Raw genomic sequence first — 72089 nt, 5'->3', positions numbered from 1 at the left:
CAATTTCTCCGAGCATTGGAGATTTAAGCTCCTCCATCTAGAAATGAACGCATTGACGCCTTCATCGAGCTTTTGTTTAGTGTCAGCCAAGTCAATTATTGAGACTTTCTTCTTTGAGGTGACAAACTGTGCTAGGAAGGCTTTTTGCATGTCATCCCATGTGACGATAGAACCAGTTTGTAGTTGAGTGTACCAGGTAAAAGCTGCTCCTTTAAGAGATTGGACAAACTGCCTGATTAATAATGCATCGACCTGTGATGTTTCCCCACAAGCTGAGTAGAAATGAGCCAAATGTTCATGAGGAGAACTATTTACTCCATCGAACTTGTCAAAAGTTGGCCTCTGATACCCTTTGGGAAATGGTAATGCATCATAATGGGCAGGATATGGTTTCAAATACCCAGAAATTGGGGGTTTTAGAGACAACTGGAACTCTCTGATCCCTTCAGCTATCATAGTCTTGACGTCTTGTAGCGTGAACGCATTTGAATCAGAATGACCAGATCTCTCGTCGTTCTTTTTCTCTTTGTCCTTTTCATTCATAAGGAGAGCACACTTTGCAACAAGATCAGCAATTTCAGCATCTTTCGCAGCTAGACGTTTAACTACTTCGGCTTCAACGTCAGCACGCTTTTTGGCTTCCAGCTCTTTGTCAGCTTGCCTTTGAGCTATTTCTGCTTCAGCTTGAGCTAGTCTCGCTTGCAATTGTTTCATTTGCTCCTCAAGTGTTGATGTATTAGTCATCATAACTGACACAGTCTCAGACTTTATGTCTGTATTTTTCTTGGACCATTTAGAGGTTTCTGTTGACCGAGTATGAGGTCTTGGTTTGACTTGAAACTCGGGAAATGCCCCGCTGATGTATTAGCTTGAAATGCCCCCTGCGGCATTGCAACACTTTTCTCTTTCTTGGACGAACTGTCAGAGATTGTAATGAACTTAACAGTTTGAGATCTTTTGGAAGTTGCGGACACTTTGATGAACATCAATGTCGGGTGTTGAAGTGATTGTTGTGGGGACTTGAGGGTCTGGGCTCCAGGCCTTGTTAGAACCTCATCTTCTTTCTTAGTGGATGTCACATTTTTCGTGGAAAGTATACCGGTTTGGGTATCCACGTGTATTGATGGTATAGTGATCAAATTGATTGGAAATGAGTCAATCATAATTTGAGTGATAACAGGGGCATGATATGTCTCAACTGTTGAAGCCTGGATGACTTTCAAAGTTGTCGATGTATTTTGAGTAGCTACTGTTGATTGGACTGCTTGAGTAGCTTCGTCTGATTGAGCCTTAGTGGCGTTTCTCCTTAGAGCTCTTGCAACCCTCCTCCTTGCATTTCTGAGGGCATTCTTTGAAGGTGCTTTCTTCAATTGGGTCTTGTCAATCGTCAAGGAAGTCTTGTTCACTTTGACCTCATGGTTGGGCTTCGATAAATTGCTTGAAATTGAAGCTTGATCAATGATGAATGATTTGCAATGACCAGCTTGTCTTGCACGTCCATCCTTTGATTGAGTACCCTTGAGCTCATGGAAGTAGATTGTTACTTGTGGTGCCATTTTGTTTCCTGAGACAAACAAGTAACAAAATCGATTAATCTCTTAATAAATGGAGATGAAAGGGAAAATGGGTCCCACTGGGCGTGCCAAAAATTATGTTGGGCAAAAATTGTACAAAGTGTAAAATGTCACCCAACGTAATTTCACTCGTATTCATTAACAGAATAGAGTTTTAATTATTTCGGGTTCGACCCATTCAAGACAGAATGTGTCTCTTAATTACAATCCCTTATTACAAGAGAAACACCCTTTGATTCCATTTATAAAGAAACCAGTGTGTGGTTGTTTGTTTTTGCGGCTGCACCCGAATTTTGAAATGGGTTGCCTACGTACCCGGGAAGGGATCAAGCCACTCGTAGTTCAAGAGTTCCAATGAGTGGATGACCCATTGGAGGGCTTGGATTTTTTTTTGGAATAGGAATAGTGTTTAGGATGCGGTTGCATCTAGATTATTTGATTCCAGATTGCCTACATACCCTTGCGGGATCAAACCACATGTAGTTCCAGGATTTTGGGATTTAAATGGGTAGATGACCCATTTATTTTTGGATTTGTGTTTGAGATATTTGTGAGGGTTTAGAGCCCTTGAATTTGATTTTGGGTGATTTGGGAATGATTTGATTTTTCTGGTGTTTGGGCGAATTTGACTGGTGGAGTCAGAGATTTGGATTTGCTGAATTTGACTGGTGGAGTCAGGGATTCGATTTGGATTTGCGGTTGCATCTAGTGGGTCGCTAGATTGCCTACATACCCTGTGAAGGGATCAAACCATTGTAGTTCTGACCTAATACGCTATGGCTTTGAGCTTTCCTGGTTTTGTACCAAAAGAAATTTTATTTTGGGTTTCGAACACGGAACCAATGTCCGGATAATTCTTATTTGGACACCCACGATGCCGAGTGAACTCCAAGTCGCGTTTCGCAGTCTTCGTCTTGAACTCGGTGACACCCATGAAGCCTCTGTCTCCTCAGGCACCAAATTTATTATGGACACCCGTGAGAAGTTTATCGGAGACCCAAATTTGATAAGGGCACCCAGCTACTATTTTTATTTTCTTCTCCCATGCTTTTATTTTCTTCCCTTTCTTATTTTCCTTTTGTCCCCAGCTATTCCGCTTTTTTTCTTTTATTTCCCAGACAAACACGAGCCTGTCTTGAGGATGAATTGGAGATAAACAAAGCACAGTTGGAAGGCAAAGTCGCGACTTGGCTTCTTCATAGGAGAAATTTCAATGACCTTCGCCAAATTTAGGGGAATCTGGGGTGAAACCCCCTTCAGTTGATATTCAGAGACTCCAGCGATTTGTGGGTGAGACCAAATTTACTTTAATCACCCAATTTTGAGCCTTGAATCATCGAAACTGCTATCTCGAGTTCTATCCCCTTGATTGCAGTTGTCATTGAAGAAGAACATGTTGGCACTTGCATTTGTTTTCACATTGAAATGCATGTGTTTAAAACTACAGAGCAGACCTTGTTCCATTTTGTCTCATGCAAAGAGAAAAGCCACCTTTATTGAACTTTCATGATTAATCTGCAACACACACCGCCAAGCTTAATTATTGTCTTCTTTAACATGCTTTTCTTTTTATTTGAGTTTTGTCCTTGGTGTTGGAGAAAACTTGATCACGTGATCATGCTCCATTAAGTGACATTCCAAGATGTGATTTTGTCATCTTACTGAAGAACAACTGAAACACTCGAGTTTCTTTATATCCTTGTTTGTTTTAATGAACTGAACCACTTTCCAGTGGGTAAGTCGTAGTGTCGAACTGCACGGTTAATTTTTGTTGTTTTCCCTTCGTTCTTTCATTCTAGTTGAAGAGAAAACCATCCGAGCTTGCTTTGAGTTTTGAGAGCAGCAGACTCAAAGTTTCAAGGACTCTCTTTGTTCGGATGTTTTTGTTAGAATAGTTTGACAGGGAAGCTTTTTGCTTTCTTTTTTCTTTGCTGTCAGTGAGGATGAGAGAGTCAAGTTCAACTTGCATGTTTGACATTCCTTGCAAACTTGAGCAGAGCACTTTTGGGGCGCTGCTGGAACTTGAGAGCAAGGCTTGCTGCTGCAATATGGGGAGGCCTGTTGCTGGGATTTGAGAGCGCAAGGCCTACAGGGGAGGCGCTGCCCTGATATGTTCATCGGGACGCTGCCCGGCATGGTCATCGGACGCGCAGCTCCGGCATGGTATTTTTGTTCTTTTGTTTTTACTTTAGTACGGCATCGTTGAGAGGCCTGTGAACACCCAAAGAGGAGGCGGAGCCTGTGAGCATTCAAAGAGAAGGTGGAGCATGGAAGGGAGGAAATCTCAACCTTTGTGGTGTCTTGAATATCTCCTCTGAACCTTGTCTTCCAAGCTGCTTCCTCCCTCTGCAATTCCACGCTGTTGTGCTCCTGACGTTCTTGTCCTCCTGCTGCCTCTTCACGTTGCAGCGTTGTGTCTCCCCCCCTTTGTTTCTTTTCACGTAGCCCTTTTATAGTGAACTGGTGATGAGTTTGATTTCTAATCAACATGGAGGGTTTTGGAGTCCCACTGAAATTGAAACAGTTTGGGAACTTGTGTTCCAAGAACCCGTGAAAGGCTGCACTCTTATCTTTGTAATTGCATTGTTATCTAGATTCTTAATTAACAAAGCTAGGAGTCAACACGGTTTTGTAAAAAGCCAATATGGGCCACCTTGCTGCCTCTAAGCTTTTCCTTTTGCTTAGAGTTTCAATAGCTATCAATCTCGACCATTCTCTGTTTTTTTTTATTAGAGGCTTTTATTTGTACTTTATTTTTCTTTTTACAAATAAAGCACTCATGTTCTCGTTTAGTGAGATGGGCCTCTTATGTGATTTTTTTTTTATTTAAACAGTTGCCCCCCAAGCGTCGTGCGTGGAACAGCCTTGCACGTGCGAGGCTTGTCAAATCTATTAGCCTTGATGCCCCATAAATGAATCTTTTGTGCTTTGTAGTTTATACTCATACAAGCTAGGAGTTTTTGAAAATTGTGTAGCTTGGTAGCATTTGATCACAATCTGTCAGCGAGAGAATGTGCTTGAGATTTTTCCTTCTTACCTGGATCAGCCTAGAAGGGATTGCACCTTACCAGGATTTTCCTTGAGGAGTTTTCCTCTCACTCGAATCTTTCTCGAAGAGTTTTCTCCTTACTTACATCAAGTTAGAGGGGATTTCTAGTTTTCTCCATACACATCAAGCTCGAGGAGATCTCTACTCACTAGAATCTTCACCGAGGAGATTCCTTCTCATTTAAATCAACCTCGAGAAGATTTCCCCTCACCTGGATTTGTTTCGATTGAATCAACTTGGAGAAGATTTCCTCTCACCCAGATCTCCCTCAAGAAGATTTCTCCTCGAAGAGTTTCCTTGACTTGTATTCCTTCCAGGAGCTTTGATGACAAGCTGCATCCTTTTGTCCCATGCACGTGTTCAGCAAACCTCATGATTATGGATTTGGGAAGCTCTTGAGCTATCTTGCAATTGCCAGTTGTATGATTCTTCTTATGTTTTGATAAACCAAATGCTTCCTGCTGGTTGTCGGAGTTTGATTCATATTTTGAAGAAGATTCCAACGATCAACTAATGATGCTCATGTAACAGCAACTTGATAAACCAATCTCTGCTTCCCTGTTTGATCTCATATGAAAAATATGTTAGGAAACAAAGAGATTGTTTTGAAAATATGGCTGAATCTAGTTTATTTGCTAGACTGCCTACGTATCCTGTGAAGGAATCAAGCCAAACGTAGTTCACACGATTGATTCAGGAAATTTTTTTTTGGGTGGAAGCATCTAGTGTTAACACTAGACTGCCTACGTACCCCTTTTGAGGGATCAAGCCGCCGTAGTTCAGGGTGCTTCTTCTTCTTTTTTTTTTTTTTTTTTTTTTTTTTTAGCCTTAACTTTTGCTTGAACTACCCTTTGTGGGTTTTTTCGTTCAACAGGCTTTTTCATTTTTCATTCATCATCTTTTTTTTTTTTTTGTGGCTCTAAATTTTTCTTGGATCGCCTTTTCAGGTTTTCAATCCAACGAGCTCTTTTTTTTTTTTTTTTTTTTGTAGCACTGTTTGAGTTCGCTGACCATTATTTGAGCTTCACTTTGGTGACGATGTCTCCACCTCTATTTCCTTGTTGTTGATCATTTCTTGAATTATGTTCTTCAAAATGAAACAATCCCTTGTTGGATGACTGACAATATGATGGTAGCAACAAAATTCGCGGTTCTTGGTCTTGTTGATATCACTTGGTCGTTTTGGTTCAGGAAGCTCAATTGCTTTTGCTTTGTAGAGCTCACTGAATATTTGTTCGACGTCATCATCATCAAAAGAGTACTTGACTTCTTTTCTTTCTTTGAGAGTGAGTTTTCTTGACCTTTCTTTTCCTTTGCATGCATTTGACTTTTCATCAGTTTTGACAAAGGTAGCTAATGAGTCTCTTGTACTGTCAGTTTTCTTACCTTTGAAGATCATCCCTTGTGTCGAGGTTTTCTTACGAGCAATCTGTCTTTCGACATTACTAGCCTTTGAGACAAGCGCATCGAATGTTTGAGGCTCTGCGGTGCTAACAAAAGTTGCTATTTCTGGAAGGAGATTGTTTGAGCATATTTGTACTGCAGATTGTTCTGTCAATTTCTCCGAGCATTGGAGATTTAAGCTCCTCCATCTAGAAATGAACGCATTGACGCCTTCATCGAGCTTTTGTTTAGTGTCAGCCAAGTCAATTATTGAGACTTTCTTCTTTGAGGTGACAAACTGTGCTAGGAAGGCTTTTTGCATGTCATCCCATGTGACGATAGAACCAGTTTGTAGTTGAGTGTACCAGGTAAAAGCTGCTCCTTTAAGAGATTGGACAAACTGCCTGATTAATAATGCATCGACCTGTGATGTTTCCCCACAAGCTGAGTAGAAATGAGCCAAATGTTCATGAGGAGAACTATTTACTCCATCGAACTTGTCAAAAGTTGGCCTCTGATACCCTTTGGGAAATGGTAATGCATCATAATGGGCAGGATATGGTTTCAAATACCCAGAAATTGGGGGTTTTAGAGACAACTGGAACTCTCTGATCCCTTCAGCTATCATAGTCTTGACGTCTTGTAGCGTGAACGCATTTGAATCAGAATGACCAGATCTCTCGTCGTTCTTTTTCTCTTTGTCCTTTTCATTCATAAGGAGAGCACACTTTGCAACAAGATCAGCAATTTCAGCATCTTTCGCAGCTAGACGTTTAACTACTTCGGCTTCAACGTCAGCACGCTTTTTGGCTTCCAGCTCTTTGTCAGCTTGCCTTTGAGCTATTTCTGCTTCAGCTTGAGCTAGTCTCGCTTGCAATTGTTTCATTTGCTCCTCAAGTGTTGATGTATTAGTCATCATAACTGACACAGTCTCAGACTTTATGTCTGTATTTTTCTTGGACCATTTAGAGGTTTCTGTTGACCGAGTATGAGGTCTTGGTTTGACTTGAAACTCGGGAAATGCCCCCGCTGATGTATTAGCTTGAAATGCCCCCTGCGGCATTGCAACACTTTTCTCTTTCTTGGACGAACTGTCAGAGATTGTAATGAACTTAACAGTTTGAGATCTTTTGGAAGTTGCGGACACTTTGATGAACATCAATGTCGGGTGTTGAAGTGATTGTTGTGGGGACTTGAGGGTCTGGGCTCCAGGCCTTGTTAGAACCTCATCTTCTTTCTTAGTGGATGTCACATTTTTCGTGGAAAGTATACCGGTTTGGGTATCCACGTGTATTGATGGTATAGTGATCAAATTGATTGGAAATGAGTCAATCATAATTTGAGTGATAACAGGGGCATGATATGTCTCAACTGTTGAAGCCTGGATGACTTTCAAAGTTGTCGATGTATTTTGAGTAGCTACTGTTGATTGGACTGCTTGAGTAGCTTCGTCTGATTGAGCCTTAGTGGCGTTTCTCCTTAGAGCTCTTGCAACCCTCCTCCTTGCATTTCTGAGGGCATTCTTTGAAGGTGCTTTCTTCAATTGGGTCTTGTCAATCGTCAAGGAAGTCTTGTTCACTTTGACCTCATGGTTGGGCTTCGATAAATTGCTTGAAATTGAAGCTTGATCAATGATGAATGATTTGCAATGACCAGCTTGTCTTGCACGTCCATCCTTTGATTGAGTACCCTTGAGCTCATGGAAGTAGATTGTTACTTGTGGTGCCATTTTGTTTCCTGAGACAAACAAGTAACAAAATCGATTAATCTCTTAATAAATGGAGATGAAAGGGAAAATGGGTCCCACTGGGCGTGCCAAAAATTATGTTGGGCAAAAATTGTACAAAGTGTAAAATGTCACCCAACGTAATTTCACTCGTATTCATTAACAGAATAGAGTTTTAATTATTTCGGGTTCGACCCATTCAAGACAGAATGTGTCTCTTAATTACAATCCCTTATTACAAGAGAAACACCCTTTGATTCCATTTATAAAGAAACCAGTGTGTGGTTGTTTGTTTTTGCGGCTGCACCCGAATTTTGAAATGGGTTGCCTACGTACCCGGGAAGGGATCAAGCCACTCGTAGTTCAAGAGTTCCAATGAGTGGATGACCCATTGGAGGGCTTGGATTTTTTTTTGGAATAGGAATAGTGTTTAGGATGCGGTTGCATCTAGATTATTTGATTCCAGATTGCCTACATACCCTTGCGGGATCAAACCACATGTAGTTCCAGGATTTTGGGATTTAAATGGGTAGATGACCCATTTATTTTTGGATTTGTGTTTGAGATATTTGTGAGGGTTTAGAGCCCTTGAATTTGATTTTGGGTGATTTGGGAATGATTTGATTTTTCTGGTGTTTGGGCGAATTTGACTGGTGGAGTCAGAGATTTGGATTTGCTGAATTTGACTGGTGGAGTCAGGGATTCGATTTGGATTTGCGGTTGCATCTAGTGGGTCGCTAGATTGCCTACATACCCTGTGAAGGGATCAAACCATTGTAGTTCTGACCTAATACGCTATGGCTTTGAGCTTTCCTGGTTTTGTACCAAAAGAAATTTTATTTTGGGTTTCGAACACGGAACCAATGTCCGGATAATTCTTATTTGGACACCCACGATGCCGAGTGAACTCCAAGTCGCGTTTCGCAGTCTTCGTCTTGAACTCGGTGACACCCATGAAGCCTCTGTCTCCTCAGGCACCAAATTTATTATGGACACCCGTGAGAAGTTTATCGGAGACCCAAATTTGATAAGGGCACCCAGCTACTATTTTTATTTTCTTCTCCCATGCTTTTATTTTCTTCCCTTTCTTATTTTCCTTTTGTCCCCAGCTATTCCGCTTTTTTTCTTTTATTTCCCAGACAAACACGAGCCTGTCTTGAGGATGAATTGGAGATAAACAAAGCACAGTTGGAAGGCAAAGTCGCGACTTGGCTTCTTCATAGGAGAAATTTCAATGACCTTCGCCAAATTTAGGGGAATCTGGGGTGAAACCCCCTTCAGTTGATATTCAGAGACTCCAGCGATTTGTGGGTGAGACCAAATTTACTTTAATCACCCAATTTTGAGCCTTGAATCATCGAAACTGCTATCTCGAGTTCTATCCCCTTGATTGCAGTTGTCATTGAAGAAGAACATGTTGGCACTTGCATTTGTTTTCACATTGAAATGCATGTGTTTAAAACTACAGAGCAGACCTTGTTCCATTTTGTCTCATGCAAAGAGAAAAGCCACCTTTATTGAACTTTCATGATTAATCTGCAACACACACCGCCAAGCTTAATTATTGTCTTCTTTAACATGCTTTTCTTTTTATTTGAGTTTTGTCCTTGGTGTTGGAGAAAACTTGATCACGTGATCATGCTCCATTAAGTGACATTCCAAGATGTGATTTTGTCATCTTACTGAAGAACAACTGAAACACTCGAGTTTCTTTATATCCTTGTTTGTTTTAATGAACTGAACCACTTTCCAGTGGGTAAGTCGTAGTGTCGAACTGCACGGTTAATTTTTGTTGTTTTCCCTTCGTTCTTTCATTCTAGTTGAAGAGAAAACCATCCGAGCTTGCTTTGAGTTTTGAGAGCAGCAGACTCAAAGTTTCAAGGACTCTCTTTGTTCGGATGTTTTTGTTAGAATAGTTTGACAGGGAAGCTTTTTGCTTTCTTTTTTCTTTGCTGTCAGTGAGGATGAGAGAGTCAAGTTCAACTTGCATGTTTGACATTCCTTGCAAACTTGAGCAGAGCACTTTTGGGGCGCTGCTGGAACTTGAGAGCAAGGCTTGCTGCTGCAATATGGGGAGGCCTGTTGCTGGGATTTGAGAGCGCAAGGCCTACAGGGGAGGCGCTGCCCTGATATGTTCATCGGGACGCTGCCCGGCATGGTCATCGGACGCGCAGCTCCGGCATGGTATTTTTGTTCTTTTGTTTTTACTTTAGTACGGCATCGTTGAGAGGCCTGTGAACACCCAAAGAGGAGGCGGAGCCTGTGAGCATTCAAAGAGAAGGTGGAGCATGGAAGGGAGGAAATCTCAACCTTTGTGGTGTCTTGAATATCTCCTCTGAACCTTGTCTTCCAAGCTGCTTCCTCCCTCTGCAATTCCACGCTGTTGTGCTCCTGACGTTCTTGTCCTCCTGCTGCCTCTTCACGTTGCAGCGTTGTGTCTCCCCCCCTTTGTTTCTTTTCACGTAGCCCTTTTATAGTGAACTGGTGATGAGTTTGATTTCTAATCAACATGGAGGGTTTTGGAGTCCCACTGAAATTGAAACAGTTTGGGAACTTGTGTTCCAAGAACCCGTGAAAGGCTGCACTCTTATCTTTGTAATTGCATTGTTATCTAGATTCTTAATTAACAAAGCTAGGAGTCAACACGGTTTTGTAAAAAGCCAATATGGGCCACCTTGCTGCCTCTAAGCTTTTCCTTTTGCTTAGAGTTTCAATAGCTATCAATCTCGACCATTCTCTGTTTTTTTTTATTAGAGGCTTTTATTTGTACTTTATTTTTCTTTTTACAAATAAAGCACTCATGTTCTCGTTTAGTGAGATGGGCCTCTTATGTGATTTTTTTTTTATTTAAACAAAAACCGAACCGAACTGAACCGAAGTCAAGTTCGGTTCGATTCTCGGTTTGGGCTCAAAACCGAACCGAGTGAAACCGAACCCACCCCTATGTTCAAGTACGGCCTTAATGAATAAGGGATTATGGTGTATGACTTCAATCTCCGCATCCTTCTCACTAGATAAGTCATTTTCTTTTGTCTATTACTGATAAAAAGGATTGTGATTTTCATATAAAATAGGAGAAACAATTTTTTATTTCAGTAATTTATAGTTAATGGCTTGAACTTGTCTGTTTTTTATGTTATGAAAGCAATAACCGGCTTTTCTATTACATTTTCACTAAGAAAATTTATGGAACTTTGAACATAGTTCATCTAAGTAAATGAAGTCAATGGAATATTCCCTTCCTTCTCTCTCTCTATGCAATCTGATGTTGGATGGAAATAATTGAAAGCATTCAATAAGTATAAGCAGTGAATCAGATACACATCCAACAAGTGGATTTGTCTGTTCTAGTCAAGATTTTTGATTTGGAACTAGCAGTCAGTGGAATTTCAGTTTATATAAACAATGAGTTAGATATAAGTGCTCAGAAGAACTCGTGATTTCTAATAAGAAGGCCTTTAAAATTGAACAATCTTCTTGTGTGCCTATACAATAGAGACACTGAAAACATCACAAATAGAACAAAACCTAAACAAAAAGATGGTAGCTCTTATTCTGTGGTTTTGTTGGTCCATATCATCCCAACACTAGACTGGTAAAAAATAAAGGGGAAGGAATCTCTCAGTTAAGGTATTCTCAAGTGATTGGGAGCTTAATGTATATCATGAATATTACTAGACTAGATATTTCATTTTTTATTAGTAAACTTAGTCAATATACAAGAAATCCTCGAAAGTATCATTGGAATGCACTAGTTAGACTATTAGGGTATTTAAAACATACCATAAATTATGGTCTACACTACAATGGTCCAACCGTGTTGGAAGGATATAGCGATGCTAATTGGATTTCCAATAGCACCAGATCAAGATCAAGAAGTGAATATGTATTTACACGTGGAGGAGCAACCGTGTTATGAGATTGTCCAAACAAATGTGCATTGCACGATTATCAATGGAATCAGAATTTATAGCTTTAGATAAGTCAAAGAAAAATATAGCGGATCCTTTGACAAAAGGCCTACTAAAAGAGCAAGTTGTTTCTACATCGAGGGGAATGAGTTTAATGCCAAGTCAATGGAGTAACCCATTGGAAATCTAATCTACACAGAATACCTTTAATTACATTTTTTTTCATGGCATTTTATGAAAAACGTCATGAAAAGTACATTCGATCAATGATTTTTTTACACTGAAACGTCATTATTATTTGATATCAAAATTTTATCCTATGTGGCATTTAGCAAACGCCATAAAAGTTCAAAAATGTCAATGAAGTTTACAAAACGCCATGAAAAGTTATGACGTTTTCTTAATCGTCAAAGTTTTTTATGGCACTCAAAAACACGGTAACATTTTTTTGGGCCCATGACCTTTTGAAACGTCCTAAAAGCAATGCCCAATTCATTTTAATCGATCTGCCGCTCTTTTTTTTTTTTTCATTTGGCGCCTAAGCCCATCTCTCATCTAATTTCTAATTTTTTATTCTTTTCTTCACTTTAATTTTTTTCCCTCGTTCTCTCAGTCGCACTGCTCCCTACTATCTCTAAGCTGGTACTTGAAGAAAAACTCTGAGGTCAAGACTATGCTACCTCATCTCAAAGCTCTGAGGTCAAAACTCTGTTACCTCGTCTCAAAGGTTTGTGGTCAACACCACCACGTCTTATTCTCTTCGTTCAACTCAATTTCTAGTTTACTTCTTCCTGTCCAAGGTCCATAACATTGAGAAATCCTCTCCTTTAGTCCAAGAACAATTAATTTCTCAGGTTAGAGTACAAATTTCTCTTGGGTGTTACTCATATTGTGTATTTTCTGTGAATGCATATATTTGATTGAAGATTTTTGAGAAATTGTACTTAGTGTTTGGGTTTAGGGTTGTGGTTGTTAATCTTGAAATTTGGGTTGTAGTTTGATAGTTTGATTTTGTTACCGTTTTCTCATTACTTCGACACTTGCAAAGGTGCTTGATCTGAGTAAGAGCAAGTTTTACATCATTTCCCATTCAGAGGAATTGTTGTGCTATGATTTTGAATATTTGGTCTTACTTGCTGAGAAACGATGATTATCCGCTTTCCTTTGGATTTATACAGTATAGTGATTTTGTTCTTCTAGGTGTATACATTTACGATATTTATCACGAACCCAAATTTTATTTGGCTTTTTCTCATAATAGCATATATGTGAAGGAAATTTGTATTAGGTAAGAAGATAGGAAATTTGTTTTTCATTTAGCATGGATAAGAGCTAGAAAAAATATAAGTTAAATAGTGCAGAGTATCGAGAAGGCATTAGACAATTTGTCTTAAATGCCAAGTGATGTGCAAGGAATCCTGAGATGATTATATGTCCTTGCAAAATTTGTCGAAACCTTAGTCCACAAATTGATGACTATTTGATGAGATACGGCGTTGATCCAAAATACGATATTTGGTGTGCACATGGTGAAGATGCTAGTACAACTGTACCAGCTGAAGATTGTAAAATGTCAGATCACCTTGAAGTGGATTGCAAACTTCCAGAAGTGCATCAAATGTACAAGGGCACATGCTTTCCTTTTTTCGATAGAGTTGGAAGTTCAAGGACTATAAACTTAGAGGAAGAGTACAAAAAGAAAGTAGAGGAGGCTGAAGTTCTTTTATTTCCCAGGGACTAAGAAGCACACAAAACTATCAGCCACCCTTGTATTATACAAATTCAAAGCTGCCAATGGCCTTGCAAACTCGACTTTTGATGAATTGCACCAAGAAATCAAAGACATGCTACCAGAAAATAATACTTTTCCTGAATCTTTATACATAATAAAAAAGTTTTTGAAAGGATTTGATTTGGGGTATGAGAAGATTCATGCATGCATCAATTATTGTTGCCTGTTTTGAAAAGAGAGAGCACATGGAGAGATGTCTCAAATGTGATGCTTCAAGGTGGAAAGTGAACTCACGGAGAAAAAAGATAAATTAGGGAGTGTCTGCCAAGGTTTTGCACTACTTTCCTATAGTTCCAAGGATTCAAATAATGTTTCTTTCAGCAAAAATAGGTGAGCAGCTAACTTGGTACTTTATTCATCACAGTCAAGATGGCATGAAGTGTCATCTTGTTGACTCAATTTAATGGAATAATATTGATCAAAAGTGGCCAAGTTTTTCTTCTAAGCCAAGAAACTTAAGATTTGGACTAGCCACTAATGGTTTAATCCTTATAAAAATCTTAGTTCCACACATAATATTTGGCAAGTAATTTTAGTCATATACAATCTGCCACCTAATGTTTGCATGTCAGCAGTTTACTTATTCCAGGGTCAAAACAATCAGGAAATGACATAGACATGTATTTGGAGCCATTTGTAGATGACTTAAATGAGCTATGGAATAATGGTGTGGAGATGTATGCTGCATATAAGAAAGTCATGTTCAACCTGAAAGCTATCTTGCTGTGGACAATCAATGACTTTCTAACATATGGTAATCTAGCTAGTTTAACTACAAAAGGGGAGTTTGCATGTACTGTATGTGGTCTTGAAACATGCTCTAAATGGTTACCACTTGCAAAGAGTACAGTTTACATGGGTCACAAAAAATTTATTGGCCAAAACCATTCCTTTTGCTCAAGGCACAAGTGGTTTGATGGAATGAAGGAAAGAAAGAGGCGATCAAAGATATTTACTGGGTTGGCTGTTGTACGTGCCCTACGTGGGTTCAAAAATGAGTTTGGTAATAAAATAAAAAATAAATAAAATAAATAAATAATAATAAAAAACTACCCACAAAGGAAATACAAGAAAAGAGATCCACTTAAATTACTGAAAAAGAAGTCAATATTTTTTGACTTGCTATATTGGGAAGTCAGTATGTTTTATTATTGTGTGTGTTGATAATGCATTTAAATTTATTTGGAACTTATGTTGTCTATTTTTATGATCAAAATATATATCTTTTGTTTGGTTTCATATAGGTATTGTCGTTACATCACAATCTGGATGTTATGCATATTGAAAATAATGTGTGTGAGAGTGTGTTAACAACTATCATAGATGTTAATGGCAAATCAAAAATTGATAATGAGTCCCGTAGAGATCTTGAGTTATTAGAACTCATGGAAGATGTGCATTTGAAAGAACAACGGGATAAATTAGAACTACCATCAGCACCTTACACATTAACAAGGTTGAGAAATCAAAATTTTGTAGTAGGTTGCATTTTCAAAGGTTCCCTAATGGGTATTAATTGCAACAATATTGGGAATTGTATCAAGTTGCAAGAGTGTAAGATACTAAATCTCATGACCATTATGTTTTGATGCAACCGTTGCTATTTGTTATATTAAAATAGCTTTTACCTAAGGGGCTAAGAAAGGCAATATTTCGTCTATCTTCATTTTTCAATGAGTTATATCAGAGAGTACTGGACAAAAAAATGTTGGAAGATGAAATCATAATGACTTTATGTCTATTGGAGAGGTGAATCATAATATCGAAGAAGGACGGAGGGAAGTACCTTTGAGAAGTAACCAAATTAGTGTCTTTTAATATATACTATGCAATATGCACTTAGTTAATCTATGCAAGTGTTCTTTTTTCAATTTGTTAACTTATTAACTTATTAGATATATAAAGGTACTTAAAGATTATGTTAAGAATCGTGCTCGACCTGAAGGATTTACAGCTAAAAATTATTTAGCTAATGAATGCTTGAGATTTTGTGGTTGATACATGGAACAAGTAGTTGTAATAAGTTCTAAATGGAAACGGAATGAAGGAGTTGAAGATGAATCAATTGTAGAAGGGTGTTCAGTACTCTTATCAGATTCGGTGCACAAAGCTATTCATCTTTATGTGCTTCCTAATAGTGAAGAAGTTATCCCATACATTCAGTGAGTATACATTTTTTTTTTTGTTACAAATATTAGACATAACTAAATTATACACTAACTGTGATGGTTCTATAGGATTCATAAAGAGGAGTTAACTATTTCAAATCCACATTTAATAATCGATAACACATTGTTAGTTATGTTAAAAGAGAGGATGGATTCATCTTAGTTAACTTTCATGAAAGCTTAAATAAAAAAGATCGATATATTTTAGCTGCATATGCAAAACAAGTGTTCTATTCCAGAGAAACAGAAACCTCTAGTTGGTATATAATAGTGAAGGCTCCTCCAAGAGGCTTTTATGATTTAGAGGTTTTTGATAAGTGTTTATACATCATATGTCTCGCAAGTTGTATCAGCACTTGAAATAGAAAATTGGGATAATGATGAAAGTTGATCAATTGTGTAATATAAGTGAATATTTGGCAATGTTGTGTAATCTTTTATAATGCAAGATATGATGATTATACTGATGATCAAATGTATATGTTGTCTTTTGTACTAATATATGAAAATGGTTCTTTTTTAATTGTAGGTTGTGTATTATATTTTGAACTTTACAGCTAGTTTTATATATGCAAGCTGACAATATTTTGTTGTTAATAGACTTCATTCCTTGGCTACGTTATACACTTTCAGTGCAACTTTTTGGTGATATGGCTGATGTGAGATTTAATTTTCACTTTGTTTGCACTATTCTCATTTTGATTATGTTTGCAGATGTACTTATATGGTTTTAACATTCCTTTTTCATGTTATGTAGACTACGGATATTGGGAAAAAGAGAAGTAGAAATGACTGGAGCGAATCACAAAAGAAAGGGGGACATTCTGAGAAAAGTTCTGAGACCACTCCTCAAGAAGAGAATCCTAATCTTACCGAGGATGGAAAGAAAAAGAGATGTAGAACATGTTTGCAAGTAAAGGCAACGGGAGAAAATTAATGAAAATTAGTTGAATAGAATTAAATGAGAAAATCTATTGGGGAAGTCTCCAAAACATTCTCATCAACTATGAGGTGATAGTACGAGAAAAAATACCCATTAACATTGCGACATGACATAAAGTGGACGATGTGGTTATAAACAATATTTAGAAACTCTTTATGGTAATACATTTTTTTTTGTTATCTATGTTGTTTTTTTTTTTTATACCTCAGATTAATTATGTTCCATCTTAAATTATGTTATGGTGCTCATCATTTTTTTTTATGAGAACTTTGTAGCAAAAATATATAGTGGATATTTGTCATAAGCCCTTCATCTTACAACAAATGAGAAAATTATGGAGATCTTGGAAATCTGACATCTTTGTTGACTTAAGGAGAATTTTGGAATCAAAGTTGAATCGAATAAGATAGAGAAAACATATCTATTTGCCAAACTTCAACCTAGTGCTGTGAACGTAGAAGAATGGGTTGAATTCTTGCGGGAACGCATGTCAGATAAGTGGCAAGTAAGTAATTATCTACAGTTTTCCTGATTTAGTAGTTTTTGAACTCAAATTTTCATATGAACTTTATCTGAAGGGAAAAAGTCACAAACAGTACTTGAGCTATCGGCCACTAATAACTTTCGTACCTCAAGTTCAAAAAATATCAGATTGGTACCTAGAATTTTAACCCCGACCCAAGATACGTACTTAAGAATAGTAAAACCGTTAACGGGGTTAACTTTTCAAGCGTTGAGTAGTCATTTCACTGTCTTCTCCAAAGCCTTCTCCTATGTCTCTGCAATCTTAGAATTTTTCTTCTTCTTCTTCTTCATCATACCTATTCTTATCCAAAAAAGATTACACTGCTTTTCTTCTTTGTAATATAACTTGCACTGAAATGAGCATCATTGTCCTAATCTACCTCATAATCAACCTATGATCAACAATAGTTTTGCATAATATATGAGCAAAGATTCAAACTTGACCCACAAAACTCCTAAAACAAAGACTGCTTCAATTCCAAGTTGCAAATGCAGTATTATGTACCTACCACACAAAATGAATCAACACTATTGGACACACACACTGACAACCCAACTATCGTTTCATATTCAATCAAATCCTCACCAATCCCACCTTCAATATTCACTGCACTCGAACTTGGTCTACCTTTATTTCTGTTGGCGGCAAAGCTCATATCTTCTCCACCACAAAATGGGTCTTCCCCATCAAGGTCAAATTCACCAGCCCCAAATCCTTATCCAAGAAATTGGGCTGACATGAGTTTAACACCACCACCGTAATCTCGGCTTGCCCTTCTGGGTCGAGAAAGTTAACAACCTGGCCCTCCGGCGAGAGGCTGATACACAAGAACAGAGCCTTTACAGCGTCGTAGCTACCGTCCTTGGCCGGAGAGACTTGAGACCTAGTGAGGAACGAATGGTGATGAGACTTAGTAAAAAAAATGTAATATTTCTTCCTCTTAATATAAAGAGATAAATAATAACAAGATGATATATATGGTGATAGGATTATGAGCATCAGAATGAGTACCATAAACTTATGAAATGATGCTTTGCACTATTCATTTAAATCATCTCTTATAATAAAGACACACCTCATAAGGTTTGGAAAAAATAACGACTTTCCTACAAATTTATAGAAATATGAGGGTGTGAGGCTAAATGAATCTTAGCCAACACAAGGAGTAAGACTCTATCAATTGATGAATTGGAAACTTGACTTTTTGTAACAACTACTCTCCAATGAAATTAGTTCATATATTGAATTTGATTTGCATTTTGCAATAGAGTTATAGTCAAACAAGTGGGCCCAATTATTTGAATCGAAGTTTGATTGGAGAGTAAGTTGATCATCGAGGGTAATGGGATATAAGCATAAATTATAAAGTCGCCACTATAGATACCCAACCTAGTTGACTGGAGATGCCAAAATCTAGGTTCAAAGGGACAACTAAATGGTGGATGACTTTGAAGTAGCATTGTGGAGATAAATCTTATTCTCATATCCTATGATGAAACAATGCACAATAAATTAGAGTAAGCTTTGCTTTTAATGGTTCCTATAGCTTGATTTTTCAAGTGGGGTATAGAATGATATTCTTCATAGAAAGCCACCTATATGAGTGTGAAATGAGGCCGTTTCTATGAGAATTTTGAATGCTGAATTCTCTAAAGCACTTATGAATATTAGTATTGTCCATGGCTAGAAGAACATTACCATAGAACTAGGTGTGTATAAAAAAGTATTGTGTGAATACTATTGTCTTGGTCTACAAAATAGTTGAATAGTTCAAGACATCACGTTCACTAATTAGCTAGTAATTCCAATGGTATTTCACTAAGGAAGTTTCGAGGCCAAAAGCTATCTATCTTAATACTGTATCGTTTCAATTGAACTTTCTCATATGTCCACGTGCATCATCTTTTGAAATTTTCCTTTCTAAATAATTGTTTCATCAATGTGGGGGACTGTTGAAAATTTAAAATTTAATTATTAAAGTTCTATAATCGTGGATGAATAATTTAGTGAAAAGATGTGAAGTTGAATATTTGTAAATGACTATAATGAGAAGTCATGACACTTTTGATGAAAAGTCATCATTTCTTCCAAAAGTCATCTTACATCTATAAAATAATTGTCACAGTACATTTTGAATCATTCATTGAATTCATCTTAATTTCCTCTCCTTTTACATATGAGTCTTTTCTAGTGTCTTAAAAAATCAATTGAGTATTTTCAAGAGAGAGTTCATACACAATCTCAGTTCGCTATTCTTGAGGTTTGAGTGCTACTACCACAAGCTTTAAGCACCGATGAGGAGGCAATTTCGTTTTAAAGACATAGAACCAAGTTTTAGACTCGACCATATTGTTTAAGGTTTTTCTAACTTTTATTGGTTTTGCATTGTTAAGATTTATGCATTCTATTTGGTATATTATTTGCATAAATGATTTCTTGATTTTTATATTAATATAGCAATTCGACCATATATTTACTTGATTTTCCTATTAATATAGCAATTAGACCATACATTTACCAACAATCTTAAGATGAAATTGGTTTAATTTGTTATATTTATTTGATAATGATTTTGCTAATATTTTGTTCTAAGAAAATTAGTAGTTAAGCATACACTAAAGATAGGTTGCAAACTTGAGAATCACAAAGGTCGCAACCCTTCATCTATAAAGGTCAAATAATAATTATAAGTGTTATCATAGTCATTGTATGCATGATCTTCTGTACAAGAAGAAATTGAATTTGGATATACCTAATGGATAATCATGATTGATAATATTGGTAATTGCATCTTTACCCATTTATATGATATCTGCAATTGATTATTGATTCAACTAAAAGTCTGGGATCTTGCATATATAATTGTTCAATAACTATTAGAACTTTCAAAAGGACATACTGTATAAATTCCTATTTGACTTGTGTCATTACTACCGGTGTCTGTATAACACGTCTTCACGTACCCTTTGATGCTTAATCTACAGTCACATATTTTATGGAATTTTATGTTTGCTCTTATAAATTAAAATTCATTATGTGTGAATTTGTTGTGATACATACATCATAAAGGCTATTAAAGAAAGATTGCATATCCTGTCAAAATGCATATATGCATTTACTTGCATTAATATATGTTTAAGAACATTAGTAAGGGCTGTTCTTTTCCGAAATTTGGTGAGGTACGTAGTATCTTATTAGTAATTGTACATAGTGAATTATTGAAGCATGTTAATGATCGAAAAGCATTAAGACATTCCCTTTAATAAGTATGAGTTCATGAATGTATGAGCCAAATATTGCTAGCCAATATTTTCACTGGTAAAGAGAAGGCATATGGAAGTATGGTAACAACCATAAAGAGTTGTGATTTCAACCAGATGTGTTATGTGACCGTGGTATGTCACGATAAAAGACGTAATATTCTTCCTCTTAATATAAAGAAATAAAGAATATATTATTTCTTTAAAAAAGAAAAGGAGGAAGATAAAAGAGAGCGAGATGATATATATGGTGATAGGATTATAAGTGTCAAAAAGAGTACCATAAACTTATGAAATGATGTTTTGTACTATTCATTTAAATCATCTCTTATAATAAAGACACACATCATAAGGTTTGGAAAAGTTAACGACCTTCATACAAATTTCTAGAAATGTGGGGAGTGTGGCTAAATAAATCTTAGCCAACACAAGGAGTAAGTGTCTATGAATTGATAAATTTTCAAAATATATACTTTATTATATGTAATAAATACATATCTCAAGGTTCTGACGTGTTTGTTAAGTGTTTTAAATTTCACCAAGCCCATCCAAGTTCAAAACTTGCTATTGATGTTCCTTTGGACCCCCTTTTTTTTTTCCCCTATTTACTTCTAAATGTTTTTCTTTGTTCTTTTTTTTTCCCTCCCAATACATATTAGGCTCCAAATTGGACCTTGGGCCTCCTTGTGTGTAGCTTTGGATCTATTTGATCTTTAGGTTTGTATTTTTAACAAATTACATATAAGTTATTGACAAAAAATTGTTTGACAGCTACATCCTTTAAAGATGAAATTAAACATCCAAGGACAAAAACTTACAGAAAAGGACAATTTGCTCTCCACTTGCCATCTGTTATAAGGTAAATTACTTATTTGCCCTTAACTTATTTTTTTGGGTTCTTTATTCCCTTTATGCTAACGTCAAGGAGAGACCGTCTCTCTCTCTCTCTCTCTCTCTCTCTCTCTCTCTCTCTCTCTCTCTCATTAGCGACCCCTTGTTCTTCTTCTTCTTTAATTTGAACGCAGTGAGAGAACCCGAAACTGATCAAATTTCTCTTCACCTATTGAATTTCCAGGTTAGTTTTATGATTCTTCATGTCTTCATGCTTCAAATTCATACTTCTGTGTCAATTTCATGCTTTCTAAGATTTTGATCATCTACTGTTTCATCCAATTTCTTGTGAATTTCTTCTAGTTTTGGTTCAATTTGTTTCGTTTTGAATTATTAAACTCGTTTTAGGTTGAATTTGATTCTTCTTTTTTCTTTTTACTTTTCAATTTTGAATTTGTGTGTTGGTTTTGTTACCTTCTGTGTTTTTGCATAATTGGTACGGGAATACAGTTCGTGGCTATGATATTTAATCCTGAATTTTGATGTCTGAGTTGGTTTATAATTGGAATTTTGTGATTTTTGTGTCTCATGGTTTATAATTGTGTTATGATTGTAGTAGAGCAGTAGCAGGTGTTTGAATTTGTGTAATAGCAGGTGGTTGATTATTGTGTATGAGAGGTTTGATATCTTGTAGAACAGTAGTGTTAGCCACTCTCAAGTATAAGGGCCAAGTTATAGTGTAGGGGATTATGAGTAGGGGATATCATACCCCAGAGATTGGAAAACCCACTCTAGCTAAGGAAAACCTAAAGGGTGCTAGATGAATATGCAATTGTACAAGTCATAAACAAGAGCTCACAAGTGAACCAAAGTTCATGGTGAATATATGCAAGATGGTGTAGTGGTTTGATTTTTGGCTTTGAAAATGGTTTCGAATCAAATTAACACAAAATGAAACTTGAAATGTAAACTAGGCTATGTTAAACTAGATGTGATAAAATGGATGGAGGTTAGAGCTTTAGGTTGTTCACCATAGCCTCCCTTGCATGCATTGATGTTCATACTATAAGTAATGCAATCCCAAATATCCAATTACCCTCTTAGCATCTGGATAAGACTATTAAGGCCTAAACTCCTTTTATTTTATCAATTTCCACCGGATAAGTGCGAAACTAACTACCCAAGAACAAGTTACATTACCAGATAAGTATCAATTCCTTGCTCCTAGATGCATAAAGATTTGAGTTTAGATAATCAAGCAAGCAAACCAATCCTAGATCTAGGTGATTTTAACTCACTACCCTCACATACACACTTAGTGTGCTATCATGCTTTCAATGTCTAAAGCTAGCTATTCTCTAAACATTGTTCATGTAATGACAAATACAAAGTATTCAAATTAGCTAGATTCAAATACAAGCATTCACTTCTTGAATTAGCATGTAAAGATGATCATGGAGAATGCATCAAATAAGACTCAAACATCAATTCATTACAAGTTTGGCTAAGGCTTTCAACCCTAGCCCCAACAAACTAACTACTCACTCATAATCAAATACATAAGCTTCAACATGTTTATGAACATCAAACTAACAAGTAGGGATAGAGAAGGGACTAGTGATAATTAAGTTGAGGATGGTATAGATGAACTCATGTGATGCTAGACTCCTCTCCTTCTTCTTTAAAGGTTGATGATGGAATATGAGATGTAGAGATGATCAAATGGTGAAATAGTGGAGTAGTGAAGCTTTTTGTCTATGAAATGGAATTGATAGATGGAAAATATGATGAAGGTTGTGGTGGTGGTAATGGAGGTTTTATGAAGGAGATGAAGTGAGAAAATAGATGTTAAGGATTCAGGAATTGCTCTTTGAGAGTGAGAGGAGAATGTGTTTAAATAGGGAAGAAAAAGAAGAGTGAAATGATGAGTGACAGAAAAATAATGAAAGTAGAGTATGAAAGGGATTTGTAAAATATGGAAAAGATGGAGTAATGATGAAATGAAAGCAAAGCATGAAGGTGCAGAAATATAGAAGTGATGATGATATATTAAAGAGAATGGAGTAGAAAAATATATCCAAGTAAAAAGAGAAAAGCATCTAGCTTTCTTCATGTGGGTGGGAATATGTTGAGCTGTTTTTCAAGTCACTTTCTGTCCCTTTATTCCTTCAATTATATCTCCACCAAGAATTTAGAATGGGCCTCTGACTTCTTCATATCAAATGTTCCTCCACGAGTCTAGATCATCCTGGTAGAATCTCAGAGTTAAATTCATTGTGGTTCGACCGTAAATGCTTCTGAAATACGTACAGGTCAGGTTTTCCAGTTTTTATCTTTCAGAAGATTTGACTGACTGTTTGAAGGCTTTCCACTCAAAACTAGCTCTAGTAATATTCATAACAAATGATCCTTGGAATGTCTAGGATGAAACTGGAGAGTTTCAACTCATTCGGAGTTTGTTTGGTCAGGAATCTACCCCTCCTTTCTTGTCTAGCTCACTTTCTCCTAGCCGGAGTAAGAAAATGTTCTAGAGTTGACTTTTTAGTGCATTTCCATTCTTCTCCATCATTTCCTAGCATGATAAGAAAAACATAATAAATATATATAAATAAACACAAAGGTTAACCAAAAATACAAGATTAGGGAAATAATGAAATTGGATTAATCAACATTAAATTTGGACTTTAGAACAAGTAATTTCCATGTTTTAGGGCACAAATATGTATATGAATTATGATCCAACAAGTAGCAGGTGTTTGATGTGATGTTTAGTTTTACTATTATCATAGTAGCTGTTTTAATTGTTTTGCTTTCAGGTTGTGCAGAAGCAGTATATAACATTAATAATAGTTTTCTAAATGTGTTTTATTGTATGGAAAAATTAACATTTGGAAGATTTACATATGGGACAGAGACTATTCTTTTACCGTTGTCATCAAGCACCACGTATCAAAATTTGTGTGCCAAAATTTCCTCAAGGTTTCAAAACCTCAAGGATGGTCAATTTGTTTTTAGATATGCACTTAACGATTGCCCCAATTGCTACTTAGAGTGTGACGATGATATTTCGATCATGTTGGATATCTTCCAACTGCTAAATTTTCCCTTTATAGATATACATGTTCTTGATGTTAGAGCTTGTTCCAAAATGTGTGTTGATAAACAGGAAATTGCTGCTACTGTGAAACATGCTACTGTGGATAATGCTATTGTGAATATCCCTGAACTTGTTGATGAAGATCATGCTAGTAGAGATGATTCAAACCTTGAGGATGACAACAACATGATAATTGGAAATTTTGTGAGCAACAAGTCTAAAAGGAAGTATATGTCTAGTGATTGGAATGACAATATATATAAGATTGGTCAAGTTTTCATTGGTGGTGCCGTCGAATTTCGGGATAAATTGTGCAAGTTTGCAGTTGAGAAGGGGTTTGAGTTTAACTATGTTAAGAATGACAAGTGCCGTGTTAGTGCTACTTGTGCCAAGAAAGATTCCAATGGGTGTGAATGGTACGTTTATGCTTCCTTAAACAAGGCTAGTGGTTATTTACATATAATAAAGTTGGTGAATAATCATTCTTGTGTTGGTGTTGTCCGGCATCAAAATCATAAGAGGCTAGGATCCAAAGTTATTTCCACTATTATGGCTGATAAAGTGACATCCGATCCTTTAATTAAACCCAAGGATATTGTCAAGCATTTCAAGCATGATTATGGGTTTGATATTCCTTATCACATGGCATATAGGGGCAAAGAGGCTGCTAATAAGATGTTACATGGTAGTGAAGCATTTGGGTATTCTCTATTGCCTTGGTATATTGACACATTAAAGAGAACTAACCCCGGTTCATATTGCATCCTTGACTCTCTTGATAATCGTTTCGTCGATTGTTTATATCTTATGGGGCTTGCATAAACGGCTTCAAATATCGTTGACCTATGCTGTTCCTTTATGGGACTTTTATTAAAAACAAGTATAAGGGGATGCTATTGGGTGCTTGTGCTAAAACAGGGAACAAAGGTATGCAAACTTCTTCTAAAGTTGAGTTTTCTTTTATGATTTTTTTTTGTTTTGTCCATGTAGTAGCAGCATATGTAAATTTTTAGTGTAATTTCTGAGAACCTGGCAGTAGCAGCCCTTATTGTGTTTTCTTGTGATCTTCACATGATGATCAGATGTGAGTTTGTTTTGCATGCTTTCCAATTGTCAAGTTGAATTTCTTTATGCCAATAGCAGTAGCAGTATCAGTAGCATTTTAAAGCAGTAGCAGTTCTTATATTCGATCTTTTTTTTGTCTTATTTGTTTTTGTTTTTGTTTTTGTTTTTTTTTTTTTTTTTTTTTTCAGATGTTTTCCCATTTGCCTTTGCCATTGTTGATGCTAAAAGTAAAGAGAATTGGAGGTGGTTCCTTGAACATTTGGCAATAATCTTGGCGAGTGACTACCGGACTATTGTATTCATGACAGACCGTGGAGCTGGTCTTTTGGATGGTGTGAAAGAGGTGTTTCCAAATGCGTTGCACTCCTAATGTATCAAGCATCTAAAGGACAATTTGAATGGTAGGTATCCAAGTTCCTATGGTTCTACTTTTAAGGAACACATTGTGAGATTGTTTACACAAGCTGCATATGCTAGGACTTTAGATATCTTAAATGAAAAGTTGGAAGAATTTAGGAAGCAAAGTCATGGGCAGGGTCAGTCCTTTCTTGCTAACTTGCCACCCGAAAACTATGCTATTGCTTGCTTCCCTGCTAAAACATATGGCGAAATGAGTAATTCTTTGGTAGAGAGCTTCAACAACATGGTCAAGGATGAGAGATACATGCCGCTGCCTCAGTTGCTTGAAGGCATTTGTGTGAGAGTTATGGAGATGTTTTGTGAAAGGAAGGTTCAATCTTCTACTTGGAGGAGTGTACTATGTCCTAAGCTTGAGAAAAAGTTGTCGAAAAGGATAGAAACATGGAGAAATTGGAGAGTTAGCCAATCTACTAATGATATTTTTGAAGTTTGTACAGAGGATTGCACCGTCATGGTGAACTTGGTTGAGAGGGAGTGTTCTTGTGCTTGGTGGCAGTTTAGGTGCTTCTCATGTTCTCCTGCAGTTCAAGTAATGCAGAAGGCGAACCGTATCCCTTACCGTTACATTGAAGATTACTGAAAGACATCATTCTATAGAAGTGATCATGATCTTCCTATTTTTCCAGTCCCGGATCTTGATAAGTCCAATCCTAGTAGTTTTGGTGATTCAGCTTTGCAGCCTCCCAAGACTCGAAAACCTCCCGGAAGACCACAGACAAGGAGGATCAAGTCATTTGGGGAAGAGTCCAAACCAGTGAAATGCACACGGTGTGATCAACTTGGCCACCACTATCGCAGGTCATGCAATGTGGCGATCTGAGACAGTAGCACATTCAACAGTAACAGTAGCACATGACATGATTCAGTAGTAGCAGATTGATTCAGATTGATTCAACAGTAGCAGATGGCATGATTCAACAATATCACATGCAATTTTTTGATTCATATATGTTCGCACTGCAATTTTATATAGTAGCAGTGCCTCAGATTATTTTTTTGAATTTTTGAGAAGTTTCTATGTCATGAGGAACTGAGTATTATAGGGATAAACGGTCATGGATGATCGTTTTCAAGCAGTAGCTTATTCAATAGTAGCAGATGACATTGTTTCGTTGTAGCAAATTACAAAAAAAAAAGTTTAATTTCAGTGATTGATATTTTTAGTTTCCAGTAATGAAGTAGCAGATTTGTTTATGTTCACTCCTAAACAGGTGTAGTAGTAAAATGTTTTAGTGTAGTAGCAGGGCGTGTTGGTAGTGCAGCGGCACGCTGCCTTGTTTTATTTTGCCTCCGTGTATATTCAATCTTCTGCCTCCGTGTATATTCAATATTTTTCATTTTATGTTTGGTCACCAAACCCGAAAACCACAATCAAATGCCTTCCAACATTACAATTTCCCAAGAAAATATCACACCAACCTAACATTAAATTTTGGTTTCGCTTAGAAAACTTGAATCAATTTCAACCTTTTAAGAACCTTTGCAATTCAAGATTTTGATCCCCTTCCCATCCTGCTTGTTGAAAGATCAAGAAATGATAGGCAATAGCAAATCTACAAACATATCCCTATCTTCTGCGCATGAAAATATATACTAATTTGGATGACTGACTTAACACTGAATCCCATACGATTGGTGCACCAAAATAGACTACTAATATGTTTGTGAAGTCCTTTAATTGCTCTTCTTCCTCTGTTTCTTCGATGGTTTCTGCACCTCAAAACCTTCTAGTTGCTTCTCTTTCCGATCGGTTCTTTCTTTGATTCTCTTTATCGCTGATCGTGTCCTTGGTCCATTTGTTGGAGCAGTAGCATGAGCAGGAACAGCAGCAGCATCTTCATTGGCCTCTTCATCTTTTTCTACCCTTTGCACTATCATCATTAGTTGTCTGCATTTGTTTCTCTATTTTCTAATCTCTTCTTGCTTCTTCTTCATCTTTGTCTTCAACTTTTTGTATTTGTTTGACACTTCTTCTTTTTCATCCCATAACCTCTCTATATAAGCTTGCTTCCTCTTGCAGCTCTCGATAGCGCTTCCCACCATATCTTGTTTCAACATTGCTACATCTTGCCAATGCTCCACTGTGTTGATCTGTTCTTCATCAGTGCTTGGATAGCCAAATTCATCATACTCACTCTCCAACAAGTCTTCCCATTCCTTGAACCAAGCTGGATCATTCCTGCATGTACATAGTAGCATACAACCTCACCCAATTATGAACTTTCTATAACCCAACATCAAAACAACCAGCATTGCAATCCACAAAACATGAATCAATATAAATGCAAACCATATAACGCAAAAAAAATAAACTTAATCCAAAAATAATAGAGATAAATACAAATCTCTTCATTCACAATCATACCATATAAATGCAAATCATACATGCTCTTGTACTCTTCATTCACAATCTCTTCTACAATGGTTTTGAGGATTTGATCCGTAATATTTGCACCTGCCTCAGTAGTAGCTTTTTCGTTCCTTTCCATTTGATCTGGTTCTCCTCCTTCAGTTCCATCCCGATCTTGATCCACAAGGTTTGTTTCATTTTCCCGCCCCGCCCCCCCCAATCCAGTGTCAAAGCTAAAGTCACCTCCAATACCATCTGCAGCATCCTTAATCAAAAGAAAATGATAACTCAAAAAAATTAGAAAATAATGCAATATCACATTGTTACCAATCAAACTATATCAAAACAAGGTAAAGATCCAAAGTGAAGTAGACCAAAAGAAATCTGCAGAAACCGGAGAAACTTAAATTTATTTACCTCTTCTTCCTCAGTTGCACCCAAATCCATATCGTTGACATTTACTCCAATTGTGCCTTTTGTTTGCATCCCTTCCTCTCCTCTATTTTCGTCCATCTTTTTTGCAAAATTCATGCCATTCATATCCATCTAAAAAACAAAACAAAGATGATTTTAGTAAAAATGTACATGTAGCTACTATAAATGTAATTTTTCATTGTACTTACCCAATCTCTTAATGTCATTTCTTCATGTTCATCTTCGAAACCTTCTGATTCATTATCAGTTGTCTCTTCTTCATTTCTACACTTTTCCTTTTCAGCTGGTGCAGTAGCATCCCCATTCGAGAACTTATTTTCTTTACTTTTTGCTCTCTTTTCTGCCACCCACTTTTTGGCTAGTTTTTTGGCAGCTATTGTGACCTTCTTTTCTTCTCTTTGTCTTTTCTGCCCCTTTGCCTGTGCAGTAGCAGCATGCTTTGATGGAGGGTTCTCAAAGTCATCATCGCTGTTTTCTTTGCCATGTTTGCTTCTATTGTTGTCGGCCACTGCATTATCAATCTGCAATAAAATATTTTTCAAGTTAGTAGCATATTGCACAGTAGCAGAAGCACATACAGTAGCAGACAATAGCATATCCATCACCTCTATTTCATCAACTTGCATTTTCTGCAATTCTTTTGTGAATTGAGGGAGACTCCACTTGACACACCCTGCAGTCATTGCTTCTCTGCCTTCAATTTCAACAAGCATAGTACTCCTCTCGGATATCCAATACTATAACAAAAACAAAACAGATATAAGTAACACATAATTTTACTATACAGTATCAATAGTAGCAATAGCAATAGCAGTAGTAGTAGCAGTAGTAACTTACCGGGATTAATGTTGCACATCCACTGATTTGCCTTGCTTTTCCCTTTGTAGCAGCTTGCAAACACAATAACAAATAGTCTCTAACAGCTCGTGCCCAATTATATCTCTTCATTGTCTCAATATCCGTGATGAATTTCACGAAGCTCCATCCTAAGGTTGACCCTGAGCTTGCAAATAGTAGCGTGATGAACAAATGCAGTAGCAGCAACTTTGTCATGTTCTCTATCCACCCCGGAGCTTTTTCCCTTAACTGCTCATCAATACAGCTCATGATTCTTGCTTTTTTTTATCCTTCGGTCATTTGGAAAGAACCTTCGAATAAGAGGATGATCAGTCGACTTCTTAGGATCTGACAGGACCCGCCCCGGATTTCACCCTGAAATCCGAAGAGGCCCTGCGGGGCCCACCTTAGAAGAAATTCTACCAAAAATTTGACAGAACTTCCCCAAAAAATGGACAACCCAAAACCTGTAGAAAAACAATTACACTTCTAAATCATCCATCCTTATTCTCCTGGAGCCACCCTGCTCCCTATATCACAACATCTCTCATATCACCAAACAATTCTGAAACTTAAGAATATTAATCTCATAGGTTATCAGAGCAATCTAATATACAGGCGAACAAGAGAATAGAAAGCAAGATAAATGACCGATGCTTTTATAATGCGGAAGCTATGACAGCTATGCCTCAACCCCAAGTACGCTCGACCTCAAGCTAAACTGGCCTGCAAACTGGGCATTTAAAACCGAAGGGCCCAGGGGAAAACATTTAAAATCCGTTAGAGTGAGTGGACGAAAAATAAGTAATTCAAATGAATAAGTAAAACTTAATGCTTTCCCAAGTTATTCTCTAAAATCTCGCATGCAGTAACAATCTTGAAAACACTCTTAATCATCCTCTTTACTGAAATCTCAATCACGTAACAAGAACATCTTGAAATCTCTTAAAATCTCATCCTCAATCCTTATAAAAACATCCTTTTCATGAGGCTCGTTCGATGACTAGAAAGGACTGCTGTCTAGTCATCTCATGCCATCTAGGAGGGACTGCCACCCAGATGACGCATCGGAAGGGACTGCCAACCGGAATAGGAGGCGGTGGATAGATGGGACTGCCAACTAGCCACATGTAGTAGACGGGACTGCCGACTAACCACAGGTAGTAGACGGGGCTGCCGACCAACTACCTCATGTCATCTGGAAGGAACTGCCAACCAGGTGACGCATCGGATGGGACTGCCAACCGAGCTGTAGTCTGGAAGGGACTGCCAACCAGACCATTACCTAGAAGGGACTGCCAACTAGGTAAGATACGCATGCGCCAAAACTGGCCTCCTTAATAAACTGAATAGCCTCCTCAATAAACTGGAAACTGGAAACAACCTCTTTCAATTACTTGCTTTCAGAAAGAAACTCGCTGTTACTTCAATAAAACATTAAAAATTTACCGAAAGCATAACTCAGGATTATCTCGCTAAATCAAACCTCAATATCTCAATAAGTCCTCGAAAGCATAAAATCAAATACTCTGTAAATCAATAGATGCTTTCGGAAAGAAAACTCAATCTAACTTCAAGGCTGATAAGTGCGGAGCTCAAAGCTCAATAAATTTCGATAAATCAATCATGCTCAAATATTTGCTAAATCCCTCGCACTCGTATATCTTCATAAAAACTGATATTCGAAAACAATAATTCTCATAATATTTTTCCGAATCAGTCACTTCCCGAAAATCATTTCCCAACTCAATAACTCATGAATGACTATCTCAAAAATCTACTAAAAGCCCTTGGTAAGGAATTTCAATACTAATCTCGTAATCCATAAATAAATCTCGATAAACTAAATCTCAAATATTCAAAACATAATTAAATCTCAATTGGAAGAAAATAATAATAATACTGCATGCGGAATTAATTTAAAAACAAATGTCCACTCACAGTACTATTGGCAACCACGCAAACGAGTTCCTTCATCTAACCGTAGCTCGCGACATTGCCCTGTACACAATTATATTTCCGTAAACGGCAATCCGATAAAATAATTACGAACTTAAACGAAATCCGAAAATCCCTATCTCCAATACTTCTCAAATTCAACCCAAATCTCTTCCACAATTCTAATTCCTCAATTTACATATTCCATAATGAAAACGAGGGAAATCCGACGGCCGGATTTCCCATAATTCCACCACAAAACTCCAAACTTCGAAAATTCACAAACAATTCCAAACTCCTCCAAAATTCACCAAACTTCATATATATGCTCTATGATAATTATAGAATTTAACTAGCTAAAAATTGAAATTTATAAACTACCCTAGCCGCCGCTACCGCCGCCCACAGTGGCGGCGCCGCCGCCACCATCTCCGATGGCCACCAAAATTTGGCAGTAGCACCTTCTCAACACACTGATTCAACTTCTCAACTACAACATTCCCAAATAACAATTAAAAATGGCCGAAATCGATTCAATGAACAAAAACCCAGAAATCCTCAAGAACCCTAGAATTTCAATTCGTCGATTCGGCATCTACACAACAAATCGTGATACAAGGCCATAGGGGAAATGATCAGTGATGAAAACCGAACCTTCGACGGCGAGATGGGGACCGGAGGTGGTCGGAATCGCCGGAAATCGGCAAAAGCTTCAAACTGCAGCCGGAGGAGTTTTTCCTTCGATCCGTGGTTTTCCGGCCAAATCGTGGAAAACCAAGGTTGCTAGGGTGCTCGGAGGGAGGAAGCGCTCCTCTGGTGACCGGTGGCACGCCGGTTGGTGGCCGGAATCGCCGGAAATCGGAGGGAGAGGGAAAATGGTCGAACCGGAGAAGAGAGAGGTCGGGGGAGAGGAGAGAGAAAGAGCTGGGGTGGGTTTCCGGAAATGGAAACCTACCCGGGGTAAATTTCTATTTTAATCAAAAATTACCATGAACAGTAACTTCACATTTTTGGCCATAACTCTCGCATACAAAGTCCGATTTTTACGTACCACATATGCACGCGCTCGGTTTAACGTCCTCTACAACCTTCATGAAGGAAAATTTCTCAAATTTTGACCCAAACAAAAAGTCAACTTTTAGGGCCCCCTAAAAGCATTGAAACGACAGTAAAAGTGAAAGTAAAAGTTGTTTACTGTCCAAATGACTAGTAAACCGGTGAATCCGGGTTCGGGACGTCACAGGATCATCTATTGGGTTTGGCACCATGATAGCTGATTTTCGGTTTGGCAAACCCAAAATGTATTGCACGTCCGATACACTTATTTCTGCCAACTTGTTTCCAAAATTAAATTTCTTCAAAGTCGGCTTGTAGCATTGCACTAACCTATGCATCTCCCGATCTAATTTTGCAGTTGTGTTCTTAGTCATCAATCCCTTATCATAAGCTACAATCAAGTTCCAAAATGGCGTCTTCTTCAACTCGGCTTTCAATCCCATCTTTTCTTCACGATTGAGCTGCTCATACACTTTATGAAGCACGTCGTGGAAGACAATCATATTGCACCTGTATTGGCAATATGATTGTTTCTAGCCTTTGCCTCTGTTCCTTGCTCCATCGTTCTCTTCTTCCTTCTCTTCTTCTTCATTATCCTCTTCTCCCCTGTCTTGTTCTTCTTCATCTTCTTCCTCCTTTTCTGCATTTTCCTCTTCTTCCCTGTCTTGTTCCACCTCTTTCTGCTTTTGTCTCTTCAATCTTGCTCTTGTGCTTGGAAACTTTTTCCTACATGCCAGAGTTTTTCTTCTCACCTACACAAAACACAAAGTAGCAGTATATAACATTAACACAGTAGCAGTATATAACATTAACACAGCAGCAGTATATAACATTAACAGAGTGGGCAGTATATAACATTAACACAGTAGCAGTATATTTTGCTGAAACACGTACCAAATAATTCACTGATACATTTCTTAATCAAAACTCATACTCTTATATTGACATATTGACATATATAGATTATAAAACATTAACACAGTAGTAGTATATTTTGAACTACAGTAGCAGTAGCAGTATATCTAATTGATGAACTACACTTCCATCTTAAAATCAGGCATTCAAATGCAATTCCACAGTAGTTATACACTGATTGGACCTCCGAAATGAACACAAACAGTAACAACATTGTATGAAATCTGCATCGAATTGTGAATCACTGGACTATACACACACTAACCACAAAACACTGAATCCACTCGAAATGTGAGTCTGTGAATACCACAAGATCTCAATCTCCACCAAAACCAGCCATCATATCCAACTCTCAACACCAAAACACAACCAGCACAGAGACACAATAGCAAACATGAAGCTCAATCAAACAACACAAAGAAACAATAGCAAGCAAACAAGAAGCTCAATCAAACAACACAAAGACACAGTAGTTACTATGCAAATCCTCGAAATCGATTATACAAGTGTTGAGGTTTCAAGCTGAGTAAATCGAACTTTGGAGGTTTCGATTCTACTGCTACTTTCGATTTGCTCAGCTTTGGAGGTTTTAATCGATTCTATTGCTACATAAACGAAGAAACATAAACGAAGGCAGCAAAATTGGAGTAAGAGCTTACCTTACCAATCTCCATTGGAGCCAGATTCAAGCAGAGTGCTACTGCTTCGAAGATCTTGCAGTGCGTTTTGGATCCGTCGCTGGAGATTTTAGGGTTTCTGATTTGGGTTTGGGCGTTTTGCTTTTTGGGATTTTGGGTTTCGGTCGTTGAGTATTATGCACAGTGGCATGAGCGTAAATTGTTATGAAAATTGGGCATTTAAGTCATTTTCTATCAAAATTCGAAGCCAGGCCTGCTTCATTTGGTTTTGGGCCTGAGCTTGTGTCCTTATTTGTATAAAACAAATTGAAGGTGGGTTTTCTGTGTTTATATCTTTGGTCAGGTGCTACTATGTAATTTTCTATTGTATTTTTTTATTTTATGTTTGTATAACATGAACTTTGTTTTATTTTTGCTTTTCATTCAAGTTTGTTAGTTTTCTTTATTTTCGATGTAGTCCTGAAATGTGGGTGTGCTAGAGATGTGTTCTTGTAATGTATAATGACAATTTTTGACGACCCTTATGAGTGAGTCATTACTGTACTACTTTCACTATAATAACATTTTAAACCTCCTTTCTCTTTTAGTCAATACGAAAAAAAATTTATTTCTTTTTTGGTAGTCTAGTTGGCATTCAACCTAGTACAAGAGGTAGTCTATTGGGCATTAATTTTGATTAAGTTACTTTCTCAATCTCTCGTGCTTTTTATTTAATAAAAAATGATACCAAAAATTTTCTTTTCGGTAATCAATTTGATAGTAGCTTTGGTCGAATTCTTGTTTTTTTTTTTTTTTTTAATAAGGGCTGGTGCAGCTGCCCTCAAGGCTTCATTAATGAAACTGTTGAATACAATTGGGGGAACATAAAGCCTAGATCCCGAATAATTACCAACGAGAGAACATCCTGAATAATAACAGGAGCCTCCACTAAACTCATGTATTCAAACATGCACTAACTAGCAAGGGTTCACATGCCATACCTCTGGGCAACTTCATTTACTTCACAATAGTGATACAACGGAAAGATAAAGCTCATACAAAATCATAAAACAATTAAATCTGCTCTCCCATTATGCTGTCGACTAGAATAACCTCCAGCGACACTTTGTTTCATCCTGCCACTAGGGGATTGCGCCCATTTGATAATGACTCGCCACTTCTCTAGGACAGACAAAGCACTTTGAGTGCACACACAGACATTCAGCCCAACTCTCCATACAATAACTTGATAGGGACTTATTATAATAATCAAAATTGACAATAAAATTAAAATTAACTCATAACATAACAAAGCTAAAACACAAATAGCCCAACAAGAACCCAATGATGTGACCCAAGCCCACCAACCAGCCCAAAAACCCAGCTGATACACCAGGTCCAAAACCCTCCAAATCCAACGCCACCAGATCGGCATCACTCTCCCACCACCTCCACCATGCCTGCAATGGGTGACAACCAGCATCCTTATCATTGAAAACCAAAAGATTAGGACAGATCTCGTCTTAGTCCACGCTAATGCTCGATCAACATCCTCAATCTCATTCATCGCTGCACTCGAGGCAAGATGATCCAATCACCGCCACCGCCTGCTACCCAAATCTACCACCAGCCGAAGCCAAACAATGTAACACTTCCACTAGAAATCCAATCACCCTTCCGCAATCCAGACCCGATCTGGTCTCCAATTCATCGAGCCGCACACCCATTCCTGGTCACCTTCACACCAGAAGAACTCGTTGGTCAACCATGGAGGAACCCATGAACACAAGACCCGTCCGACCACGCTCGTCGCATGCCGGCGAGGCCAAAGCATGCACAAGCATGGCGGCGCAGCCGGACGAGCGAGAAAGCCAAGGGGGAAGAAGGACATGGTAGGTTGCGAGTGAGGCGCATTCTTTTCTAGGTTTTTTTATGGGACTTCAGATTCTTATTTTTTTTGCATCTCATAAAGTATATATCTAATATATTTTAGTTAAATATTCGCAATGCGCTAAATTTGCCAATCACTTCCTTATTTAAAAAATATAAAAAAAACCACTCCAATTTAAAAAGCTGGATCCGCCACTAGACATGGGAATACACTACACTGATTCTCTATATACTTACAGATTAATCATTACTTTAAATCCTAATGATACAAGCTAAAGACTATCATCCATTGAACGTTAACTGTCCAAACAATACCCATTTCTAAAAATGAATGAAAACTTGTCAATTTCAAAACAAGATCATACTAGCCCATTTTTTGTTTTTTTCCTTTATTTTTTGCTGTTCCTTTTATCGTTTTATGCATCAAATCCTCCTTTATGGTTCCAAGATAGTTCATACAAGCCCATTTTTGCTTCTTCCTTTTTGTCTTTTTCCCTTTGCATTTGGGAGTCTAATACACCGATCAGCTTAACGCCATTTCATCACTTCCAATTGTAAACAAGCTGAATGACTATTGACTAAAATTACATTCACATTGAAATTTAATAGACTTTACAAACAGATGCTTCTTTAAGCTGGTCATACGGCATGAACGGAACCAAACAACACTAGCTATAAAGTGGGGTGCGGTGCATTTGTACAGTGAAATCTTTCAGGATTCTTCATCAACACAAATTTCAGAATCCTGATCTCCCAACATAATGCAAGCTTTTGGTGACAGACAATAGTATTAAATAGCCAGCATTATTCACTGTGTACACTGAGAGATTTGAAGGGTGGAGAGGCGTTTCTATTCAGCTTGCATGCTGTAGACTTATAGGATTTGATTTTTTGGAAAAAATGACTTATCTACCTTGACTCTCACAATCTTCTGAAATGTTGAACAAGACTTTTGGAAGTGAGGGAAGAGAGGCGATGCGAGGGAGGTGAAACAGCAATTCCCCGAAGGAGTCTTTTCTCGACATTCCCGGTGCCTTCTTTCCTCCAGGAACATCCTTCATATCCTCTTCAGGAGCCTGCATATCAGCTCCAGATATACCACCAGGAGTGTGGTTAAGCTGAATATCCCTTCCACCATCTGTGCCTTCAACTTCAACCTGCGAAGTCTGAAGAGAAGTGGGGTCCTTCTGCAAAAGGCAACAAAGAGAATTGACCCTGGACATGAGAGATGTCTCATGACTCTCATCTGCTGCAGTTAATTGAGTGTCACTTAACAGGTACTGCGCAATGTCCTCGAGAATATCCTGGTATTCCGACTGTTGATCGGCAGAAGGTGGATTTCCGGAAGTCATTTGTTCTGAAATACAGTTCCCAATGTGACTCATAAAATCACTCATCGACATTGAAGGATGGAGCCCAGGCACTTTTATCTGTTCCCAGTTTCTTGGCCCCCTGGAATCAACAACTTCAGAACTTCCATTTCCTTCAATTGCACGAGCATCCATAACCAGTATGATAAAGGCAACCAGTGAGTCAGTGACCAACAAACAATAGATGGATTCATGCTTAGATTTAAATAAACTACATACTTTGTACAACCAAGCCTAACAGTGTAATCCCAGAATAAGAAGGCAAATCCCTTCAATGACTGTCTTAATCAATTCCAACACAACCTTTAAATGATGCGCAACTCTCAGAACTCTAAATGCAAAAGTTTTACCATGTCTCAAGATTGAAATAATTCAAAATCAGTAGTGATTTTTGTTGGTTGGCACACAAATGACACAACACGCAGACTAGTAACCATCTTACATTATCTTTTTTTTGAGTCTATATCTTACATCATCAATACAAGAGACCACAATTGAAATATGTACAAATATTATCAACTTCAGAATTCAGCAGGATATATATATATAGGATTTTTCTCAGGTGCGTACGTCCGTACTGAAACTTCGGTACGGATTTCCGGTTTTCACCCACTTTCCGATCACATATTTTGATCTTAACCGTTCAGTTTTTAGGTCCTATTGTATAGATCATATCTACAAAAATTCAGCCAATTTGGTGATCGTTAAGGCATCAAAAACTGCAATTTACACGAACGAACCGAATCTGTCGAACCGAAACCGTTCATGTTGTAATTTGCAGTTTTGGATGCCTTAACGATCACCAAATTGGCTGAAATTTTGCAGAGGTGACCTATACATTAGGACCTAAAAACTGAACGGTTAAGATGTGAAAATGTGATCGGAAAGTGGAAGAAAACCGGAAATCCGTACCGTCCGCACCGTAGCCGGACTATATATATATATATATATATATATATATATATATATCTGTGGGCGCGTGTTGTAACCATATATATGAATCTGAGAAACATTAGATATGCTAAGCCAGTCCTAAGTCCTTAATGAACAGAAGTTTTCTCGCCCTGTGCAGTGACGGGAACCATGAAGCTATTGATGCCGTTACAGTCATGCAAGGGACATACCAGGCAATATACATGATCTAATATAGAAAATACTCTTGACTATGTTAGTCATTCCTCATTTCAAGATAATATTATAGTCATGAGAGTTGCTCCTAGCCTTGTTGCTAACAATTTTCTGACCTTGACAGACATTCCTTATGGATTTTAAGAGCCTATTTGGAATCTGAAATCTATGGATTCCACAATTGTGAACTAAAAACGATACTAGTACACTACATAGTTACTCAAGAAGCCATCCCAATACAACCTAACTCTCATTTCACCAAAATTAAAGAAACGCTAAACGAAGTGAACAAATTTTCAGAACATGGTAATTATACTTAAAGAAACAGGAATGAAAAGTAACCATTAATCATAGAATCAAATGCTAGGTTCATTTATCATACCTGAGCTAGGGGAAGGAGCTTCTCTGGACCGATGCTCTAATGTCATACCAGCTGAATCCTGCTGGTCTGCCTTCAAAGATGATGACTGACTTGCAGATGGTGATGCTATATCCTGGAAACCAGAAATGGAGGATCCTTTACCACTTGCTGGTTGGTCAAAACCAAGGCCTTTGGATTCTCCTTGGTCTTCAAATACAGAAGGCCGCAGTTCAAAATAAGGTGAATCCAAAACAATCTCTGGCTGTCGACTTAAGAAGCAAAGACGTGTGTCACACTGAATAAGCTTTTCAAAATGCTTGTTTAACAGTCCTTGTGGACATTGCAGAAAATGTTGCCTGTAAAACCACAATCCCAAAGAATTTACATCAATATAACAGCATCCTCAATACCTTAGTGTATGACTGCAACTTCAAAAAGACTGAAAGACCATGTATCAATCATACAACTTAATAGTTTTAGCTCCATGTCAAACACAGTAAGCAAAACTGTGTGTCACCGGTACTGAACAATTAAGATCATCAAAATAGTTAAAAATGGAGAGAAAAAATAATAATCAAATTTCATGGGAGCAGTTGAAAATTGCACGGTAAGCTTAAATACATAAAGACCGAAAAGTAAAAGCGTTCAAAAAAATTTAACACAACTACACTGGCAGAAAAACCAACTTTGAGATCTTCAGTGAACCGAAGAATTGTAATGACCAATTTAATTTACCTATGCAGGCTTGCTTGCCCATCAGTAAAATCTGAGGTTGCTTGCCATAAAGTATGCTTTCTAGGCTGAGGATTAGTCTCCCTGAAGAACAGAGGTTGTCTAGCCAACTGCAACACAAAAGGGATTGCCAGGTGACAAATACAATTAAGTAACAAATTATCATCCTGAGAATCAGCACACAGATGTAAAAAGTGAATATGAAATCAAAGGCATTACCACAACATTCAAAGTACCAGGTCCATCATCAGGACAGTTTGCTTTCAGGGCCATGATATCTGACCACTGGATTTCTATTTTGCTCTTGAGGCCTCCTTCAAGAACCTCCCATACGAGCTTATGCTTTGCAAAATAACACTTTGCCACTAAATCACCCTCGTACCTTGATTTGTACTGCCAGGAAATAATGTAATATTAGTGATTTTCACGCCAAACATATTGCAGTCATAATATCCAACATAAATGACTCAGAAACTCTTGTGAATACCTCCCAGCTACCGATCCTTAACATTGAAGCTGGAAAATTTGATGCTTTAAGCTTATCAGTAGCCCCCACCGCAGCATTTGCTTTAATCTCCTTTTTAACTCCAGAGTTAAGATTTTCTCTTGGTACATCTCCCGCTGCAGGAGGACCCCCCTGAGCAAGCTTCATTTGAATTAATTCCAATAAAGACGGGCTCTTCCTGAGCCTCAAACCCAAAGGGCTAGGCTCATCAAGTGGATTGTATTGGGGAGCTGGGACAGCAAACCCATTATCGCCCGAACTCTGCAACAATCAGGAGAACAAAAGGGAGCATTTCAATAAATTAACAAATTTAAATACTATACCAAAAGTAACTGAAACAGTGGAATACTATATTCCAAATTTAATATTATAGTAAAGAAGAAGAAAAACCCCACTGAGTCAAATATTCTTCACTACACCAATATACCATAAAAGCAATAAAACTACGAGTCTAAGAAAGATAAAATTCAACGTAACCTTTTAATCTTTATAACAAAATCCAGACATCAATCGAATAACTGTATTCTGAAATTATCATAGTAAAAAGACAAGCCGAATGAGTCATATTCTTCATTACTCCCATAAGCCTAAGAAAGCTAAATTCCAACGTCAACCATGAGTTGCAACATATAATCCAGAGATCAGTAAAGATATTGGAAATCACATACAACGAGCACAAACATGGTTTTCTTGTGCTGCTTTAAAACATATATTGACCAGCTACATAATCAAACATGAAAATATCGAGCTGGTTTAGATTCAAACCAAAAAAAAAAAGCAAAAGGTTGTGATCAAAGTAGGTGTTGAATTATATTCATTTCTCATAGCTATATATTGTCAGCAAGCAAAAGAAGGAAACAGATCAAAGAAGCAAACCTCATGAAAAGCAGGAGAGGGTTTGGAGCGCTTGTTGAGGGGGCCATGCTCCTCCTCCAAGGAGTCTTCGATCTCCAATTTCACCGGCAGCTTATCCTTACACGGCGTCGTTTGGCGGAGATCGCCGGATTTCATCAACTGCACCATGAATTAGTTTCCAAAAAATAAAACACACACACAACAACAAAATTAAAGAAGCCGGCGGCGAGAAAAAAGAGGCAAATTCCCAAACCGGAAATCCGGGATTTTTAGCTGTATCCGATTTGAGGAATTGAGACGGTGATTGATTTTCTGAAAACCCTAACCACGAAAATTCCAGGATTTTGGAAAGTCTCGGAGCTATTAACGCTGTTAGGAGGAGGAGAATGGGGAGAGGAGGTCATTGACGGCGACCACGTGGGAATCTCGCACGTGCTGTATTATACTCGGCAGTTTGGAATGACGAAATTACCCTCTTCAAGTCTAGACCTGCCGACTTGGTATGTTCGTTCGAAAGGTGTGTTATAGGGAATGGTTATATCGGTAATTGTAAATGAGGTTAGTGCAACCCTGCGTTGGCAGACACGTATGAAATTAATGGATATAGTGTGGCCCCTAAGTGCCGGTACACTGGTTGTTTCTGTCCGAAACGTGGCAGCAGATCCCGCTCTAGCTTGTCACGCATGGTTCTCACAGCCCGACACATGGATTATCCAAATAGAATTACTGAGAGCATCTCCGACGGCTTTGTCTTTTAGTTTTGATTAAATTTGAATTTGACATATGACTTGGCAAAATTGACATGTTAACATTTTGACTAATTTTAGCTTCAATAGAGATGTCAAATTTGAATATTATTTTAATATATATAATTCTATTTGTGTTGTTTTCCTTTTTTTTTTATCTTGTAAATCAAATATCATACAATGTCACTTGAGCAAACTATAGTCTTTTAAAATTGATTCACAGTAGGGTGTCAATCTAGAAATATAATAGTTAATGAGAAACATGGGATTGATATCAAGAAATGAGATGGCATAACTGAGGCATTTATATTTTTCTCTCTGTTTTCTGTTGGGTTTGAACTTCTACCAACTATTATGCTAAAAACCATGGGTTCGAGATACAATTGCTTTATCTGTTTGTAAATTCTTCTTTCTTGTAATTGTGCAGATTTTGTACATAACTGAGACACATCATGGCGGAAGGTTTTTGGACCTTGTTTTGTGATTGTTCAACTGAGTCTGGATTAAATGCAGTTCTGACATTGTAGCCATTATCAATCCAGATTCATGTATGTCATTGCAGTTGATATCTTGCTTCAGTTCATCTTGTTTTGTATCCTCATCTATAGAACACTATCAAAGAAGGTTATAGCATCATCAGAGTCTTACACATTCTCTGCTGTGTCAATTGTTTCAGCCACTTTCAGTGCTTGTTTGTCTTTGGCCTATTTGGGTTCTACTCTGTGTATTTTCATGAAGAAGATTTGGTTTTGCTCACAAAGAAAGCAAAACAAAAGGAGAGAAAATATTATCTTTGAGATTGACATATCGCCTTAAAACCTGCAAGAGGGATATAATACTTAAATAAAACATGACAGCAATAGAAACATGCTTTAACTCATCCAATTTCTTTTCCATTTTGCTAACAGAGAAATCAATAGAAACATGCTTTAACTCATCCACTTTCGTTTCCATTTTGCTAACAGAGAAAGCAATAAAAACATGTTTTAACTCATCAAACCTTCTAAATAGCTTCAATTGCAGTGGTTTCACCGATTTTATGATAGTCATCCAGAGCATCTGCCCCAATTCCATAGGCAAACATCCTCATTGCAGCGATAACTTTTTGTTGTGATGATAGCCCAAGACGTCCTGTTGAATCTCTTTTTTGAACAAAATAGGAGTCATGAGCTTCTACTGCAGCTAGAATTGGCAAGATTCCAAAATTTTTCATTTGATGATGAATTGGTAAGATTCCAAAATTATTCACAACTGTGTAAGAGGTGTATATATAACCAAAGTTTGAAAAATCACTAGGCGCTAGTCGGGCGACAACCAGGGGACTAGCGTCCAGGAGCCTAGGCAATGTTTTGTATTTTTTAATTTTTACTTAATTTTTATAGATTTTATTTATATAAATAAAAATATGGAAAGACTTAGGGATGAAGGAGAAGACCAATGTAGTTGCTCCAACTTGAAGGAGAAAACCACAAAGGAAAAGCCTGAGGAGGTTGCTAACGCTGCAAAAAAGCGCTTAGAGTTAGTTGATGACATAGATGAGAAAATAGAAGAACAAAATGGCAAAGGGTTGCCGGTGGAAGTGGAAGCTGGTATAGAAGTGGCAGCTACTATAGAAGTGGCAGTTGCTATAGAGCATGTTCATGCTGCTCCTATAGAGGTTCATGATACTCCTATTAAGTTGGTTGAAGTTACACAGGAGGTAGATGTGAACTGCTTGACTGCATAGTTCATAAGGAATATAGCTTATCCTAATTAGTTAACTTGTTCTAGTTAATTTTGTGTCATAAATTTTATTGGAATTTGTGTTTTGCATAACACAGGAACTGAGGCCGTTAGAGTGCAAATTGGCTTTAGGATCAGTGGACAATATTGTTGCCATTGCAAGCGTTGTTGAAGTCCAAGATGATAAGTGCGCCAATCAAACAGTTCATGGTTGTCCTTTGGGAGAAGGTAATGTGCGAGTGTCGATCATTCGTCCACTTGTTCCTGAAGTTAAGCTTTCATTCCTAGTTAATGATGAGATAGTGTCTATCAAAGATGCTGTTGGGACTTATATCGCTTGGCCAAGGAACCTCATACTTCAATCCCCTCCCCAAACTGACAAGGTAAAGTAGCATTTATATATGTACCTTTTGTCTATAATGTAATAATAACTTAAAACTGTTTCCATACAGAAACAACCAAATAAGGCTGCAGGTAAGGGTTCGAAGAAAAGGAAAAGGCAAACAGCTGGTGATGAAGAGGAGTATATTGACTTGAAGAAGCTACCAAAAGATTACCCTTCACCTTTAAAGTGCTTGTGGTTGTGGGGGAGAGACGCACTAGCTGATGGGAAGACAATCTCTTTCATGCTAACAGATAAAGTATTTGGGATCAATAGGAAGCAATATCTGTATAAGGGAGACATTCATGCATTGTGTACCATGAGTGAACTATCAGGCGACGTCATCTGCATGTATATGTGGTAAGAATCATTCATGATATCGCTATTGTACTACATTGCAAATATTGAATATGAAGGTTGTGTGCTATTGCAGCTATTTGCATGAAGTATTGAAGAAAGCAAAGATGTCGGACATGGTTGGCTTTGTGGACTCTCATCAGATTAGAGCAAGTAATCCAATGGAAAGGTCGCGTCATTTATCAGTTAGGTTCACAAATGCAAAGAAATGCCAGATTTTTATGTTGCCATATAATGCAGGGTGAGTTACTTTCTAATTACTACAATATGTCATTTTAAAAGTCAAGTATATCTAAATACAAATACTAAACACTAGACCTCACTTAATTGATCTGTATAAAATTGTCAGTAAGTATTGGATGTTAATTGTTGTCAACCCGGAGGAAGAAATTATCTACTTCATGGATCCACTACGGCGTCGACTAGTTTGCGGAGAATGGCAAATCATTGTGGAGAAGTAAGTGTTCAGCATTTATCATTTTGTTAAAATGCTGGAATCATGATCCTTTTGTGTTTGTATGTTCTTCGATATATTAAAACTTATTGGTGGGTTGTTATATATATTGTTGAAGTGGGATCAAAATTTACAATGCTCAGAGAAATCGATCTAGCCGGAAATCAATAACGTGGCACAATATGGGGGTATGTGTAGTATTCATTGTCTTGTTCAAAATTTTACTTGGTTTTTTGATGGTTAGGTTAGTGCACAATTGAGCTGTTGTAATATATTGTTTTTAGGGTATTCCGGTGCAACAAGGTGACAAGGATTGTGGGATATTCATCATGCAGTACATGAAGTAAATAGTTCAGGTTAAGAATCTAGAATTTTCTTCAAAGGTAAAGACTAGTAATTTTAGCTGGGATGACTTGGTAATAACTTAATTTTCTTGTTGCTGCATCAGTTTGTGTCTTCGCAATTGAGTTTGCAACTTTAGTTTCTGGTTGCTTCATGAATTTTTGATGATCACATTGTAAGTCCTACTGTATTTGTTTCAGTGGCAGCGACGGTCAGATCTGGTATACACCCATAAGGATCTTGATGATGTTAGGTCAGAGTAGGCTAGGTTCATCATGAAGTATCATGCAACATAGATATCTGGTTGGTAAAGGCGCAATATTAATGCATGTTTTGGTATTTTGGCTGCTATGTTTTTGACCTTATAGCTAGAGAAGGTTCAATATGTTTATGGACAATTAGTATAGGCTAGCTAGGGTTTCTGGCCTTGATGTTTTTAGCCTTAGTTTAGGCAAATACAGGTGGCATTGATAGACAAGTACAATATCTTTTTGGCCTTTATATATGTGTAAGCAGGCTGATCGAGGATATGTAGTGCATGCTCAGATGATGAATTGGTTTTTCTGTTTAATCAATGGATGTGAATTGGATGTTAATTAATGGATATGTAGTGCTCAAAATGTATGTCATGTCACACTCTCTCAGACCACTACATTACAAATAAAAACTGTTTTCTAACAATTCTCCAACAATGGGATGTCATAAAATGAAATTAAAAAACTGTTGTCTGAATGTCCTAACTACAATACTTTTGAAACACTTACAATTGCCCAACTATGAATAACACAACAACAAAATAGGATGATAAGTTGTTTAAAGTGGAAGAATACCATAGTGAATAGGCAAACCACTATTGTATGAAACAAAGAACTCCAACTGAATTTTGACATATTCAATTGACTAACTTGATTAACTAGTACAAAATATTGGAAAGACCATTGTGGGAGTTAGACTAGTATGGCAGGAAGTCCAAGATTTTGAGATAATTCTATAGTATCAAACACAACTAAACAATGCTTTCTCCAAAGTTCTGCTGTTTTTCTCCAATTCACACAACAGCTAATCTCAAAACGATGATGTAGAATATTCAAAGGGACAACAGTTTTTACGGAAAACATCTTGTCGAACTTTGCTTCAAAAGTTACTTTTATTGAGACCGCTGCCGACTTAATACAACTTGCACAACGGAGGTGATACATTTTGATGTTGTCCTTTCTGGTATTTAGACAACATTCATGTTAATTATAGCGCTTGTCTAAATTAGAATCAGACAACGGTTACGCGCTTTGGTCTGATATCCTGCATCAAACGGTAGGAGTATTAACAACAGCAATTTGGACTATCAAACGACAGTGAAAAACTGTTGTCTGATTTGTTTTTTGGCATAATGATAGTAAATGGAAGAAGGAAAAAGGAAATTTTATGATTGACTTTTCAACTTTTAATGCTTTGTTTTCTGTTTGAATATCTGTCTAATGAAGAGAGGGAAAAGGTACTTTGCATGGTCTTGAGTCCCTTCGACCATCTAAGAATCTGGTGGCTTTAGATCACATCTTGATTCATCTCTAGCAACTAACATTTTTCATACTTAAGTGGATATATGTAAAACTATAAGCTTTTAATTTTTCTTTTGTTGTGATCCTCTTTCTCATTTGTTAAACAAATCAGTAGGATAAATGTTTTCATCTGTGCATGCAAGGATAAGAAAGAGTTGACATTTTGATTGGAATAGAGTTTGAAGAGTTTTAAACTTTCATTGAAATAGAAGCAATAAGCTTTGGCTGTGATATTTAACAATTTTTTATTCTGTAAAATTTGTCTACAATTTGTTAACAAAACCTCCATCTTCAATTTGTTGTTACAATTGTTGGTATTTTTGCAAACTCAAAAATATCAATAAGAAAGCATTGATAGCCTTCCTCACACCACTAGCATATGAATTGGATATTCTTTAGTTTGTTTATGAATTAGATATGAAAAACATGTGATGCTAGATTTCCTTTGAATACTTTTGGTTTTTTTTTTTTAATCAAATTTGCACGGTTTTTAAGTCACGAATTCATTTTTGGTGATACTCACATAATGCTCCTCTAAAGGTGATAAACACATAAATTTCAAGAATCAGAAATAGAGAACTCATGTTATTTTGGATAGAGGATCAACGGTCTGAATATGCAGAGTTTCTATATTGTCTGTGTGCCATTTCTTAAATCGCCTTGGATTATGTTTGCCGCATTATTTATAATCCAGATTTTCCATCTGCGAACTATTGAACAATTGTTGCTGCTACTTGCACTGTTTGTTCTTTTTGTGGACCCTGAAAAATAATCTATTTTAATCTGGGTTGTTAGTGTCCTTATGCAAAACAGTCTGCACGAAGACAATGATGATGTTTCATTGTTTTAATAAATTACCAATTGTCAAATACAGGTGAAATTGCCCGTGCTTTAAGGGTGCGTGATCTCTTTTTGGAAATGTCTTGCTTTCTTCAATCATAGTACTAAAATTGCTTTCTTCATTTGTTAGAATGCAGAATTTAAATGGTTTTGGTTGTTTTAATTGTTATCTACTAGATGGCTGATTGTAATTGAAACATGATCATTTTTGACCAAGGTATAAGCATTATAGTTTTGCGAAAACTTTAGTTTAAATATTAGTGTGTTTATCTTATCGTTGTGACTTGTGTTGTTCTATATATTTGTAGTGGGCGATAAAGCCTCGGAAATGATATCCCCAAGAGCAAGCTGACAAGGTGTGCATAGAAGTGGCTTACTACTTATGGATTTTGCTATAGATTATGACTATCAATATGATTTTGAGTAAGGCTAGCTTTTGTTCAACCCTTTTGTGGTAGATGTACGTAGTGATTGCAACAACTATGAACAAAACTGCAATACTACTTTTTGGCTAGCTAGCCTTGTGGTAGGTTAGAGTTTGATTCTACATATTTTGCCTATTATCAAGGGTGATGATTTTGGACAGAAATTAAAAGAATACCCCAATATTTAAATCTCTTGTCAAATGTGGATTGTATTTTCTAGAAGCAGCTACAAATTTGTCGACATCATCCTCATCTAAAGAACATGATGTTTATACATAAAGTTTAAATCAGTATATAACTATAAAAACGAAGTCTATTAAGAGAGAATACATCAATTTCAAAACGAAACTCGATGTCTCATTAACCAATGGAAATTGAATTATTATGTTAGAATCAATGTGCCACAAAGTAGTGCACATTGAGTTTTAAATAGAGATTGATGTCTAGAATAAGTATAGCCATCGATGCAGACTAAAAAACCGATGTTTCAGAATGGTATGGACATTGCTCCTTTCCAAAAAAATTGATGTTTTACAAGATAATGGACATCGTTCTTCCCTGAGAATAGATGTGTGAAATAGTATCAGTCATAGTTTTTTAAATGAATAACGATATTAAAATGAATAATTGTGCTATAGGATCTATATTTCTTTAAGCATTAAGGGCAATACCGCAATAAGATGAGGGTTTAACAACATTTAAATATACAAGTTTGTTATCATTTAAACATATTTATATCGAGTTATAATGAGTAACCGATGTGTCTACTAATACTAGACATTGGTTAAAAATCGATGTCTGAATTTTCCGGACCTTTCTCATCACCCACTAAGACATCGGTCAGGATTATTTTTCTCATTGGTTTTTGGCCTATTTCTGATGCCATTTTTCTAGTAATGGCAGCTGGTGGCTCTTTGCTGGAGTTAAAACCTATTACCAGTAGTAGATTGGCTAGTCCTAATACTGTTTTGAATTATGCTAAAAAAATTGTAGACCATTAGAAAGGTTTTGAAGCTGGGTGCATGAAGAAAGAGGGAAAGAAGAACGTCAAGAAGGCAAGTGATAGGGGTACTATGAAGGAACAAAACTCCCAAGAGCCTGTTCGGTGAATCAAACCTAAAGTGAACTTTGATAAATTCATGCATACAATTCGTTATAGAGTCAAGATGATTTCCCCAAGCACACTGCTTCAAAAGAACAAGGAGGCAAAAAAGAAAGCAGCTTCAACTTCCCAAGCAAGTTGTGCCTCTCATGTGAAGCAAGTGAAAACGACAAGTTCTAAAGCAAAAAAAGGAACAAAGAGGAAGGCTGGTGTAGATTTTAGTATCAATGTTTTTTGAAGCAATAGTATAAAATCTGTTGGTGGTCCTCCAATTTATGTTGAATTTCCTGATACAGAGTCTGATTACAAAGAGAATTCTCAAAAGGATTAATTCGACTGACATTTCTAAAGATGACGAGGTTGATTATTCAAAAGAGGTGTCTAATATGTGCATGAGGAGCCTCTTAAGGATGTAATTGATCAATATGGTGACGATCATGTTGCTTTTTCTTCCTCCTTTTTTTTTGGTTTCTATTTTTTCCCTTTTTTATTTTTATTGGAGGAATCTAAAACTGATTCTCTTTTGTAGGTCGTTGAAGATGAAGGCCTGAACGGTGGTGAGGGACAAGTGTATATCATCCTCGTTACTAACCTGTTGATCTTTCTCCCTCTTTTTTATTTATTTATTTTTTTTATAGAAATCTGATGTTGAGTCATTAAGAATTAAGGCGTAAACGGTGATGATTAGGTATGTTACTGCCTTTCTTTTTCCTCTTTATATTTGCATGTATAGCATGCATGGAGGAAAATTTTCACTTTTGAATCTCATTATATGTATTCTTCTTAGGTTGGCGTGGAGTTCGAGCTTGTGCCGGAGGGTCCAAAAGTTTGAATTACATTGTATTGGCGTGATGATGTGCTTGTGAATTTAAGATTTTTGAATATACTTGTTGCAATGCATGTGCTTGGGTGTTGCAAACATTATTCATCAGGTGGCATGTAATTATGAAATATTCATCAAATTCCGCAAAAACTTCAAAATTTAGTTTTCTAATTAGCTTATGATTCTTGGTTGAAAAATGGTGTGAAAGAATAGTTAAATGAATAGTGGCTTGAAAATTGGATAGCTAACTAAGTTAATGTACCAAAACTAATAAGGCATACGTGTGTGTGGATTAGTTTAATGCATAAAGACATCAGGTGGTTGTAGCATGTACAACTACATTTGCCATATAACATGAGTATTTGAAAGGAATGAGATGCATGGTTATTTGAAATCAATGTTTAGTTATTATCAGTGGCAGAACTAGAAAGTTATATTTGAGGAGGCCGAAAAATCACCAAGTATTTTTAACAAAAAAAATATACTATAAAAAATAATTTAATGTATGATATATTTACCAGTATTAAATCAAGCTTTGATATTTTAAGATAAGTATTAATGCTTTCTTTTACGATTTTCGTTTATGTGTTCTTTTTATTTCGTCACAAACATTTATTAATAGGTTAAATAATTATAGTGTGAATATAATATTATTTATTATTGCTTTCATGCATGGCTGAGTACTTGGGGGGGGGGGGGGGGGGCGAGGGGCCAATACATGATTATGGTCTCAATCTTATTAAACTCACAGCCAATTACAGATAATCACACCAACATCTTTAAAAGTTTGGGGGGGCCCGGGCCATCTCCTGCCCCTATATAGTTCCGCCACTGGTTATTATAGCTAAGAAGTCAAAATGCTGTGCTTGTTTGCTAAGTCGTGAAACAAAATAAGGAAATCATGGAATCAAATCATTATCGAAGTGAAATTAAATGAAGTGTGTGTGATATAAATTGATAACTTGAGTAATAATTAAGTGAAATGTATCATATAGTGCAATATTCCCTAAATTGATACCGATCACTAAATTTATAGCGATAGCAAAATTTTAAAATTTTCACCAGCTTCACTCTCCTAAGTCCTAACGGCTCAAATAACCCTTTAGATTAGTCAGAGAAGACTATATCCCAACCCAAACAGAAGACAATAGCGCCGGTAAGCCACCTTCTCTACCTTTGTTCATTTCGATTCACTCCATTTCTCTATTTGTTTGAGTCTTTTCTGGCCTTATTTGTATTGATTGATAAGAGAATTTTGAATTTCAGTTCTTGATTGTTGTTTAATGGTTGTTTTGGTGTAGAATATCTGTGGAATATATTTGTAACAAGAGTTTTAATGAATTATTGATTAACAAGGTCTGTGAAGTAGTCATGATAAAATCTGAACCTCTTTCTCAAGAGACGAGCCCCATATTTTGGAGAATTGGCAAAGTAGTCACAATAAAGTTTTTGGTGACCCTCGATTAAATTATGATCAACAATATCGAGGCCCATAAAGGAACCATGGTGACCTCTCCATTTACTCTTGTTGCCAAAATGTTCTTCTTCGATATGAACAAATAACGACTCTTCATATTCTTCATCAATATCATATTCTTCATTCATGTACATATTAACTAAATAACAACTAGCCATAAAATGTTTGAGCCACAAAAATAGCTTTAAAGTGAGAAAGAACTGAGGAAACAAAGTAATCGTAAGTATGAGAATGAGATAGAAAAAGTGATAGATGATTTATTCTTATTTATAGAAGAAGTAGACGTCAACTAGCCATTGTAAACTAGAAGTTAGAAACTAGCCGTTATTTGAATTTTTTTTAAACATAGAATACTTAATTGTTGTTATTATTAAATTATGGAGACAATAAAAGAGGGGAATGTTGGAGTTGGAGCAGAAAAATTATGGAGATTATGAATTTTGCTTCCTTATAATACATATATTATAAGGAAAATGTTAGAGTTGCTATAAAGTAGATGTAATGAGTATGCATGCTAGATAAATGAAGAAGTTTAAGAACACTCTAGTTTCTATTCCTAGCAGAGTTTGCTTGACTTTTGATTTGTGGACTTCTATTGCAACTGATGGTTATCCTGCTCTCATTGCTCTTTTTTTTTTATGATGATTGAAAATTTCAAAAGAGATCAAATATTGAATTTTAGTTTAATGCCTCCTCCACATAGTGGTGTTGCTATGTTTGACAAAATCTATAAGTTGGTGGTGGATTTAGGTATTGAAAAAAAATTGTTCTATATAACTTTAGACAATGCATCTGCCAATGATTGTTTTGTTAAGTTGCTAGATGGACGGCGTATATTAAGGGATGCAGTTCTAATGGATGGTGAGTTTTTTCATGTCCATAGTTATGTTCACATTTTTAATCTGATTGTGCAAGAGGGATTCAAAGCAATTGATAGTTCCATTAATTGTGAAAATTAGGAAAAGCATTAAGTTTGTTAAGCATTAATTGATACACTTTCTCATTAATTGTGACTTATACTTGAATTTCAGCTTGATATTTCCCTTCCATGCCACATGACAAATTGTCATGCCCTGATTTTTAAACAAAATTAAAAATCAAATATAATCTTGATATGCTAAAAGTAGCATCTAATTAACCCTGTAAAATATCATCGTTAGTATACGGTAAATAGGGATCGTTCAAATCCGGGGATTGAGGGTACACCTGTCATTGTAAAATAAGTAAAGAATTAAAATAAATACAAAGTATAATATTTACAAAAATAAAACAAGGGGAAATGATCATTTACACAATTTTAGCTTAAAAATTGCCCACTTACCCAAACACTCTAAGAGATTATTTCCCTAATACCCAATTAAATATTTTTTAATTCATTTTTATTTATTTTTGAGACAATTTTGCCCTCTCCTTTTTTGTCACTTAGAGAAATAAGTCATTGGAGACCTTGCTTGACTCTGGTGACGGGAATCTGGCGACCAATGACCGGTCACCGGAATCCGGAATCTAGCTACCGGATTGGTGACCGAATTCCAGCGTCTGAATTTATTGCCCCCTAATAATATCCAGTAATTATATTATTATTGCCTCCAATAATCATATTATTGCCCTCTAGTGAATTGCATAAACTCCCAAAACCAAAATGAATACACTACAGGCACAATTGATCAATTTATATGCATATTATTGCCCCCCAATACTCATATTATTGTCTCCCAATAATCATAGTATTGCCTCCAATAATCTTATTTATTAAGTGAGGGAGATATAAATAACAATACACAAACAAAATACTTAGAAAAAGCTGGAATCCTAATCCCTTCAGTAACAAACTTGTTTACTGTTAGGATACTCCTAAAGACTAGGTAAACTCCTATTGACTAGAACAACTAGTACTTATTCACTACTGATTCGGTGCATATACTAGCGCCTCACGCTTAATACAACACGGTCATCAAGTTTAGAGCAAATAAATTAAGCTCCAAGTATCGTACCCAAGGGAATAGGGAACCTCACTTAGTTACGGACAACTAAGCACATTACTAGAATTATGCTCATAGACATCACGCCATTTAAATAAGTTGAGATTGCACATGATGTAAAAAAATATTCTAACATCGGTTTTTGAAAATCTGATTTCTATTTACATAATTAACATCGGTTGTTACTGTTGATTGATGTCTATATTTTGATTCCAAAATTTTGAAAAACGCGGAAAGACTAAGTTAAAAAATTTCGTACATGCAGGGAACAAAATTTTCATTTCCCCCACACTTGGTCAGTTTTTCCACTTTGACCTTCGCTCACTTTATCTTCCAATTTCACACTCTCCCTCTTTCCGCGAAGCCCTAGCCCCATCCTCCTTCCTCTCCCTCTATCTTTCCATGGCCACCACCGCCTCCCTTTACTGTCTCTTTCTCATCAATGGCCTCCTCCTTCTCGCCGCTCTCTCTCTCTCTCTCTCTCTCTCTCACTCTCACTAACTCTCTCTAAAACCGTCTGTCTCTCTCTGGAATTGACGAAGATGAAGCCTATGCAGCCGCGCCACAATTTCTTACGGGAGACGATGAAGCCAAGCCTCCCCAGTCGCCAAACCCCAGCTCGGGCAAGCCTCCAAGGAGAATGCGCCTCTCACTGAGAAATCCTCCCGTCAGTCTTTGATCCCTAGCTTCCTCTACGCCTCCTTCTCCGCCAAAACTTTTGGGCTTAAGAAGATACTTCACGCCAGCCCTAGCGCCGGCTTCAACACGAATGGCGAGGCAGTCTCGTAGACTAAGGGGTTGGTCATTCCGTCTCCGAGTGAATCGTCCAAGAAGATCAAGATGTACTCGCAGGCCTTTTATGCTGCTTGTACTGCAGGAGGAATCCACAGCTGTGTCTTACTCACATGGCTATACTTATCTTGACCTTGTCAAGTGCAATATGCAGGTCCATTTTTCTCCAAATCTCTCATTAATTTGTTTCAAGTTCTATCAGTAGATCTGTTTCAGATGTGTATGGATTTATCCCTATAGGTTGTATCAGTTCTTTACACATATGTAGGCCATAATTCTGAATATTATGATTGGATCTTGATCTGAACAGGATCTAGCTTTCATTGGATTTATGCCTTTATCCGGATTTTTCTTTTGAGAAACTATCATTTTGCACTTTTAATTCATGATTTTTCCTCCTAGCCTTTCTTTGCTTGTGGCCTGATTTATTGTGTTCAATTCTATATTTACTGATGGACTTCAACCTCTCATCTTGTATCTATTGGTTGATTTGAGTAGGTCACGCTTAGGTTTTACTTTTCATTAGTCGTTCATGACTACTATGTCTTTTATCTCTATATTTAGTGGGTGATTTAGATGTTCAATTAACTCTTGTTTTGTTGGGTTAACTCTTATGTTGCGGCATTGCAAATTAGATCTTTGTGATCTTTGTTTTTATATATCATTCATCGTTTTCACACATCTATTAGGGACACTCATGCTTTAGCTTTGGAGCAAAGTTTGAGGAAACTAGCTGTGGAAAGTAATTTTACACCATTATTACTACTTTGACTCAACGTGACCCCAAACAGTGAATTCACTGGAGATAGTAGGAACAAGGTAGTTCCATCGTTCAATAATTTCAATGCTTTTGCTCCTTGCAGTGAAATCACTTACTTTGTATCAACTTGGTTATTATTGGCATATATTGGATACAGTTTTGCTCTTCTCAAGGATGTTAGTTGTGAATGAGAATTTCATATATAGGGCGAGCATTACCTGTTTCTATTATCTATTATTTGAGGCATAAATTTCACCTTAAACTTTTGATCTTGCAGTAAACTTAGTAAGAGAACGTATTTGTTGAGGAACTTGATTGCACTTTTATACCATGGAGGGGTGCCAAAAAAATACTTCATTGAGTTACTTATGAAAGCTTTAGAAGAGACTCGTGATGTTTTTAGAAATACAAGCGCAGCATTCAGAGGTAAAGAAACTTTTTCTCATTCATTTTCTTTTGTTTAGGGTCAAATTGGTTGCCAATTTTTTCTGTTTCTTTTCATTGGTTAAGTTGTCTCATTTCTTATATGTTCCACTTGTATTTTGTCCGTAACATGGCTTGTTCTTTGATTGGTTCCATTACTGTCTGTATTTGCAGTTGCCCTTAGAAATGGTGAGATCGATGACAATAGTACTGTTGCAAAAATGATCTCCTGTGGTATTCCTCTTGAAGAACCATATGTGCAATATCGTCTTTCAACCCTTATGAACATGGAAAAGATCAATCTTCAAAAAGGGAAAACTTGACGGGATAGCTGATCCAACAGGAAAACTTGAAAAAGATGAAGTTTGCATTATCCTGCATGTATGATTTCTAGCATGTTTCTCCTCTGTTATATAAAGTTTGTTCATGAATTTGATAATATGTTTGATATCTGTTACACTATAGGTAGATTTAATTGAGTTATTCCTTTGGTTCTACTTCTTAATGTTTTTGTTTTTGTTTTATAGCAACACATTGTCTTTATTTTTCAGGTCCATGCCCTACCATTAGCTATGAAATACGGTCTCTGGAATTAATGTTAATGATGTATAGTTGTGCGATATACTTTTGTTAGTAAGCTTTGGACTATCATTTTCTTACTAATGCATTGTATTTCTTTTTCTTTATTTTTGATGGGATACTGCTAAAGCAAAAATTCTGATACATTTTAGGTTGTATTGCATCATGGACTAATTGTTCCAGTACGTTTACATTTAGGATTTTTCTAATTGTTCCAGTAGAGCTGTTCTAGAAAACTGTGTTTGCTAGCTTCCTTCAATTATATCGTTATATCAATGGTTTTGTTGTACATTCTTGTTTTCTTGATATCGTATGCCAGAATTCTTCATGATATTTAGTGCGCAAGGTGCTTAGTGTTGGTCCATAAGTTTTTTGTGCGTCCTGGTTGATTAATTGAACTGTGTTATTGGTGTTTTGAATTTATGTTAGTACCCTTTTGAATTGGAACCATAGTATTGAGATTTAAAGGACTATTGTTTGGGTGTTAACAACTTGAAATTATGATTTTCCTTGTCAGAGGCAGTGGGCTGATGCTAAAAGATAATTGTAAGAAGAGAAAATAATGTCCTCACTTGTACTTGACCGCGATCAGACCATAAAAAATGCCATCAAACAGGTTGAAGAAATGAGAAAAGATTTGTCTAATGCACTTCATGCTGCTGCATCTGTTGAGAGTAGAACTGCTGTAGCTGAGGTCCTTTTTTTTTCCCCTCAATTCTTTTTGAAAGTTTCAAGATTATTTTGTCTATTGAATACATCCACACAATCACCAACCACACTTATCTGTAGTATTTTTCTTTTGTTAATTCTATTACGATATTGTATTATTTTTGCTTGGCCTTTATTTACTCTTTATTCACAAGATTTTCCAGTAGTGCATTTCATGATGATTATGACTCAAGATTGTTTTAATTAATGTGGACCTGAAGAAAGTTTGATTCAATTCCCCATGTCTTTGTCTACTGACACAGGTTGTTGAAATTGACGGTGGGAGTGGATCTGCTTCTTTGACAGGTAAGCATATGATACCTGTCTACTTTTAATCTTAGGCATATGTTCTGTTAGTTTGACTTTTCTATAGTTATTGAAGATATATATATATATATATATATATATATATATATATATATGAAGTTCATTTATTACTATTAGTTTGGCATATGTCACCATGTTTTAATCTCAAATTATTGATACTGGTTTTATTATCAACCACTGTGAAGGAGTTACCGTAGAGAGTTTTACACATGGCATAGTTTATATATATTTGGCAAATATATAGCTAACCAAAAGTTTTACACATCTGTTGAACTTGGAAATTTATTTGACAGTATATTTGGATTTAGAAATTTGTTTTTATTGAGAAGTAATCAGCCTAAATATGTAGCTAACCAAAAGGATCTAGGTACCAAACTTCTGTGGTTGGATGTATTTGATTCTTATATTATACTCGCTGTATCAGTTCAAGTTGCAAGACATGAGCATTATTAATTTTTTTTTTTTTTTTTTGCGCAGATCTGTTGAAACATGACAAGGTTCTGAGCAAGAAGCCCCCTGCTCCTCACCGAGTTGTGCCTGATTATCTGTTAAATGCAACAACTAAAGAAGCCAGCAAGAGAGTTAAGCTTGCCAACCTTGGTCTCCGTGGATTCAAGAAAAAATTCAAGGAAGATAAGGACCCCCTTAAGTCTTTCAGTGCTCAGGTTTACTTTAGCTTCCTTTTTGCACTAATTTTTTCATGATTATACTTCATTCAGTAGGCAGAGACTAGAAGTTGCTAATTGATTATACTTTACGTACTCTTCTGATATGTTGCAGCTTATTTCCTGGAGGCCTACACCCTAGTGAGGAAGGGTGATCTCTTGATTGTGAGAGGAGGAATGAGGAGTATCGAGTTCAAGGTTATTGAGACTGATCCTTCTTGAGTATTGTGTTGTTGCTCCAAACACTGAAATATTTCCAATAGGCTGGGTTTACTAAAGTGGCTACAGATAAGAATTCTAAAGCTGGATCAAATGCCTAGGCTAGCCTTTGTAAGTTTTGAGGTTTTATTTTGTGAATTATGTTGAATCATGAATTTGAAAAGAAATTAATGGAAAGCCTCAATTTTTGGATGATGGGAATGCATTTCTTTTCCCAACAGCAGCTAGATGTAAACTTTGCACATTATGCTTGTCAAAATAAAGTGAAGTATATAAAAGCATAACAAAATAGTAATGCCAAGGAAAACGATGTCAGTTGAGAGATTAGAAATCAGTATCAAAATGAAAATCGATGTCTTATGTTATCAATATATCGAATTGTGTCCACAGAACTGATGTACCCAAAACCAATGCACATCGATTTCTAAATACCAAAACGTAATCTATTGTCAACGCACAAATCACCTACCATAAAGTAAACTGATGTATCATTAAACAAAGAACATTGGTTTTATAAAACAAAAGCGATGTATATAATGAAACAACACGTCGGTTTTAGAAACAACAAGCGATGTCTAGAAGGGTTCCAAACATCATTTCTGAAATTGTAATCGATTTAAATGTTCACTTAGATATTGTTCGAGATATATTTTATTAAGCATAAAATGTGAAAATATGAAGAATTAAATATAGTTAACATACAAAATTATGATGATTGTAACGATTATACATCGATTTGTGTTTAAGAAGCAATGTTGGTCGTTATCTGGGACATCGGTCTATGACGCGCTTAAAGTGATGTCTGGATCTTTTACATCAGCCACAAAGAAATCGGTCAGAATTTAGTTTTACATCGGTTCTGGACTGATGTAAATGAACAGAATTCTAGTAGTGGCACAAATACAAATTATCCTAGCAACAAGTATCTGAAATTGTGATTTTTAATTGTGAAGACTTAAACTAAATTTAAGAACCGAAAATAGAAAAATTGCTAAAAATGAAAAATGCAATGCTAAAGTACTTTGCGAAAAATTCAAGACAAGAGAGTGTTGGGTGCTAGGGAGGTTCCTTCACCCAAATCCTATGTGTCGGAAACTATCTAATATAGATGCAAAATTCTTGATTAGGTGGTAGTCGTATCCAAGACGGTTCAAGGCTCAAGGACTATATATTCTTAATTACGATATTAATGTGCTGTTTCAAGGGTCACACAAACTCAATTAGAGAGAGCTAGAACTGGTTCAAGGGTCTCTCAGTCGTTCTAATTGGCATAAAGCTCAAGAATTAGACCACTAAGCGATTCACCCTAGTAATCACGCGACGGGTGTAAATCACCATGCTTATAACCCTTACAACACCAAATTGAGGGTTCTAGCTTAGGAATTAGAGGGGGTCAAGCCTCTAACTCCATCATAGACATTCTCAAAATACATACTCTAGAGTTGACTAGGCTCCTAGACATGCATTTCAACCCAACAAAAATTGATATAAGCATCCAACAAATGAAATTGCATCATGACATTAAAATAGGCATCATTTACATAAAATTTTGGGCTAGGGCACACAACCCTAGCCCCCAACAAAATTTCTACTCATTACCCATAAATATATACATCATCAATTCCATCAATTTCATACAAATAAAAGAGGGAGAACAACTAAGACAAGTTACAAATGCTAAAAAGCAAATATAACAAGCCTTGGAATTATAATTTCTCCATTTTACCCAAGTGGTGATTAAACTCCTTGTGCTTGAAGTGTTTCCCCTTTGAATCTTGTGAAATTGATGAGAAGATGGAATTTTGGTGAGGTGGATCTTAGTGAGGAAGAAGAAAAGATGAGAAGAAGGAATATTGTTGAGGATGATCTTGGTGAGGCGAAGAAATTTTGGTGAGGATGTGTGGATTTTGGTGAGGAAAAAGGAAAAATGGAGAAGGAAAGAATTGTGGTGAGAGGTGTGTTCGGTGTTAGAGGAGAAGGAAAGTGGGAATTGGAATGAATTTTGGGCGTGATAGGAAGAAGTGAGGAAAATGGGGTTAATTATGTGTGGTCTCCGTGAGAGAGGAAGAAGAGAGAGATAAGGGCTAGCTGGCCAACAATGAGAGGAAAAGAGGGAAGAGAAAAGAAAAGAAAAGAAAAGGAAAAGAAAAAGAAATGAATGGCTGCATGTGGGTGAAAGGAAGAAGGGATCAGCCATGCTGATGTCAGCAAACTTCAAATTTTTTTTTTTTTCCTTTTCTTTTTCTCTCTTTTCCTCAATTTTTTTTCTTCTTTCTTCTTTTGTCTCTCTTCTCAATGCACTTCCACAACATATTATCGAAGGTGGTTGGATTCCTCTCCCTTAATGGTGTTGACCATGGTTGACCCGCATTGACTATTTCATCCTTTTGTCGGAAACTCCAAATTGCTCTATTTTTGCACAACTTCTTCCGAAATTCACAACTCTGCTTATTTACTATAAGATAAATTAAAATAGATTAATTACATAATAATTGACTTGAGAATTAACTTAATTCTAGTGTTTTAGATAAAATTACATGCATAGAAATGCGTGTAATAAACTACAATGGAAATAATAAACAAATAACAAACAGTAAATAGTGAAAATACTAACTCGACACTTTCTATCACATAGGTAAGTTATTTGATTCTTACTATCAATAGTAATTGTTGATGAGATTAAAATTGTGGAGAACAGTGTTTATGGTTATACTATTTTTTTTTTTCTGCTGTGTAATTCACCCGTGCAATAACGCAACGGGTGTAAATCACCATGTTTAAAATCTATACAATACCAAACTGTGGGTTCTAGCTTAGGAAGTAGAGGGGGTCAAGCCTGTAATTCCATCCTAAAAATGCTTGAAATACATACACTAGAGCTGACTAGGCTACTAGACATGCATTTCTACCCAACGAAAATTGATATAAGCATCCATCAAATTAAATTGCAACATTACATCAAAATAGACAGAGTTTTCATAAAATTTGGGCGGGGGCATACAACCCTCGCCTCTAACAAAAATTCTACTCACTAACCATAATCAAACACTCATCAGTTCCATCAATTTCATACAAATAAAAGAGGAAAAGGTATAGAAGAGGGAGAACAACTAAGACAAGTTACAAATGCTAAAAAGCATACATAACAAGCCTTGGAATTATAATTTCTCCCTTTTACCCAAGCTATAAATCTTGATGGAGATGACGTTATTTGATGATTGTAGTAGTTCCTCTTCAATTTCCTTCAAATTGATAACAATTGGAGTAAATGGGTATAGGGAAAGATGAGAGAAAAAAAAATGGACAAAGAGAGAAAAATAGGATATGGGTAAGTGATGTTTGGCTCAGTGGGTTAGAGAGGAGAGGATGAGTGGGAATAGAATGGAATTGTTTTGGTGGTCTGGTGGTGTATGTGTGTCTCGGTGTTAGAGGAAAGAGGAAGAATAAGAAATTGAATTATGGTCTGGTCGTAGAGGAAGAATAAAAAAGAAAAAAAGAAAAAAAGAAATGTACACAGTAGCACCAGATCAAAGATGTAAAACCACTTTTAAATATATTTATACAAATAAGGACATAAGCCCAGGCCCAAAAACCAAATGGAGCAGACCTGGCTCCGAATTTTAATGAAAAATGACCAAAGTGCTCAGTTTGATGAAAAATTTATGCCCATGGCACTGAGTGACTCAAATACCTAAAATGCGGGAAATCAGAAACCCTAAAATATTAGTAGAGTGTATTGTTCCCAAATTCGAAACCCTACAATTTTGAAACGAAATCAGTAGTAGAAGTCAAATTTGATGAACACTAACATAAGAAACAAAGTCAACATTGTTTCTTGTGGATTTCTCTCAGTACCTCACACAAAATGCTATATCGCCTGCGGGTATCAAGATAACTACAAGACCCTGTAGATCAAAACACACAACGTTAGAGGTATAAACAATACTGGACGGTTTATGCCTCTTCGATGCTTGAGGTCCCATGTGTATTTTGATAGAGAGTAATAGTAAATGAAAGAAGTTATTACCCCCTAAAAAGTAGTTGAGTTTGACTAATGTACTTGGGCATGGGAAAGGTATTTCATATTTCTTCGATGTGGGATGCGGATCGTCTCTTTATAGTTGTGATAGGTTCAGGTATATACTTTGGTGAGTTCTACCGGGCAGGCCTGAGGCCTTTGTCACCCAAGCTGCTGCTCATCGTGAACCCCATCATAGTGGGTGAAGAACCCGGCCCATGATATGGTACCTGGGTGGCCCTACATGGCCTGTTGATAGTATGGAAACTTGTGGTAGTCAAGTATTTGCTGGAATGTACAAACATACTATCCATCTTCATTTGTAGCAAAACAATTGGTAAGTTTGGTTAGATTATGATAATCTTTCATGGTTTTTGTTTCAATTTCATGAAAAATCAGTAGCGAACTGTTAAAACGATCTCGATAATGCAAGTTTCATCTTCGAAGCAATAGCAGCTCATATGAAAAACCCTTCTCAAGGTTTTGCTATCCAACGAAAGCAACTGTAAAAAATTTTTTGATTTTGAAAATCATCAATTCCATGTGAAACCAATAGCAAAGTGTTTAAATGGAGTTACTTTTTTGTTCATATTGCAATAGCTATCTAATACATGACTGATCCTTTGATTTATTCATTCTTGATTTGGAGGTAGTAGCAGCTGGAATGGGATAAACTATCGATGCTCAAATATGAACAAAGATGATGAAAAATCAAGACGTATTTGTTGATATTGATGTTGTGAAATTTGTGATGACGTTGTTTTGAAACTATGATGTTGTCAAACATTTGTTGTAGAGAATTGTTGACTATAAAATTGCATTTAGGTTTACTGTTAGCAAGTAATCTATACAATGATACTACCCAATTTCAAAGAAATTTGATTATTAAACCACAGACTATTTTTTATTCTTCATTTTGTTTTATATAATTTTTCTTCTCAAAGTGTGATAACACATTCTTGTTTTACTTAGTGTATTAAGCTCATACATTGGAGTAGCACTGTCTTACATTTCAGTATATGTTTTCAATTGGTGTGCATGATGTAAAATGGGATGTGAAATCTGTTTTGATGTTCTGTTATTTTTGGCAACTTTGATATTAGTAAAATGGTAGTTTGATGTTGATGAAGCTAAAGATGTAGATGCTTTTTTGTGTTGATGGTTGGATTGTGGGAATGGAGTACTTTTGAATCAAATACATTTGTGCTACTGTTTGAGAAATAACGCTTTATGCTACTGTTTGTACGTGCGAAAGGGTGATGACACAAGTAATAATCGAACAAAACCGGTGAAAATAAAAACTTTGGCAGGTATGATAAAATTTGAAAGCATAAGAGTAACAAGACAGCAACAGAAGAGACAGAAGAAAGAAAGCAAGAAGAAAATAGTCGAAACAAAAGCGAAAGAAAGAGAGGAAAGAGAAGAAGAGGAAGAAGAGGAGGATGAAGAAAAGGAGGTAGAAGAGGAGGAACAAGATGGGGGAGAAGAGAATGATGAAGAAGAGGAGAAGGAAGAAGACAATGATGAAAAAGAGGAAAAGGAAGAAGAGGATGAAGAAGAGGAGGAACGAGAGAACAATGGAGCAAAAAACAAAGGAAAAGGAAGAAAAAACAAAAAAACTCACCAAGGGGCATGCAAAGTATGAAGAAGTAGCAGGAAAAGCAATCATATTGCTAATGCAACTGCAATATGATTACCTTCCAAGATGTGCTTCACAAAGTATATAAGCGGTTCAATCGTGAAGAAAGTATAAGATTGAAAGCTGAGCAAAAGAAGACGCCATTGTGAAAGCTGACTGAAGTTTATGATAAGGGCTTGATGACTAAGAATTTAGCTGCAAAATCAGATCGAGAGATGCATAGATTAGTGCAATGCTACAAGCTGGCTTTGAAGAAGTTTAAGTTCAAAATCCAGTTGGTCGAAATAAGTGACTCGGATGTGAACCACATTTTGCGATTGCCAAACCGAAAACTAGGCTTCACAGTGCTAAACCCAATAGATGATCCTAAAAAGCCAACTGATCATCCTATTGTTCGGAGGTTTTTTGTGAATGACCAGAGTATAGAAGGAGCAAGGATCATGAGCTATATAGATGAGGAGTTAAGGAAAAAAAACTCTGGGATGGATAGAAAACATGATGAAGTTGCTGATATTGCATTTGTTCATCACACTACTGTTTTCAAGCAGGGGGTCAACCTTAGGATGGAGCTTCATGAAGTGCATCACATATATCGAAACAATGAACAAATATAATTGGGCGCGAGCTTTGAAAGACTATTTGCTTTTGTGTTTGAATTTTCCCTCAAAGAAAAAAGTATGGAAAATTAGTGGATGTGTAACACTAATCCTGGTAAAATCACTACTTCTACTGCTATTGCTATTATTGATATCGTATAATTAAATTATGTGTTACTTACATATCTGTTTTGTTTTTGCTATAGTATTGGAACTGTGTTCTATATTACAACTTCAAGTCTAAAAACAGTGCACCTGTTTGTGAGACGCACATGAGGGAATTGAGGAAGATGCATGTAGGTTGTTCACACATGACATAATTGTTATGATAAAATCCCATATCATGTTTGAGAGGAAGTTTGTTATAGAGCATGAAGTAACCTTTAATATTTTAGATTGTGTGATGTTCTACCTGTGGCAATATGACAGGCCAGAACGAAAGTGGTGTTTTGAGTTCAGTTCTAACCCAACTAATCTGAAGTGGCTCTACTTTTGCAAACTATTCGAATCAGATGGGATCCATGAGATCACATTTTCAACATATTAAAATATCAGCTTGTGTCCAGATATCCTAGAAGCCTAATAACCAGACGAATGACTAAGGATGTGTGTGAAACAACAATTGCACCAAAACTGAAGATTCGAACTCATGACAAGTCAGAAAAAGTTTGCACAGTATTCTGCTTTGATATAAAAAGTGTCAAAGTATGCTTAAATTACTCATTTTCCGATGAAGGATTCAACCTGGGAATCGAATGACTGAATTTGCAAGTCTTATTCAAACCTCTAGGGAATGCTATGTAGCTCAACCAATGAACATATCAAATGTGCAACCAAGCAGCAACGTTGTTAGGGACCTAACAGTATCCCATAAGAAATGGATGCCTTCTAATCATCCTACAAGCGCTAAAAATGGCACCATTGGGCAACGTGTCTGCCGTATATGTTTCATACTTCGTCATAACAGGCACACATGTCCCGTTGGTAATGATGGTGCTCCCGCTCTTACAGATGTACCTTTCACTGATTCAGTACCTCACCCCAATGATTCAGTCCCTCATTCCCCACATTCAGTACCTCATCCCGCACATTCCATCCCTCATCCTGTATATTGTGTCCCGCATCTTACACCTCATGTTCTAAACTATGAACCAATGGAAGCTAATTTTGAAAGGAATGGAGGTAGCCGAATGTGTGATTTCAGTCAATTCTCATCCTTCTTTGCTTCATAGCAGTCCTCATTTCTTGATGTCCTGCATTTTCCTTGAACCCTCAGCAGTCCTTAAGCGTTAGTATCCTGCCCTTCCTCTACAACCTGAATCAGATCAGCACAGATGATGTTGGTACGAAGATTAACTTCATCGATGGATCATATCCATCCACCAATTGACTATCTTTAGGTACAACCATGATCTTAAGAACAATTTGATGCGCCCAAAGTCTTCATGTGACTTCCAAGTCCCTCCTGTGTATCTTGATGCATGAGTTGGAAACGTCAAAATTTTCAACAAGCATTTGGCAAAGTGGGAGGTTCGTTTTCGTACAACGAATTTGGTGCAGTGTCCCAAACCTCATTTCATATGTCACAACTATCTTCTAGTTAGACAAGGAAGACATAGTTCTTCTGAAGTGTTTTCCATGGCATGTTGTTTTGATGGTGACCTCAATTTCGGATACTTCGTTAAAACATATGATACTATCTTGCAATCATCAACCGCTGTCTCACTTGCCACTTCAACAACAGTATCGTTGACATGATACATGTTTGCATTAGGCCTGGGCACGGGTCGAACTTGACATGTGTTTTATAGGGCCCGGGATCAAGCCCGAAATTCTCGGGTCGCGCTCAAAATACGTTTTTCATATTCAGGGACTAGGAAGGCCCGGACCGTTAATAAATTGATTAGTCCTTCGGGCTTTCAGGGATTTTCAGTAGTTAGAGAGAGAAACCAAAGACGAGAAGCTCCAACGGCAAATCTAAGAAGAGGCCGATCAAGGTGGTTTAGATACCAAACCCGATGAATGTTACAACGCCTCTGAATTTCGGGCTTTGTTTCATAAACTCATCGGCCAAGATGCTAATGACCTGCCAAATCGGAACGATTTCATCACATTAAGTCACCGTCGGCTGCTTTTGAAATCATCCATCAAAACCTATACAAAAACTTCAATCTTTCGCTAGTCTAACCCAGAAGCTATCAAATCTATGAGAAGTGGTTTCAATTAATCATATAATTATGCTGGCCGTGAGTTGCAGTAGAGGGAAAGGAAGAAGCAGAAGAAAGAGCAGAAGAAGAAAAAGAAAGAGAAGAAGAAGATGACAAGGAGTAGTTGTTTCAATTATCCATATAATGATATAATTATGGGGAAGAAGAAGCAGTATCAATTAGCCATATAGGGTCATGCGTGCAGAAGAGAGAAAGGAAGAAGAATAAGAAAGAGAAAAGAAAGAAAGAGGAAGGAAAAGAGAAGAAAGAGAAATAATAAAGAACTGAGAAACTGAGAAAGAGGTTTCTTTTTAGGTCTAGAGTTGAATGTTGACAATAGTAATCTGGAAAATAAATAAAAAATGAAAGGGAAAATACTTAATGGGGCTTTTTGGGCTTTCAAGCTTTTAGTTATTAGGGCCCGGGACCGGCCGGTTATAACTAAAACGGTCCGGGCCTCATTTTTTTGTGTATTTTTTTTTTCTCAAAGTGGAACAAGCATCTCCTTACATCCCTATCAATTGCCAACACATGATTCCAACCACGCAAACCATTTCCAGTGTAAAACAGATAATTTCGAAAAACATGCAAGATGCCTCATATAAAACATAGTATATGCAAAAAAAGCATAGATAGAGTTAAAGGCATCCCCTACCTGGAACTCGAGCATCGCTTGTAGCACTTGGCCTCAATGCAATCTTGTAGCAACCACCAACTTCACAAGATCCTACCAAGGTATCGAGCCTAGATCAAATAAGCGACATAAATAACGATAAACAAGGCTAGCTATTCACTCAACACTCTCCGAAGAACACCCCTCTTTTAATATAATTTACTAACTAATAACCAGACCATTTGGGTTCTAAGGAGATATTGGTTTTTCAGGAAAAAGTGGTAAGAACACCTTTGAAAGACAAGTTGTCAAAAGATGGAAACAGAGTTTACTCTCAGGGGTCAAGGAAAATTGTTCAAAATACTAGAGGTAAATTCTTGGGAAAATTTTGTAAGGAGGATGGTTTAACAACCAACTCAATAAGATTGAAATAGTTATTGAATTTCAAGTGAAGCCATTTAAAGAGTAAAGGTTTTAAGGGCTAAAGTAAAACAATGTGCAGATTCTTTCTAGAAATCTCAGCTTCTGTACACATATTTCAAAATTTCATAACTAATTCTAGAAAAATGCTTTTGGAGTAATTCAAATTCTGAAATGTTCATCTTTTGTGTCTAATATCTTTCTCTAGAAGGAACTAATCCCAAATTTCGGCACTAGTTTTGAAATGAATGTAGCTGGGTCAGATTGTACTGAAAACTGAAAAACTGCAAAAAGTTGCTCTTTTGTTCAAAGCTCTTTTGGTACCCAAAATGGCTAGTTATGTAGACTCTAAGACACTTACAGAAAGTATCTAAAGCTTCTAAAGGCCTAAAATTTCAGTCATCCTTTGATTCTATAAGGGGAGGTCTTGTAGCTCAATAACATGATGTTTTAAAACATGATGTTTGGACAACCGTAAAACAAATAAACTGTTGGATCAAGCACGATTTTAATGTTCAAGATAACCATGGTCTAGCATAAATCCAACACATCAGAAAGAATGAGAAGTTCAAAGTTAAAGCAAGGTTCCAACAACAATAGTGACAAGTTGTAATCTGCAAGAGTTTTTAATAACAACCAATAATAAACACAGTGTTAAGGAAAGGATGATACTCACCAAAGACCAATAAAAAGGTGAGTTTTTCTTGAGGGCTTCAACTGGAAAGAGAGTTGAGGGGGTTGATTGGATCGAGCCCAATTACAGGCCAAGAAGTTCACTCAATCTCGGATATGCAGAGTGAAACAGAAATTTCTCAATATGTAGAAGAGTTGTTTGAATGTATTGAGCCTAAAAATTGAGGAAAGAAATAGGAACTTGATAGTTCAAGGATCTTACCAACTATTGGTATCAGGCTCAAACAAGATGTGGAGGATTCAGATAGAGCAAGAGAATGAATTCAAGCAGAAATTCGGAACAGGCTCTCTTCTGAACAATGCCCTCTTTCAAGGGGTGTATAGGTCTCAAAACGACTCTAATGAAGCTGAAATTATGAGTTCAGATAGAGGAGACAGGGACGAACAATTTCGATGAAGAAAGTATTTTGATCAGAGGTCCCGAACTAGGCGTTTCGAGGCATGAAAGCTGACTGATATACACAGGAACTGGAGGAAGGTTGAGAAGAGAAGGGTGAATGTCGATCTCTGGCCTGGATTCTCCCTTTTGAAGGCCTGGGATGGTTCTCTAGGAGGAGTTGCCCTTTGCATGCTGGAAACGTGGAAGGGAGGAGCTGAATGAGGTTCCCCTTTCTCTCTAGCCAATTTTAATGTGAACAAGAAAAGAAGAAAGACTGGGCTTTATGTGTGAGCGAGGAGGCTCATCTTAGGGAAAGTAAAAGAATTGAATCAGATAAATCATGGGGTAAAAAAAATAGGTTGTAAAAACCAAAATGATGGGGAAATAAAAGTTGAATAAATAAATACAAGAAAATTTAAAATTAAAGTGTTGGCAAGACTAAATAAGGATCGGGCTTTACCAAACTTGTATTTAGATAGAAAAATGACAAAGTAAGTTTTGTCAAAATTTTGCTCGAGTTTGAAAAATATAAGGAGTAAATAAATAGTGTTTTTGAAATTCGGAGGGATGGTTGATAGGAGCATTTTAATGCGACGTTTTAATTGTTATTTTCTCATATTTACTTACTTATTTCCTTAAATAAACCCTTCTTGTTTAGGAAAGTTTCCATCTTTAGAAAGTTTCTATTTTTAGTAATTTTAATAAAAGTTTCTATTTTCTAGGTACCTTGGAATAAATGGAGCTGAAATGAAGAAATGAAGTTTTCTTGTTCCGACTAGGAATCCTAGTCAACGCAGGAATCCTGATGAGGCTAGGAAACCTGAAGGCATTAGGAGACCACATGATGACATGGGAGATATTTTGGGAGATTAAATCTGATTTTTGCATGGGAAATCAAGGAGATTACGTTGAGAATATCAAGGGAGAATTTCAAGGAAGAAAAGGTTCAAAACAAGTCCAGATTTGTTCCTCAATTCCCTCAAGATATGTTGGCTGAAATTAGAGAATAAAATCTGCAATTGTAATGTGAAAATCAAAAGAAAATCAAGGGGAGGACATTAAGGATAAAGCCATGGAGAGATTTAAGGGAGAAAATGTCCAAAATGCATCCAGATACATTGTCTAGGTTCATGCCTAGATATTTGGCCGAAAATTGTGAATAAAATCAGATTAAATCATGGGAAAATCAGCGACAAAATATTAGGGATTTATTTTGGAGCTTTTTGATTGGTTGAGTGACATGGCAGAGCTGACGTGGCATTAATTCATTGGTTGGAGCTGTGTGGTGCATCCAGAAAATTCCTTAGAAATTAAATTCATGAAGCCTTGCTTTCCCCTATATAAACCCCCCTATGCTACACCACCAACACCATCACACCACCACTTAACAACACACCTCTCTCTCTCTCACACTTCCATTCAGAAAAATTCTCTCCATTCTCTAGTCTTCAGAAGCTCTGCGTCTCAACCAAGGAGGAGAAGAAGTCATGCCATACATGAAGATCGTAGCCACTATCCACCATTGTGTCGTCCCTAGAAGATTGCTTGCTTTCAAGGATCTTCAAGTTCTTCGTCTCAAGGCTTCATCATTCATCCTTCACGGTGTATTTCATACTTTCTTTTGTTTTCCTTTGTTTGATTCGTAGAGTTATGAATTCTAGTTAACATGACGTTAAGGGCAAAGTTTAAAGCCCGTTTATATGTTTAGATATAAAATTGTGATTTTTATATGTTGATTTATATGTTGCTTATGTGAGATTGCTTGATTGATTTTGAATAATAGAAAACTTTTTCATGTTTATGTTCTTTGGTGGCCAACTTAGTATATATGCATGTGATTGGAGCTAGATTTAAGTAGTAAAGGCTTTGGACAAAGGTCGAAATCAATTAAGGAGGATTGCAAATAGGTGAACTTATTCATAACTAGGTTGTGCACTTTGGTTGACATCCTTTCTTTGTTCTTCATGCATTGAATGTGTTCTTGAGTAGCTAGCTTTCTAGACTATGATTGCATGTTCAATAGGTTTAATTTAGGTGCTTTCACTTAGATTAAATATTCAAGGATAGTAAAAAATGGGAAATCGTTTGCTTTCTAACGTTTCACATGGTCAACTTCTTTCTCATGACATAGAAAATCAACTATAGGAATTGTGATTGGATTTCATTCATATGATTGTGGATTTAATCTTTGTTCCTTGCGTTCCACCATTGTATATGTGTTTTTGTATTTTCTTTATTTTATTTATTTTAATTTTTGATTTAATAATTCTGAAACCCCCTTTTGTTTGTTTTATTTTTGTAAATAATACTTTATATTGATTTTAATTCTTTAGTTGTTTTTGCAATTACAGGTGTACCCTCAATCCTCGGTTAGAACGCTCCCTACTTATTCTATACTAACGATGACATTTCAGGGTTAAATTATGCGCTTGCATTTAGCGTATCAATGGTTGACGAGTAAGCGTCGGATAAGGTAAGTAGAAATTCTACCAATTGTTAAGAAATAAGGTAAAATAAGAAAATCGTAAATGCATGCACAAGTAAACTTCAAAATTATGCAAGGACGCTATCATGAGCTATAAGAACCTTATTGGATCAAGAAAGATGTTCGGGTCAAAGGTCAACTAACTTGTTGGGCTAGGTTCACTAGCATACCCGTCTGGTGGGTATCCAAAGTAAATTATGGACCCTAACCTTAAGCTATTTTTGGGCCTAAGGCCCAAGCCCAAAATATTTCCAAAAGTCTTTAGCCAAATAAAGGTCTTAAAAAATTATCCGTCCAAAAGTGACGTTCAGAATTTCACGAGGTCTACAATAGTTGTGCTTGAATTTTGTTGTTCAATTTGTTTGTGGGTTTTTTGGATTTCTGATGATGATTGTCTTGATGTGCAGATATATATTTGTTTGTTTGTTAATTTGGGAAAACATGGAGGAATTGCAAATGGAGGGCTAGGGTAATACTGCTTTCCTTGTACAAATGAATTTTTTTTGAAGGCTGCTTTTGTTTTAGTTTCTTCTCTTATAAATTAGAGAACAGTTTTCATTGTTTATTATCAAACTGGTGCCTACTATTTTGTTTACGAATGTGGGTTTTCTTTGTTTTTCCTGCTTCAGAAGCAGATGGGAAAATTTTGTTCCTCATTTTAAAGAAACTAGTAGTAAAATGTAACTGGGATGATGATGATGATGATGTGGATGAGAATAAGAAACTAGTAGTAAAATATAACTGGGATGATGATGATGATGAAGATGTGGATGAGAATGATGTGAAGGACTCATGGGAGGATGATGATAGGAGCATAATAATGCGATAATAATGTTGTTAATTCCCATATTTACTTTGTTAGTTTATCTTATTTTCTAGTTAATTTAGTTGTTTTTATGTTTATTAGGTTTTCCTAAGCAAGGAAAGAAATAAGAGCAAAAGGAAGGAGATATGTGCAAATAATGGAGAATTGTGGACTCTTGATGAATCAAGGAAGCTTAAGGAAACATGGAGAAAAAGATATTCAACAATTAATTCTCTTGGCTGCTCCTATTGGATAGAAGGATGTCAATGAATCCTAAATCAATCAGAACATTAATCAAGGAGTTAGAGTCCCAAAAGGAAAGAAGGAAAGAGTTACAAACTGAATAAAATCTCTCCTTGGATGTTGAAGAAAGGGGGATCTCACATACGAAGAAGCGGAGATGCACCAGAGCTCAAGAAGAAGCAAGACTGCAAAACCACACCAGAAACGATCGATCGTTGGAATTTCTGAGATCGATGTTTTTTGTTGTCTTCTTTCTCCATGAACTCCTTTGTGTTTTTGATTCCCATTATGTGTAACTAAATTCCCAATAGTTAGAGGGTAGTTGAAGCCCCTAGACATGATCCATAACATGCTTTGACATTCAATTTGTTTTCCAATTAATAAAGTTGAGGTTTTGTTTACCGATTTCTCATTGATGAATTCTATGTTTGTGTGCTTTAGAGGCCTACTTAGTATGCATGCTAGGGTTCTAATACTTAGATTGTTTGATGCCTGGATCGATAGTTGGATTCCTCAAATTACCACTAGCAAGTAAACAAAACCCTAGGTTTAGCAAGGCTCTAAGTTATTTGCGAT

The 72089-nt window shown here is 36.6% G+C and overlaps 1 protein-coding gene and 2 long non-coding RNA genes across 4 annotated transcripts; 1 reads left to right on the top strand and 2 right to left on the bottom strand.

The window, feature by feature from the left end:
- Positions 1–27147: 27147 nt before the first annotated feature.
- LOC121052909 lies at positions 27148–28817 on the bottom strand. Its single transcript, XR_005810201.1, has 4 exons — positions 28719–28817; positions 28513–28641; positions 28111–28350; positions 27148–27924 (listed from the first exon to the last, which is right to left on the bottom strand). It is a non-coding gene; the product is annotated as an uncharacterized LOC121052909 (long non-coding RNA).
- Positions 28818–36351: 7534 nt separating this feature from the next.
- LOC112197464 lies at positions 36352–41152 on the bottom strand. 2 transcript variants are annotated; one of them, XM_040518137.1, is made up of 6 exons: positions 40756–41152; positions 39862–40140; positions 39594–39767; positions 39378–39484; positions 38664–38998; positions 36352–37290 (listed from the first exon to the last, which is right to left on the bottom strand). In XM_040518137.1, the coding sequence occupies exons 1-6, from the start codon at positions 40900–40902 to the stop codon at positions 36689–36691; spliced, it is 1644 nt and encodes a 547-aa protein (XP_040374071.1). In that variant the 5' UTR covers positions 40903–41152; the 3' UTR covers positions 36352–36688. The 2 variants fall into 2 exon arrangements, with proteins under 2 accessions (XP_040374071.1, XP_024193918.1); XM_024338150.2 differs by having other exon boundaries at positions 36352–37266; positions 40756–41151.
- A 15268-nt stretch (positions 41153–56420) lies between these two features.
- LOC112196126 lies at positions 56421–57454 on the top strand. The gene is made up of 3 exons (XR_002934996.2): positions 56421–56510; positions 57009–57196; positions 57312–57454. It is a non-coding gene; the product is annotated as an uncharacterized LOC112196126 (long non-coding RNA).
- Positions 57455–72089: the final 14635 nt, after the last annotated feature.

This window comes from Rosa chinensis, chromosome 4 (assembly GCF_002994745.2).
Source record: "Rosa chinensis cultivar Old Blush chromosome 4, RchiOBHm-V2, whole genome shotgun sequence".
In the NCBI taxonomy this organism is placed as follows: domain Eukaryota; kingdom Viridiplantae; phylum Streptophyta; class Magnoliopsida; order Rosales; family Rosaceae; genus Rosa; species Rosa chinensis.
This window is presented reverse-complemented; position numbering and strand designations above follow the sequence as displayed.

Coding starts and splice junctions, on each gene's coding strand:
- LOC112197464 (XM_040518137.1), bottom strand. CDS start 40,902: ATGGTGCAGTTGATGAAATCCGGCGATCTCCGCCAAACGACGCCGTGT. Junction 40,141..40,755: donor CCTCTCCTGCTTTTCATGAG/GTTTGCTTCTTT, acceptor TGATTGTTGCAG/AGTTCGGGCGATAATGGGTT. Junction 39,485..39,593: donor CTGGTACTTTGAATGTTGTG/GTAATGCCTTTG, acceptor TTTGTGTTGCAG/TTGGCTAGACAACCTCTGTT.